We start from the raw sequence: 71,499 nt of genomic DNA, 5'->3' as shown, positions 1-71,499 counted from the left end.
CGGACTCACTTTCTTGTTGTGAATCCCATTCTTGACCAAGATGAGCTTCTGCGGCTTGCTTCTTGTATCTTGATCTATCTCTCTTGGATGTGCTTTCTTTGGTGTGTTTGTTCTTCTTCTTCTCTTCTAGTCAATCCGCAATGAAATGCCCAACTTTGTTACACCCAAAGCACGGCCTATTAGATCTTCTTCTTGGCTCATATTTCTTGTTTTTGCCAAAGTTTCTAATGTTGCTTTTCTTCAATACTCTTGTGAAGTTCTTGATAAAGAAGGCCATTTGCTCATCATCAAGCTCATCATCATCATCACTACTAGTGTCTTCATTCTTTGAGGGTTGATTTGCCTTTTCTTTACCTTTTGACTTAGCTTGAAGTGCCAACCCATTATTCTTGGTCGCTTGTTCTTGAAGCTCGGCTAGATCTTGGTTTATCTTGACTCTCTTCAATTGATCATGGTGAGCCTCAATTCTTCCAAGGACATTCTCGACGGTGAAGTGCTTGAATTCTCTTTCGACTCTAATCAAACTAGGTAGTGTAACATCCCTAGCCATATACACGGTCAAGAGCTTGTCCACGATCTCACGGTCACTCCACTTGTCACCACCAAGTGATTTTATTTGATTTGTGATCTTCTTCATGCGGTTGTACATTTTTTGACACTTTCACCTTTTTTCATAGAGAATAGGCTCAATTCATCTTCCAATGTCTTGATTCTTGATTCACGGACTTTCCTTTATCCTTGATGATTTACTTGGAGAGTGTCCCAAGCATCTTTGGCGGTTGGTGCATCCTCTATCTTGTCAAACTCTTCGGGACTCACGGATGTGTGTAGGATGTTCAAAGCTTGAAAGTTTCTTTGTAGCACATATGCTTGAACCGGTGTTGGAATTTCATCTTCATCCGGAATTTCACACCCAACTTCCACAACTTTCCAAAGATCCTTGTGAATTGCATTCATGTAACCGAACATCTTTGTCTTCCATTGATTATATCCGGTGCCATCAAAGAAGGGTGGCTTGCCCATGTGAATTGATGCATTATGCTCACTAGGTAGAGAAAAGGTATAGTCATGAGAAACTCTTCGATAATCACCTTTTCCTTTAGATTTTGATGAGCTTCCTTTGTTACAGGAGAGTGAGGCTTTTCTCTCGGAGTCGGTGTCGGAGTCATCACTTGAATCAATGATAATTCAGGAGCTAGACTTCTTCTTCTTTTGCTCCTTCTTCTTCTTCTTCTTCCAAGCCTTCCACTTCTCATAAGACATATCATCGGATGCCTCTACATCACTCTCTTCTCCACCATTCTTGTTCTTTTCTTTCTTATCCTTGTTGGATGGCCCTGTATTCTTGTCATTTCCTTTTTCATCACCCGAATCGCCTTTTTCGCCCTCATCAACCGGATTCTTGGGTTCCTTCTCATCACTTGATATCTTGACCTTTCCGGATGGTTAAGCCCTTTGAATGGAGAACCTGGCTCTGATACCAATTGAAAGGACCTTAAGATGCCTAGATGGGGGTGAATAGGTAATCTACAGCTTAAAAACACTTAAAACTTGTCAGACGCAGACTTAGCCCGGATACTCCGGGTATAAGCCCAGATACTCCAGGTTTTGTGGCCCGGAGTATCCGGAGCTATAACCAGAGACTCCGGGTATGAACAAACTGAAAAGAAACCGCAAGAATATATGTATGAAAAGTAGATCGAGCTAAAGTACGAGTACCAGGGGTTCCTTAAGGTTGATATCCAACAAACAAAACTCACTAAAAACTCGTAGTGAGTAGATCGAGCCCAAACCCTAGAAACAAGATCTCACAAGAAAATGGTGACGAAATCAAGTAAAACAACACAAGAGAGACAAGTATTTGTTTCCCGAAGTTCACACCCGTAGGTGCTACGTCTCCATTGAGGAAGGATTCAAGAGACGGTGCTCAAGAACCCCTATGCTCCTCTCCCAAGGGCGAGATCACCTCTCAAGCCCAAGGTCACTTACTATGGATTCCTCGGCGAGGAATGGAGCTTACAAACTTCTTGTGCAGCTCACAATCTTGATTGAGCAGTCACAAGCACGCCTAGCCGTCTAGGAACACAAGGCTCCAAGAGTAACAAACTTGAATCCATGGGCTTCACCAAAACCAAGTGCTCAAGAGGTGGAAATGGAGCTCACTAGCACGAATCCTTGCTCTTGCTTGCTTCTCACTCAAATCCCTCAAGGGAATCACTCAAGAATGGAGAAAGAGGAGTGAGAGAGCTCTTTCTTGGCTTAGGTTTGAGTTCAGCTCGTCAAAGTGGCAAGAGGGAGGGCTGAAGGGGTATGGAGGGGTATTTGTAGTCTTCAGCCCAGAACTAGCCATTGGGCGAAAGGGTACCCGGAGACTCCGGGTATATGCCCGGAGACTCCGGGCAACCCTAATTTTCAGCCCGTGAACAGTCACCCGGACACTCCGGGCAAAGGGATCCGGAGTATCCGGCTCTATACCCGGAGTATCCGGGTTAGGCAGGGAAAAACTTTGATTTTTGCTCTTTTGAATTGTTTTGTGGCTCACAAGTGTTTGTCTAGATTCTCTTGAGCACTAGTTTCAAGTCAACACCTTTGAATCAAGTCCCTCTTGATAGTACGGCGTTCCTATACTCAATTTTCAAATATAAAATCTAATTTCTTGAGTATGCTTGAATTACGCCTTTTCATTTCCTTTTTGAGGGGTCGTACGTCGCCATTCATTTCACCTGTACAACCTTATCACCTGCACACATGATCAATCACACGATTAAATATACATGTGTTTTGTCATTATTCACCAAAACCCGCTTAGGGGCCTAAATCACTTTCAAGTGTATGCTAGATTTTTCTTACAGTAACTTATATCTTATATATGTGGTAACTCATGTGTATAACAAGTTATAGTAATAACTTTTTTCTATAATAATTTATAAATATTTTTTATGACAACTTATATGTTATATGTGTGGCAACTCACGTGTATGAAACCTTATATTTTTGTGGCAACTTATGTGTGTAACAATTAGCAACTTGCTACCGGTGCAAAACTTCTCCAAAATATATGCAACTTAAATCTAGTTTTATTTGTCTCGTCACGTAGAACACAACGGTGCAATTGGTGTTCAAAACGGATATCTTATGAAGGAGATAAAATATTTATTCAAATAAGTTGCATGCTAAAAAAAATCTGGACGAGTCCCTCACATAGTATAGTTAGAAAGTAACATTCATTAGTGCAAAGGGGAGGCATGCACTAAATCCGAAAGAGGGGAGGGGTCGCCCATTGACCTATCTCGCGATAGGCGCATTATCCCAATCTATCGGTAATCCTATATATTTTTTTGGAAGGTAGATGACTATCTAACTTCCACTTTAAAATTCATGCCATCAATCAATCCAACATCCAGCTAAACTGCAGCCTGCGGCATCCATCCAAGCGAGCAAGCCTTCCCAAAAGGAGGAGGAAAGGAAGACACATGACAACATCTAATTGCAACTGTGGGGAGTGATTTTTGCTGTCAATTGGACATTTAAATGGCCTTATCTTTCAAACAATTAAGTCTTTTAAATCTATTTTGAACCAAAATATTATTTAGAATTAATACAACAAAATGAGATCCAATTTGAATATATATATTTTTGTTATCTATTCTTTATAAAAGATCAACAAATTGAGTGCACCATTTCAACATTGTGCATATATTGCTCCAACATTTTAGACATACTTTTTCAACATTACCTATAAAATGTTGAATTTGTTTATTTGATATGTGTAATTAGCTTTGAAGAAATGTTTACACTGATATTTCGTAATGCTTCTTGCTCTGCTTTTACTCATTTTTTCACAAATACAAGTGTACATCATCAGCTTATAGTATATATGAGACTGAGAGCAAAAAAAAAAAAAAAGAAAGTGGCTAACCACTCCTAGAAAAGACACCTTAGGTACCGGTCAGCAAGGGCCTTAGGTACCGGTTTTTGAACCGGTACCCGAAACCGGGACCTTTGGCATCGTTCTTTGGCACCGGATAAAAGGAACCGGTACCTAAGGAACCCAATAGCCAAATAGTTTTGGCCAAAAGAATATATTAAACCTGGAAGAGACCCGCACATGCGGGTGCGGTACTCGGGATTCGAACCCGCGACCTCTTGCTTTGTGTGTAGCTCCCTTACCATCTCACCTACACATCACTTTTGATTGAGAGGGAGATATTTTCCTTTTGTAGTAACAAATGGATGAGCCAAAGGTACCGGTTGATAACACCAACCGGTGCCTAAGGCTATCCTTAGGCACCGGTTGGTGTTACCAACCGGTACTAATGTAAACGTATCAGGTGGTAGCACCACCCGGTGCCTATGGATAGCCTTAGGCACCGGTTGGTGTTACCAACCGGTACCTAAGGCTTTTCATAGGCTTCTATCCAATCCAAAAATACCGGTATGAAGAAGAACCGGTACCTATACTAGCATTGGTACCGGGTCTTGTTTATGCCGGTACTTTTGGAGTGGACTTTTGGCCTCTTTTCTAGTAGTGAACATAAGCACCTGGCTGACCATGGTCCATGGGTAGAGTTCATCTATCCTTCATTATGCGTGCTTCATGCTGCACCTGTGCGTCAGACGTGGTCCAACGCTCGACTATGAAACCTTTTTTTTTTGAAGAATAAAAAAGTAGATGGCCTACTTTTTGTGGGCTGTTTTGGGCCCTTTAGTGTACCGCTAATGGATTATAGATATGAAAAAATCTATCAGATGACCTGTCGTTCTGGCGTGAAGCACGCGACTCCACGCGGCCTACCAAAAAGAAATTGGGCTTTCACGGCCCACCTATTTTTAAATTGTTTGAGCTTAAAAAATATGATAACTTTCGTTAGGTTAGTCCGATTTTAAATCCGCTTGCACCACTGTATTCTTCTCAATAAGATCTACAAAACTAGATCCATGGTGCATATGTTTAAAATATTTTTTATAAACTAGCAACTTATATTGAATGTGTAGTAGCTACTTTTATGTGTTAAGTGTGTAGCAACATGTGTATGAACCAGACAATAAATTATGTAGATAAATTTCTATAAAAATTAATTTTATCATCGATGTTGTTTAGCTCTATGAAGTATCTATATAAGTTACCATATTATCTCTATATAAGTTGTTAATAGATATACTAGATGATATTGTCTATAGATAATTTATTACCCAATCTTTACAAGTTGATATATTTGTCTAATTAAAGTTATCACTATAAAAAATAGAGATACAACATAAGTTGCTATATAGTATAAGTTTGAAACGTTGCATCTTTGTATGTTGTTAAGTTGGATCAATAAAAATCATCTATCAATTTGTGCACGAGTTTTATAGACAAGTTGCTGCATAGTTGTATATAAGTTACTACTTGTAATCAATTTAACTTGCATCTATGTATGTTGTTAAGTTGGATCAATAAAAATTTTATATCAATTTGTAAATGAGTTTTATAGATAAGTTGTTGCATAGTTGCATATAAGTTACTACTTGCAATCAAAATAACTTGACTGGCGCATAAAACAACTTCAAAACATATCAAATATGGATCTTATTTTGTAGATTTAATTCTAAATACAATGGTGCAAATAAATTTTAAAACGGACACTCGATGGGAGAGTAATGATCATTTAAAGAAATATATTCTTTCTAGTGCTCATGTCACTTGTGAAAGCGACATCCTCTCAGTGCATGCGTTTAGACTAGCAACTGACACTGTAAGACCGATGTAGGCATGTAGCATAGAGTCGCGCACTACTCGTTTAGCGCGACCAGTCGCCTGTTATCCTGCTCCTATAGATATACTAGCTAACTATCTAACAGAAGATAGCTAGGAGTGCCCCTCGACCATGTAGGAAAACTTTTTCCATCCCGATCAAATTTCTCGCACGGTGTTTCTAAGCGCCAGGGCTATATATAGCTCTGGCTACAGATCACGGAACCATCTCCTGAACAGCAATCCATCAGAGGTTTGGCTTTTTCTTTTGTAAATTTGGCCCAACAGTATAGTGCGGCCCCATTAGTGTATTTGACTGTTTGTCTTGCTACTGCTTGTTAGACCCTGATGGTTTTCTTCCAATACTACCTTTTTATTTTGCTAGTTTCATACTATTTTATTTTCTATTTATTCCTCTTATTTACTTATTTAATTTTTCTTCTAAATCACATAGATGTTGCTTTTTCATTTTATAACCATGATAAAGTAGCATTTTTTCTTCATGTCTGTGTGTAACTAATTTGTTCATAACATTAAATTATTTGTTCGCTTTGTAGATTAAATTGTTCGATGATGCTGATTTATTTGTTCGTGATATTCACTTTCTATTATTGATTCTATCCGGTCAAATGTTCACTCTATTTAATATTTTTGTTCATCTTATATTATTATTTGTTCATGACATTTACCTTTTTGTTCATAAAAATAATTATTTGTTCATGTTGTTAAAATATTTGTTTTCAGAATTTGAATTTATTTTTCTATTATTATTTTTTTAAAAAAATATCATGTAAATATAGACAAGTGTGGTCTTATTTTGAAGATCTTACTACAAAATAATGGTAAAATTTAATTTTAATTTTAATGCCCGATTTAATACTTATAACTTTTAAAAATTCGGATTTGTATGTATGTGGGTGATATCATTTTTGTTGTCTTTTCTGCATGCATCCACCCAATCACTCTAGTAATTAGCCCAGCAATCATACAATTAAATGGGCCGGCCTAACTACAAAAAATATTTGGTTCGGGTGATGGTTTGCCTAACCATCGCCTCAAGTGTTGCATAGCCGTTTCTAAGGGCATAATATTTGTTTGAGCTAGAGATTTAAAACAAGGTAATTGATTTATGGAAAACTGGATTAAAAGTTGAAAGTGCAAAATATGGTACTCACTTCGTCCCCTAAAAAATGCAATCTTACATTTGAAAAAAAATCTATAAAGAGTGCTATCTTAAAAATTGGGCCTCAACTACCTGCCTAATTAAGTGGTAAGATTTGATTTTCATGCCAAAACTAACAACATATAACAAATAAATGAAGCCATGAGAGTCTTATCATGCTACCACTAATCTTTTTAGAAAAAAAACTAGAATTGCACTCTTGGTGAACAAAGGGAATAGCTGTTTGGCAATATGGATTGTAGATTTGTGACATTAATTTCATTTCTCTCCCTTTATGCTTCCTCTTCATGCCTGTTTAGTTCCCAAAAAAATTTCTACAGTATCCGTCACATCGAATGTTTATACACATGCATGGAGCATTAAATGTAGTTGAAAAAAATAACTAATTACATAGTCTAACTGATTAGTATGAGACGAATCTTTAAGCCTAGTTAGTCTATAATTAGACATTTATTACCAAATAACAATAAAAGTGTTACAGTGTCAAAACTCAAACATTTTCGCGAACTAAACGCGGCCTCAGTCTCTTTCACAAACAACACATAAGTACGGACAAAAGGTAGCAACGGGTACGATAGGTGAATATCTGTGCTTTAATCCTAGTGAAAGACGAATTGCTAGGTTGCGAAAATCTAGTATGTATTGTAGAATATAAATAAATAACTATTTGTTTGTTTCAGCACTAGATTTGAAGTGTCTTTTTGGCAAAGCTCTCAAAATAGTTTTTATGATAAATTCACGAGAAACTCAGCCAAACAATTTTCCAAAGCATAGTCAATTTTCCTTTTATGCCAGTGTGATCAAGAACGCAATCGTACTTGAACTTGATCTAGTCCAATCAGGCTTGCAACTGTAGTGACATACTACCTTACTACCGTGAACAGTGCAGTTCTAATATTCTAGACCGAGCAGTGATAATTGATAACGTGAAAAGACTCACATGTCCTTATTTATTGGTCGTATGCAACTAAGCAGACATTCTAAAATCACGGTTAATTTTCATATGTAAAACTGACTAGTTGGGTCCAATGTTCAAGCTACCAATTTAACAAAAACAATTCGAAGGGGGCCGGTAAGATTGGTAGACCTTTTTTTTGCCAAAATTTATAAAATTTTACTTAATTCGGATTGAGATTCAAAACTTAAGGCGAATTCACGCTGAAAAATTATGAGTAATACCGATATACGACCACTGTTTGCTCATCATCGGTAAGACCAATTTTTACCAAAAATCAGCGATGTTTACTCTAGTTGGTTTTCCAATTCTTAGAATTACATTTTTATGGCAAATGATAAGATTGTATTTTTCATAAGACATGAAGAGTAAGCTATCTGCGAACCAAAATAACTCCGATTCGTCGTCGTTCCAAACATTTTCCTACTTTTCCATTCCATTTTACCCCCTCCAACAAATATGTAACCAACAAAGAAGCAGCACATTTGCGCGCATAGATGATATTCCCCAAGTAACAGATACTGAAAATGAGATTCTAATTTCGGAGTTCACAGAAGTAGAGGTGAGAGAGGCTATTTTTCAAATGGAACATAATAAAGCCCCCGGGCCTGATGGTTTCCCGGCTGAATTTTATCAGGCATTTTGGATACGATTAAGGGTGACCTCATGGCGATGTTTTCAGAATTCCATAAAGGAGAATTACCTCTCTACAACCTAAACTTTGGAACAATTATCTTACTACCAAAGTGTAAAGAAGCTATCAAAATTCAACAATACAGACCCATCTGTTTGCTTAATGTTAGCTTTAAAATCTTTACAAAAGTGGCTACTAATAAAATCTCAGTGGTGGCACAGAAAGTTATTAGTCCTACACAGACTGCATTTCTTCCTGGTAGGAATATCATGGAGGGGGTCGTTGTTTTACACAAAACCATTCATGAACTACACAGGAAAAAATAGAGTGGAGTCATTCTAAAAATTGATTTTGAGAAAGCTTAAGACAAAGTAAGGTTTCTCACAAAAATTGTGTGAATGGATCGAAGCTTTCATTCAAGAGGGTCATGTGGATATCAAAATCAATGATCAGATAGGACAAAACTTTCAAACTTTAAAAGACCTAAGACAAGGGGACCCGCTATCACCCATTTTGTTTAATATTGTTGTCGATATGTTAGCTATCCTAATAAATAGAGCTAAGGATGAGAGTCAGGTAATGGGGATTGTTCCTCATCTTGTAGATGGCGGCTTGTCTATCTTGCAGTATGCTGACGACACCATTCTTTTCATGGACCATGATATTGAAAAAGCTACTAACATGAAAATGTTATTATGTGCTTTTGAGCAATTATCAGGTCTTAAGATCAACTTTCATAAGAGTGAAATATTTTATTTTGGACAAGCTAAAGAGATGGAACAACAATACTCACAATTATTAGGTTGTCAATCTGGGAAGTATTCTTTTAGATATCTTGCCATTCCAATGCACTTCGAAAAGCTTAGCAATGCAGACTAGAGGATCGTAGAGGAGAAGTTTGAGAAAGAACTAAGTAGTTGGAAAGGGAAGCACATGTCGGTAGGAGGACGGTTGGTTCTAATAAACTCAGTCTTAACTAGCTTAGCTATGTTTATGTTATCTTTTTTTGAAGTCCCGAAAGGGGTACTTGAAAAATTGGACTACTATCGGTCAAGGTTTTTTTGGCAATCGGATGAACATAAGAAGAAATATCGTTTAGCCAAATGGAGTATTCTATGCCAACCGCAAGGAATTGGGGGGTTAGGCATTAAGAACCTTGATATACAAAATATGTGCTTGTTAAGTAAATAGCTTTTTAAAATGATCAATGAAGAGGGTATTTGGCAAAGTTTATTAAGGAACAAGTACTTAAAGAACCAAACTATTGCTCAAGTGGAAAAGAAAGCGAGAGATTCTCATTTTTGGGTGGGTCTCATGAAAGTTAAAGATACTTTCCTGAGCTATGGCTCTTTTCATTTAAATGATGGTAATTATATAAGATTTTGGGAGGACAAGTGGTTGGGTAATCATACACTTAGAGAGCAATATCCAGCCCTGTTCAATATTGTACGGAAAAACATGCGACTGTAGCATCATTATTTGATAGAGTACATCTCAATGTGTCCTTTAGAAGAACTTTGACAGGTCATACACTTACTTTATGGCATGATTTGGTTGCTCGCATTAGTCATGTCCATTTAAATGATAATGCTGATGTCTTCCGATGGAATTTGAATCAATCTGGTATGTTTACCGTTAGCTCAATATATACTGCACTTATTAGCAATGGTAATGTAGAGTTTGACAAACATTTGTGAAAACTAAAAATGCCCCTAAAGATTAAAATATTTATGTGGTACTTAAAGAGAGGTATTATTCTTACTAAAGACAATCTAGCAAGACGGAATTGGAATGGTAACAAACAATGTTGCTTTTGTTATAGTGATGAAACTATTCAACACCTCTTTATTGATTGTCATGTAGCCAAGTTCCTATGGAGAGTCGTACAGTTTGTCTTTGATTTAAATCCGCCTCGTAGCATTACTCATCTGTTTGGTAATTGGCTTAGAGGGGTTGGAACCAAATTAAAAAGACAGCTGTTAGTAGGAGCATCTGCTTTGTGTTGGACCATTTGGCTTAGTAGGAATGATGTGGTTTTTGACAAATCTCCAACTAAAACTTATTTACAGGTACTATATCGAGGAACCTATTGGCTCAGATTTTGGACACAGCTACTGTGGCAGTACCGCCCTAGTTAATCCGGCTCAAGTGCGCTAACCATCATCTTAAAGATAATCCCGGCTAACACGCACTTCAAACGGAGTAATTCGGCAATGCTGTCGGGTAAAGTCCCGAAGAATCCACCTGAGCGTCGATCGAACCCAAAGCTTACATGTAACCCACACGAAGGTGAGTCCAGAGAGTACAACATTTCACAGATACATTACATTACAGAGTCTTAGCTTAAGTATTACAAACCAAGTTCGAAATCTTCGAAAGGTACTTGAAGTTCGAATTGAAAGTAGTCCAGAGTTCACTGCAGCGGAAATAAAATGAGTTCTAACCGACGATACATGATGTCATGATGAAGCCCGTACATGACATCACTCGGCATTGTCATCGTTGGCCGAAGTCGTATCCCACTCCACCGACCAACCAGGAGGCAGAGTACACGGCCAAGTCAAACTAGCAATCATGTCCTCAAAAGTATCACCTGAAACAAAATTGAGCCACAAGCAAGGCTGAGTATACTAATACTCAGCAAGACTTACCCGACTAGGATATAATTAGCCCTCTAACTAGACATGCAAGACTTTTGGCTTGTGGGGTTTGTCTTTGCCGAAAAGCAATAAAGAGTAAGTCCTTATTTTTCGATTTTAGCTTTCAAGTTCTAGTTTGATTAACCATTCTACATTAGCATCTACCCTAAGGCATGCATGGTGAAAAACAATTATTTTCCATCATTCAATCATATTTCTCATCATCATTGTTCCACTTCTTACTCTATGTGGCAAAAGGGTTAAGCAGTCTCAATATCCATGAGAGACGGACGATTCGAATCGAATTTGTTAACCTGGCCAGGCAGACCTAAACATACGCATGGGGAATGCAATCACCCACGCGACTTTTCCCCTTTTTTCCCGGGCATGGAACAGGCCCACCGCCCTAGGGTGCCCTGCACCCTTGCGTGACCATAGACCAGACAGTGGGGAGTATGTTCCACGGCCGGTTCCATCAGGTACTTAAGCTTACCGATTACCATATTCTCGGCATGTGGTTAGTACGTTCAAACGCTTAACCACCACTACCACACACCGCGGCCTTATCCATTTTCATTAAACAGACGGGGCATCATGAGTACAACAACCCCGCCTGTAAACCTTATATTGCAGTGCGTAGTAGTCATTCAACTCCTATGAGCTCGCGAGTGACAGGAAATCACTCGACTTCTACCGAACCATTAGCATAGCCAACTAGCGACCTACACATACTAGTGCTCAAGCATAGGTACCTAGGGTCATGCAACTAAGGTTCCAAACAATTCCTGCAACTTAAATGCACAAATAAAATAGGAATATAAATAGTTGCATAAATTAAATAGGTAGAACATGCTCCGGGGCTTGCCTTCCTGAGCGGAGCTAGCCTTGGGCTCTTCTGAACTCTGGTTCAGGTCTTCAGTGATTTCAGTTAGGTTAACTTGAGCCTCACGCTGCTCACTCTCGGACTCCGGCACCAACTCGTACGTACCGTCGGGGAGAGTAGTCGAATCTATACGAAATGCATAAGCATGAGTTACTTTAGTGATAACGATTTATTCAATTCTTCACTATAGAGTTGTAATCCAACGCAACTTAAGATGATTTGCAAATATTCTGTTACATCATTTTGGGCAATCATTTATAGAGTAATAATCATTATATCTGACTTTACAAAGTAACTAGGGTGGATTTTACCTTTTCTTCCTATGCAGCAAAAGAATGGTTTTTCTCATTTATTACTAGGTTAAGCATGTCCTTATCATAAATAAAGTTACACAGAGATTCTAGGTTTGAAATTTTTATGCAAGGTACATATATGAGTAACTTGCCTACTGTGAAATTTTCAGCCCATTTCATGCAGCCTATTAACCATGAAAAATAAAACAAACAGCTACTGCTGGAAACAAAACTGAATTTTACAGGTCAAACTATGTAAGTAATGGTAACGAAATTTTAACTGAGTGTTGCCTACCTAAAGATGAGCTTTGCATAAATTTTTCACAATTAAACAAGCTTTGTACAGGGCATGAAAAATAGTACAATGCGTATCTGCATGGATCAAAATTAAAATCTACAGACTGTTATAGCAAGTTCCGGAGCCTCATCTTTTACCAGCATGGTTATATACTCAAAGTTAACCCCTAGAAAAATTATTAGAATTTTTTTCATGTACAGAAACTATTTTTAATGATTTAAAGTATCTATCCTCACCAAAAATCATTTGTTCCAGATTGACTTAACTAAAATTTCTCAAACTTTTTATTTAGACTCTGGGAACTAACATACAAGTACTGTAAAAGTTTGAACCCATGAAACATATCATAACAACTTGAATAAATGAAACTATCCCTCCTAGGCATACATCAAGATTTATAGAAACTGATAGCTAGGCATGGCAACTGTCCACGAAAATGTACCCCATTGACCAAAAATGGCTAACAACTCATGCTTGTAACTTGAGATCTATTATAAAGTACATTTTCTTTGTATTTTAATTGAAGTAAAAACTATTGAGCAAATGAAAAAGTGCATGACACGAAAGTTGTAGATATAGTCACAAGGAACTCAGAACAGTTGAGTTTTAATTTTTCTGATATTTCTACGATTTTTAAACGAATTTACAAGTTTGCTGTTTTTCAAAACAAAAAGAAAAAAGAAATGTAAACTTGCATCTAGGCCCCTGGAACAATTTGGGGGCTCACAGACATGCCCTTGGCCGGAGCCAAGAACAGGGGAGGTGGCGGCGGAGGTTTTCCGGCGAGAAGGAGGCTCGTCGGTGGCGGGGATGGTGTCCAGGGGTGAGAGCTCACCGAGCTCTACCTAGGGGTGGGTGATGTGGTCGACGGGGATGGCCGGAGCAGGGATGGCGGCGTAGCCGCACGGCCGGCGGCGGTGGCGAGCTGCGACGGCGGCACTCCGGCGCGAGAGGAGGGGCAAGAGCAGGCCGGGGAGCTTCACGGCGCCATGAGGAAGCTAGCTCGGGGGTTGATTGGAGTCGGGGAGGGGCGGAGCAGGGGGTTCCGCGGGCGGCGCTGGCGGCTCTGCCCCGGCGAGCTTCGGTGGTCGGAGCGGACGGAGGAGGGGGCCGGTGAGCACCAAGGGGGGGTGGGGATCCCGTTCCCGGGCTCCGTTGGGGCGGAGGGAGGCCGGAGGTGGGGGCTCCGCGGTGAGGCGGTGCTTGGCGGCGGCAATGGCGTGGGCGGCGGCGTTCCAGGGCGCGGGGAGCGGAGTGGGGGCTGGGCTTCGGGTGGAAGGGAGAGGGAAGGAGCGGGAACGCGGGATGGCGAAGCAAAATGGGGAGGAGAGGGCTACAGAGGGGAGCTCGGCAGGGGAGGAGTTAAGGGCGAGCGCACTGGCGTGGGCGGCGGCTCGTCGCGTTGCCGTCGTCGCGGAGTGCCAGCACTCGAGCATGGCACAGTGAGGGCAGGCGAGCACTCGAGCGCGGCGCGGGGTCAACGACCGGGACGGGAGCGTGGTGGCGTGGCCGGGCGGCGGGGCAGTAATGGCGCGGCGGCAGGCGCTGCGAGCTCTGGTGGCGAGGGTGCCGTGCGGGCGGGCGGCAGCGAGCGGCGTCCGGGCGCGTGCGTACTCGAGCGGGGTAGGGAGGGGTCAGCGGCGCGGCGAGGCAGCGCGGCGGCAGCGAGCGCAGCGAGCCCGCGGTCAGCGGCGCAGCGAGGCACGCGCGGGCGGCGCGCTCAAGTGCCTGCGCGCGCGCAGAGCAGAGAGGGGAGGGTCAGCGAGGGAGAGAGAGAAAGGGAGTGGAGAGAGAAATAAAAGTCAGCGGTTTGACTTGGTTCAAACTCAAAATTTTCAATTGAAACTTGAAAAATTTTGAACACGAAAGTTGTTCAAAATTAAATTTCCTACAACTTTCCTTTCAGGCAAAACTTCGTTTGAGCAACGATTTGAAAGTTAAAAATTTGAAATCAAGTTTAAATGAACCCACTGTTTTTCGGGGTTTTTCTCAAAATTTCATGTTGTAACTTGAAAAACTTTGAACACGAAAGTTGTTTATCTTGTCAAACCCTACAACTTTCATGTTGGGCAAAAGTTCATTTGGGCAAAAGTGCGAGAGATGACTTTTTGGTGTATTTAAACGGAACTCGGCTTTTAAGTAATCACCAAAATAGGGTTTACTGTGTCATTTGATGTTAATGGCATGTTTAAACAGGGCTAAACACCGGAGGTGTCACAGCTACAAAAGCGTGACGAAGACAAGGAGGCAGTACAGAAGTCATGTCAAACCATAGATGTCTTGGTCACATGCAGTTATTTGCCAATCATGGATGGAGGTTTAGTAATAGGATTGGTCCTCAATAAGCGTCTTCATCGAATTTTTGGGTTGGCTTTGTCACCTTTTGCTTATTTTTGTCATTGTAATTGTAGATGGAAAAGCTGCAAACTTTGTAATAAATAGTTGTAGCCTCTTTTGAGGTCGAGGCCGAATACTCTTTCCCATTATCTAAAAATTTGCGCGCCCGTTCCGGCACAGCCGTTGGACGCTCCCAATTGCAACGCCCCCTGCAGTCGCTGATGGCTAGCTAGACACGACACTGAGATCCTGGGCTGGGCCTGGTTCCCCTTCGTGCTATCCGCTCTTCACTGTGCCGTCCGGGAGGTTTCAGAATTTGCCCGCTTGTGGCGACACCACCGTCTAAACTAACCGCTCATTTGCTTCACTTGCTCATCTTTATGAGCCTCCGTAAGGAAACCCGTAAACTCTGTAAACACAAAAAAAAACATCACATCGAATATTTAAACACATACATGGAGTACTAAATGAAGTCTATTTACAAAACTTTTTGCATGGATGTGCTGTAAATCACGAGACGAATTTAATGAGCCTACTTAATCTATGATTTGCAACAGTGATCATCCACTAATTATAGATTAATCATGAATTAATTAGCATCATTAGATTCGTCTCGCGATTTACAACCCATTTGTATAAAAAGTTTTATAAATAGACTTTATTTAGTACTTCAAATTAGTAAAATTCCATCGCAATTTTTTTTAAGTTTCATCTAAAGACGGTCTTATTCGTCCCATTTTCTGACAACAATAAGGTGCCCTCACGTCAGACTCACAAGATTATTACCCATTTTCTGACAACAATAAGTGCCCTCACGTCAGACTCACAAGATTATTACGTGCGCGTGTGGGCAAGGCACGAGTGGGCTTGTCAACGGCTTGATGAGCTCCGGCCACTGAGAGCAAGTATTATAAGGGTGAATCAGCCGGCTGAATCCAGGTCACGCCTTGAAAAAAGCTATGATGTGGCTTCACGTCGTGTTTGGTTAGGATTTCATAGAATTTTTTTTCATCTTTGATCACTAATTTAAAGTATTAAATAAAATCTAATTACAAAACCACTTTCACAACTCCGTGTAAATCGCGAGACGAATCTAATGAGACCTTCGACCGTGTGATTAGAGGATAGTTACTGTAATACCACTGTAGCAAATCATCAATTAATTACCGTCATTAGATTTGTCTCGAAAAATTACACCAATCTCTAAAATGATTTTGCAAATAGACTTCATTTGGTACTCCATGCGGGCATTTGTTTTTTTTTGTAATTTTGATTTCACGGCTAACCAAACACAGCCTGCCGCTGAACTCTTCACCCGGCTGAATCTGGCACACTGCCCATTCCCAGCCAGCTACAGGCGATAAGCCCTGGCGCCTGACTCCCACAGCCTTCCGCTTGATAAACATTAAATACTAGCATGCTTATAAAGCCAACCTCTCAGCCAGCTTAATATATGCATAGACTATATGACTTACTATATGTGACATGGCATAAGAATTCAGCCGACAGTCAGCTGACTTATTAGCCATGCTCTGAGGAATGTGTTGGACAAATGGAGTAATTAACCACAAAAAATATGTGATCTGGATGGAAGGAAGAGAGTTTCAAGTGTACTCCATCGGATGGAAAGTACAATTCCGCATTAGAAAACCAAAAATGTGTTTAGATGTTAGATCTCAACTACCTGTTTAATTAAATATAAAAACTAATCGCATATGGTAAATAAATGAGGGCATTGTTGGAGGTCAAAATTGGCAATAACCGAGGCCGACCGGTCTGACCGGTCTGGGCCTTTAATCCGAGTAGGGTTAGGATTTTGTATTAAGAGTCATATTATAATCCGATTTGAAAGGGGTACGTCCTCCCCGGCCTATAAATATAAAGGTTGCAGCCGATTGAGGGTTTTTCTAATCACAATCGAATTAAAACAATCTCTTTTACCCTTTTACTCAAATCCTAATCTTTTACAATCCCTTTGCTGTTCTTTGCTCGTCTCTACGACGTTCAAGGGCGTCTTGAGTGGCCTGCCGACCTCAAGGCAACCCTAGATCTTCAAGCTCCGACGGGGTCCCTCCCGAGCTTGAGGTTTTAGGTTTTCGCGAGTTTCTGCGTCCAACCGGTCTGACCGTCCAACCGGTCTGACCGGTTGGAGGGGGCGGTCTGACCGGTCCTGTCTGAAGCCCGCTGGTGAAGATCGTTTGCGATCCGCGCGTTCTAGCACACCGGTGTGTTGACCAGATTAGCATCAACATACTTTTCAGCGACTCCGCTAGGGAAGAAGTAGCAATCTACATCGGTTACAATGACCGGTGAAATAGGAGATGCCTCCAAGATGGATCCGTTGAATGCTATCAATGTCACTTATGAAGATCTATCTGAGGAGCAGCGCTAGAAGTTCGAAGCCGATTTGAAGCGGCAGAACGAGGAGATCAGGGCGAAGATGCTTGCATGCTATGGGAAGACCCGGCAAGGTGTGATCGAGAAGGAAAAGTTCGTCATGCCGGGGACCCAATCTGCTACACCGCCTGCTCCTTCAGTCGTCAATGTAAGTTCTTCTCCTCAAGATCTATATACCATGTTATTATCTGAGCAACGATGTGCAACTATCCATGCAAAAAACTTTGATTGACATATCTGAGCGTATGGATAGATTGGAGAAGGGTAAAATTGTGAATACCACTTATTCTACTAAAGACCTTACCCCTAGTTCGGCAGCTCCTACATCTACTGTTAATGTGGAATTTGGGATGCCACCGAATTATTTCGCTGGGGAGTCACCACCGCCAGGCACCGTTCGGCCAACCACGGCCGAACCGGTCAGACCAGTCGCAACGACCGGTCAGACTGCTGCCTCGGCGGCAGGTGTGGTCAGACCGATCCCTCAGACCGGTCAGACCGATCCCTCAGACCGGTTAGACCGGTGCCATAATACTGGCCTCAGCGTCCACTCCCGCACTTGCGCCAATTTCGAGTTCGGCTGCTCCTGGCCGAACGGATGAATTAGAGGGTTTTGTGCCGCCGTATACTGCCAAATCATACGGCGAACCTACTTTTCCACCTGCTATGCTGCAAGATGTTTGGGATGACTTGACAAAGAATAATCCCCATCATGCTACACAGACGATGAGCACTACTGAACCAGTAACTAATCATCTGGCAACTAATGCTCAAACATCTAGTAGCGGGAACTATGAGGCCGATCTTGCCAAGATGAGAGCAGATTTGAATACTTTGCTTTATACTAAACTTAGTCAGTTGGGCATAAATCCTGGCAGAAATCAGTTGTATCAAAGGTCGTATCCCGATGCTTACGATCTGGTTCCCTATCCTACAGGGTGGCGCGTTCCCGATTTTATTAAATTTAGTGGGGACGATAATCGGTCAACTTGGGAGCACATAAATCAATATATTGCTCAATTAGTGAAGCTAGTTCTAGTAACTCTTTGCGAGTGCGTTTGTTTTCTTTATCGTTAACTGGAACTGTTTTTTCTTGGTTTTCTGCTTTACCTCCAAATTCGGTCCGCTCTTGGAACGAATTAGAACAAAAATTTCATGATCACTTTTATAGCGGGGATAATGAAGCAAAGTTGACAGATTTAACATCGATTAAACAAATTAGAGATGAATCGGTATCCGATTACTTCAAGAGGTTTAAAGAAGTTAAAAACCGATGCTTTAATTTATCAATTTCTGATAAGGATTTGGTAGATATTGCTCTTAATGGTTTGCGCTCATACTTGAAAGAGAAGCTCGAAGGATTTGATTATCCAAGAGTATAAAATTAAAAATTCTAAGGATGCATATAAGTCTCATCGTTCTAATACTCATGTTGTTGAATATGATTTCGATTCTTCGAACGATGAGGATAATGAGGGTTACACTGCTAAGTTTGTTTGGCCATCATCGGCCAAACCTTGTTCTTGTGCATCGCTTAAGCCGACTCAAAAGGGTCGGAAACAAGAGATGAAATTTACATTTGATGTGTCCAAATGTGATCGCATTTTTGATGAGTTGTTGCGTTTGGGGCATATTAAGATTAATCATGTTATACCGCCGCTTGAAGAGTTAAAGCGGCGAGCATATTGTAAATTTCATAATTCTCATTCTCATGCAACTAACGATTATAATGTGTTCCGTCGTCAGGTTCAATCGGCCATGAATGAAGGACGATTGATTTTCCCTGAGATGAAGATTATGACACCGTTTCTTGTTCACACCAACATGCATACCATCGATTCGAGCAATGCCAAGGTGCTGATTCGGCCAGAACAAGCCGAAGGAGCGGAGGGTAAAAATGTGGTGATTGGTGAAGCAAGGCCGAAGAATGTCAATGACAAGATTCTGGCCAGGGAAATGGTTCTGGAAAAGGCTCCTGATGGCAAGGAGCTCATAAAAATTACCGTCAAAGCTCAAGTGCCCGGGGGGCAAGAAAATTCTTCCGTTGCTGCAAGTTGGCCTGCTGTCCAGGACTGACCGGTCAGACCGGTCCGCCCCAGGGCCGACCAAGGACTTCTCAAACCCAAGTGCTCGGAAGAAGGTACTTGGAAGCAGAATGTGCCAAAGGTCCAAGGGAAGATGGTTGCTCAGAAACCAGCCTTTGACCAACTTCTGAACAAATACATGAAGGCCGTTCAACAAAATCGGCCACTAAAAAAGAGATCTTATTCACTTCCGCGTCGAGGTGGTTCTCCAATGAGGGAAGGACCAAACAAACGCAGAGGTGGTGTTGTCACCGTGTTCCCACCACAGAAGGCATATGCTCCAATGCCATAGATGCCTCCGGCGTCAAATGCTACAAATCCGGTGTGGGAACACGAAGGAGTCTGGATGTAGTGCTTCCCCATGCCATATCCACCGCATTATCAGGGGGAAGGGTCCAGGACACCGGTGCATGACCTATTGGGCTCACTCCAATCCGGTCAGCAGCAGCATGTTGCACCGGTCAGACTGGTCCAGCCTGACCGGTCAGACTGGTCTCAGCAGAGACTGGCCCAGTCTCATCCTCCAAGGCAAGAATATCATGTCAAGAAGAGGGAGGAGGATGTGCAGCCCATGCAAGTGGATTCTGGGAAGACCACCACCGATGATGTTGTGAAGATCGGTGATGTGAATGTGGTGGTTGATGTTGTGTATTTGGCAAATCGGCTCAAAATGATTCCCAGAAGCGTGTGTTGGCCAATGATCATGAGGCCAGCAGCAGTGGCTCGGCGAACAAATACCATCAACCTAGGTGGTGCCCGCCGGGTTTGAGCCATTCTCGAAAGAGAAGATTGCAGCGCTTAAGGCGCAAGGAGCAGAAGGAGCAAGAGGCCGAGAAGCTCAAAGATGAGCACTTTAATAAAATATCGGCCAATGGTTCCTCAGGGCAGAGAATGGCGGGCCAAGCCCACTATGCAGTCAACAGGACCGGTCGAACCGCCTCAGGTGACCGGTCTGACTGGTGCAGAGGACCGGTTTGACCGCCAGGTGCAACCAGTCAGACCGGTCGAGCCTGTTGTCGAGCAGCAAGCTGAAGCGGCTACTTCGGCTTCACGCGATGAAGTTCCAATAGTTTCTGCAGATTTGGGTGATGAGGAACTGGTGAATTATGAGGCTTCTCCAGCGTGTAGCAACATGGAGATAAATGTTGTGCGATTCTCTGAAGAGTACTACGCCATTTCGGAGGAGGAGGAAGCAGCTCTTCTGGATTTCGGGCCACGCGAGGACGTATTCTAGAAGCCAAAGGAATCGGACAATCACTAGAAAGCCCTTTAGATGAGGTGGCACATTAATGGGAGGCCGATTTCTCGCATGCTTGTTGATGGAGGGGCAATTGTGAATTTGATGCCCTATTCATTGTACAAGAAACTTGGAGGGATGGATGAAGAGCTGAACGAGACGAACATGACGGTCAGCGGCGTGGGTGGAGGCGATCCTATTAGTGCTAAAGGGGTGGCTTCCATGGAGTTGACCGTGGGGAGCAAGACATTAGCAACAGTCTTCGAGGTGCAAGGTAACTTCGGCTTGATACTTGGACGTGATTGGATTTATACCAATCAATGTGTGCCTTCTACCTTGCATCAAAGTCTTATCCAGTGGATCGGCGATGAGATTGAGGTAGTTCATGGCGACACTTCATCCTACATTGCAACCGCCGATTCCAACACTCTTGGTGTGTATTATGACATCAAATGCTTATCGGGATTGGATCTGTCTGATTTCGAGTTAATCAGTTGCACTAAGGATGGGTTCGTGCCTGCTACTCTAAAGCCGATGGAGAATCGACTGCATTATTGCAAATAAAATGAGTGCAGCAAGCAACTCAGGCGAGACCGGGCAGACCGGACGTCCAGACTGGTCAAACCGCCATCAGATCGGCGCACAGAGCCGACCGGTCAGACCGGTCAGTCTAACCGGTCAGACCGGTCTGACACAGACTTGTTGATGGAGAGGATTGAGCACTATCGGTCGCGGATGAACGATATGTGCGAGGCCATTGAGGACATTGAAGACATGGACAAGTTAGGCCAAGGATTTACGTTGGCTGATCCTTTAGAAAAAGTGGATATTAGAGATGGTAGTGTTTCTAGGCCGACTTTTATAAATACAAATTTATCGGCTAAGTATAAAGCCGACTTAATAAAGTTATTGAAAGAGTATGTGGATTGCTTTGTATGGAGTTATTCTGAGATGCCTAGTTTGAGTCGTGATTTGGTTGAGCATCGGCTGCCAATTAAAACCGGTTTTAGACCTTATAAACAATCTGCTAGGACATTTAATCCAAATCCAATCCAATCCAATCCTCCATCTTCCAAATCCAAACCCCTAAAGCACCAAATCGAATTATGCTTGGTCCACACCGTTGAATGCACCCACTGAGATGCCAGAGCAAACTGCACCAACAATTCGTACCCAGCAAAATCCCCACACCCCGAAACCAACGGCTCAGATTACATGTGGCGACAACAGACGATCCAGATGAAAAGTAGGCTTCAACGCGCGGGGGATGGCTTCAACGGCCGCGCCAAACGTTTCCAAATCGAAACAATCCAAAACGCCGCCGCCGCCGCCGCGGATCCTCGTCGCCCCTGCCGCGCCGCCAGCTGAAGGGAGCTCCGCGGCGCCCCGGCCACGCCGCCGCGCCCCGACGCATCCGGGGACCAGGGCCGCCGCCGCCCTGTGCTCCCCGCCGAAACCCTAGGCCGCGACCCTGGGATGACCGTAGCTCGTTGAGCCGCCCGCGGCGCACGGCGGCCGGGCCGCACGCCAGGCGCGAAGGCCGTTGCCCTGCCCGGAGGCCTTTGCCCCGCGCCTGAGGGCAGCCGCCCGCGGCGCACGGCGGCCGGTCCGCACGCCGGGCGCGGAGGCCGGTGCCCCGGCACTGAGGGCAGCCGCCCGCAGCGCACGGCGGCCCTGGAAGCCAGGGCAGCGCGGGAGCTTCGTGTTCGGGAGCGGGCCGGCGCCGCCGCATCGTCGACCATCGCCGAGTGGGGTCTCGTCTGCGGCGAGCGCGACAGGTCAGTACGCTTCCTTCCTCCACTCCATCATGTTAATTTCGCACCGCTCATCTCCAGTCGCGTCGGAGAGTAAATTAATTTTGGGCAATTAGTCGTGCAAAATTAAGGATCATTCCGGAAGGTCGTGTCCTGGCCTTCCCGACAATCTGCTGCGTTCCGAGGCCCTCGCCGTCGGCCGCACGCTCGCCATTGCCCACGGACCCGCACGCCCCGTCGCCGGACTCCCGCTACCGTGCCAAATCCCCTACTCGCACGTCAGGTGAGTCCCTCTTGCAGGTAGAAGTTGAGTATTTCTTGTGCAAATTGGCAAGCCATGGAAATTTTGGCACGCAACTTGTTTGGACTGCGACTGCTGCTTGAGATTGGCCGTTGTATCATGGTCAGGCTTGGTTTGCACTGAGCTTGAGTCTGCCGGCGTGCGCCGCGCGTTGGAGCCCGGACGCCGTGCGCCTCGCCCGCGCAGGCCTCAGGGGCGAGGCAAACGGCCTCCGCGCGGCGTGCGCCCGGCCACCGTGCGCCGTCAAACGGGCTCCGCGCCCGGCGTGTGGCCCGGCCACCGTGCGCCGCCGCCGGCGAGCTGGGGGATTCGCCGAGGACGCGCGGCACGAGCGCCGGAAGGGGCTACGCGGCCAGCATGCGGCGCGACCTGCGTGGCTGGGGGATTCGCCGAGAACAATTGCAACGAAGAAGAAGAAATGACGTGGTGTGTTGCTTTGGGTGCCTACCTGCTGCTTGTTTGATGAAATGTCTAGGCAAGCAATGTTACACCGAAATAGAAGTTGCTATTGCTTTTACTTGATGGATTTTGATTATTCTTGTTCCACTGTTAGAGTTTTGCAGAGGATGCAAAAATTATGCCAATTGGTTTTAGTTCTTATGAACAATTAGTTTGTTGTAGTGGAATACTTTCTTATTTGTGCTTGCATTTTCAAGCCTAGAATTAAACTTGGCAACCTATTACTACTTACTTTGCTAATTGTGCTTGCAATCAGATTGTTATTTTCGTGTTGTGTAAAATTTTGTTTATTTTGGCACAGGCAAACCTACTGCAGCGCCTCTTGCATCCGAGCTGGAGGCCTTGAGCCTTATGATTCCATGCAGATCCTTGCCCTACGGTATGTAGAAGGCAGGAAAGCCAGAGATATTCTGGAAGTTTATTTAATCGATGAAAATAGACATCATCTGACAAAGCCATTTATGGATATCTCTTGCCTAATTGCCTTGTATGAGATGAAAAAAGAGATAGATTAAGCCTAATTATTGAGTTCTTTTGCAAGCTGTTTTGCCTAAATAGATATGATGGGATCTAGATAATCTTTTATTTTCATTTGTAAATATGATATAAAAGCAACAATTAAAATTTCATGGTACTTGACACTTTGACAGTACAGCAAATTCATGTATGTTCCTCTTTTGTCTGAACCATTGACATTGTACTGCAGAGAAAATATAGTGGACAGGCACCTTTGCCAGCTCTACTTTTGTTCAAAACCAGTTAACATTTGTTGTTCTGATGATTTACCATCACAGTGCTGTTCCCAGATCTTTGATCCACAGAGAAAAGGACAGAAACATTACATCGAGGATCTATGCGACCAAGAGACTTCTAAGGTAACACAAGCACAATATTCGTATAATCAATTTTTTCCTAATCCAATAAATCCTACTATTCTCATATATCCTCTATTGTTTCCTATTCTCTGTCGATCTAGCTCTACAACATAAAAACGCACTGCCTGCTTTATGTCCATTTTGCAAACAGTGACAGCCCTCCCATTTAGTATTGGTCATCCATCTGCTTTCGATGCATTTTTCGGACCTGGTACTGACAAAATGATCAGTAACAACATTTTCCACTTCAGAGGCGTTTGGCTTGCAGTGCAATAATGCTTGATTCAAGAACTGTGATGCAGTGATTTGGATCGAAATTTAATGCTATATATTTGTCAACAGGAACAACTGCTAATTTTTCTATCTGACTGTGTAGCAGTGAAATGAAATTGGATTACTCAGCTAAAGTCATTGTGTTTCAAGTTTAATAATATGGAAACTCACATAAATAACACTTGATTCACCTGTCCCTTCTATCATGACGTTTGTACCTTTTCCCATCATAATTGCTTGGTTGGGTCGTGCGTGCTTTGCTGTGGCGGCTGCGCCGACGCCACCCGGCCGGTCAACACCGTGTCCGGTGCTCTTATCTGTCCTTGCCGGCTCGTTCGCCTGTCTTGTATAGATCGATGTGTTTTTACTGTCCTTATTATCCTTTGACCTTTTGGTGCAAGCTACGGGAGCAAAATATATAGACTTGTTTCGTGGTTTTGTGATTGGTTTATTGCTACTGCTCGCTGGGATTTAGTAGTTTGCAAATTTCTGGATCTGAATACACTATTCTGACACCTTAATTCGTTGATTTGCTGTGCGAAGAAACCACATATCTGCTGCAGAAGCTGTCGCTGGATTCGCAGCCCAAGGCGGCGGATGCAACAGAGCCTGCCCGTACCAAGAAGGTAGAGATGAAACAGAACCTCGTGGACTTTCATCTCGTGGATTTTCATCTAAACCTCGTGGATGAAACAGAACCTCGGGGTATGTCTGTGATTCTGATCCCCCCATTTGTCTGCGCTGTTCAATTCAGCAGGGTGCTGCAGCTAGCCAGCCACTGAGCGTGTCGATCCTGCCGGAGCGATCCATTACGCCAGTGCTTCAAGACTTTATGGATCCCAACCTGTTCTATTGCCACTTTGCCAGTGTATTAATATGGAGGTGAGTGAGGGACCGTGTAAGAATTCTTATGTTGGTTTGAGACTCTTGTAATTTGCTGATTTAATTGTGCTATCTTATGTCTTACATACAGGCTACGATGGTTCCATGAGCGAGTGGGATGATTATCCTAGATATCTAAATCCAGATGGAGTGAAGATTGCCCCAGTAAGTATCTATAAAGATCTTATCCTTTAATTTGTCATCTGATGCTTCCCATGATTATTTGCATCCTGAGGCATATTCTTAATGTAGAAATGGTCCAATTGCTTGCTATTATTGTCTCCTAATAGGTGGTAGCTGTACTATCGACTCTATTGTTGGACATGTAGTAAGCAGAAATCTATTCACCCTCCATTTCAGGTATGGTTTGTGCTTTGGCTGGTTTTCTCTTTTCCTTGTGCTCTCTGCACTGTTACCTCATGTTGGAAAGGTTTTGCGTGGCTCAAAGCAGTGCTGGAAGAAGAGGGGAGGGGAGGTGCCGGTGGGAAGGGGGAAGAAGGCGTGGTTGCAAAGGGAGAGGAGAGGAATGATCACTTGCAAACAAAAACCAGTGCAACGACATGAATGCAATATACGTAGAACCATTTTATTTAATTCAGAGAGACAATATTTGTTTTTTCTATATGTACTGTTGATAGAATGTTAAAATTAGAGAAAATCGTTGGTTTTAAAATTATGATCACTTGTTTTATTTAATTCAGAAAGAAATTCATTCATAAACAAAATTTTAAATTATAAGAAAATAATTGGTTTTTAAAATTTTAAATTTGATTTTGCTCTATGGATGTGGTTCTGTAATCAACAAAATAACTCTATATTATATATGCTTTGTGTGAAACATATATTTCTCGTTTTAGACTATGGATCATATATTGTTTTGTATGTTTGAAATTTATCCGTAGCGTTAGCACGGGCCAATTTACTAGTCGTGCTATGAATGATTGAATTAAAGAAGAAATTAATCGCTTGTTGGAAGTTGGATTTATTCGGTCTTGTCGGTATGCGGAGTGGATCTCTAATATTGTGCTCGTTGAGAAAAAAGATTCGGGTAAGATTAGAGTATGCATTGATTTCAGAAATCTTAATAAAGCTACTCCTAAAGATGAGTATTCTATGCCTATTGCCGATATGCTGATTAATGAAGCTTTTGGACATCGTGTCATTAGTTTTCCTGATGGTAACACCGGTTACAATCAAATATTTATGGTCGAAGAGGATGTGTCTAAAATGGCCTTTAGATGTCCAGGGTTTATCGGTTTGTTTGAGTGGGTTGTCATGACTTTTGGTTTGAAAAATGCCGGTGCTACTTATCAAAGAGTTATGAATTTGATTTTTCATGATTTACTTGGTGTTATATTGGAGGTTTACATTGATGATATTGTAATTAAATCGGCCGGTTTGAGAAATCATTTGGCTGATTTAAGGTTGGTTCTTGAAAGAATGTGTCGGTATGGTTTGATGATGAATCCACTCAAATGTGTTTTTGGAGTATCGGCTGGGAAGTTCTTGGGCTTTATTATTCATGAGAAAAGCATTGAGATTGATCCAAAGCGAGATGAAGCCATGAAGCGTGTTGAGGCTCCAACTTGTAAGAAAGATTTGCAGAAATTCTTGGGCAAGATGAATTACTAGAGAAGATTTATATTTAACTTGTCCGGGAAGATTGATTCTTTTACTCCTATTCTTCGGTTAAAAGATGAAGCCGAATTTACTTGGGGGGCAGAACAGCAAGAGTCATTTGAGAAGATTAAAAATTATTTGTCTTCATCGCCGGTGCTTAAGGCGCCTAGGAGACGGGTTCCTTTCAGGCTTAATGTGGCTGCAAAAGATAAAATTATTGGTGCTGTTTTGACTCAAGAGACCGAAGGAAAGGAGTATATTATCACTTATTTGAGCCGACGGCTTATTGATGTGGAAACAAGGTATACATTTATTGAAAAGTTGTACTTATCTTTATACTATGTTTGTACCAAGTTGAGGCATTACTTGTTATCTAGTACATGCATAGTAACTTGTCAAGCCGATGTTATTAAGCATATGTTACAAAAGCTGATTTTGAGTGGGAGAATCGGCAAATGGGCTTATACACTTGTAGAATATGATTTGGCCTATGAGTCTTTGAAATCCATAAGAGGCCAGATTGTAGCAGACTTTATTGTTGAACATCGGATTAATGATGAATAAGATTTGGAAGTCGGCTATATTACTTGCACACCATGGAAGTTATATTTTGATGGATCGGTTTGTGATGATGGGAGAGGAGTTGGCATTGGTAATGTTCTTATGTCTCCAAGTGGTGCTGTTTTTGAGTTATCAAACCGATTGGAAGAATTTTAAACGAACAATCAAGTTGAATATAAAGCACTTCTATTTGGTTTGGAATTTTTGCAATCCATGGGCGTGAGGCATGTTGAAGCCTTTGGAGATTCGCTTCTGGTGGTGCAACAAGTATTCAAGGTATGCCAATGTTACAATGGAGTTTTAAATGCATATCTTGACAAATGTCTTGATATTATGTCTTACTTTGATGAATTCGTAATTCGACATATTCCAAGGGAAGAGAATGAAAAGGCTAATACTCTGGCTCAACAAGCATCTGGCTATAATGTTACAAAAAAATATTTTAACATTAGAAAGCCGATGCGAATTAAAGTCGAGTCACTGGTTCTGGACGAACTAGTCCGACCGGTCGCTAAGACCGGTCTGACCGCTCCGACCGGTTTGACCGGTCCAGAGACCGGTCTGACCGCTGAGGGCGGTGTGAATAGCAGTTTGGCTGAAATTCCTTCTCAAAAGGTTGAGGCCGAAGTGTAAGATTGGAGGGTACCTATTATATCATATTTGAAGGATCTTGGTCGTGGTGCAGAGAGAAATATTTGGCATTTAGCATTTAAATATATTTTGGTTGGCAATGATCTTTATCGTCGGACTGCCGATGATATTCTTCTCAAATGTTTGGGGACCGACCAGGCCCGTGTTGCTATGGGAGAAGTATATGAAGCCATCTGTGGTACACATCAATCGGCTCCTAAAATGAAGTGGTTGTTTAGGAGAGCCGGTTTTTATTGGCCAAGTATGATTTCGGACTGCTTTAGATATTATAAAGGATGTGAATTATGTCAGCGGTTTGGTGATATTCAGTTGGTGCCTGCTGCGTTGTTGCATCCTATTATTAAGCCTTGGCCATTCAGAGGATGGGGCTTGGATTTCATTGGTCAAATTAATCCTCCTTCTTCAAAAGGGAATTGCTTCGTGTTGGTAGCAACAGATTATTTTACTAAATGGACCGAAGCAATACCTTTGAAGAATATGACACATAGAGAAGTAATTGAGTTCATTACGGAGCATATTATTCATAGATTCGGCATTCCTCAAACTTTGACAATGGATCAAGGTTCGTCGTTTATTTCAAAGGAGGTACGAGAATTTGCCGAATCTTACAAAATCAAGATAGTCAACTCATCTCCATATTATGCTCAGGCCAATGATCAGGCCGAGTCTAGCAACAAAATTTTGATAAGGCTCATCAAGAAAAAGATAGAAGAGAATCCCAGCAGGTGGCATGAGGTTTTATCCGAAGTATTATGGGCTCATCGCATATCTAGACATGGTACTACTAAAGTTACTCCTTTTGAGTTTGTTTATGGTCAAAAGGTCATTTTACCTGTTGAGGTAAATCTGGATGCTTATAGATTGGCTAAACAAAATGACCTTTCCGCTATTGATTATCATGACTTGATGATGGATAATATTGATGAAATAAGTGACAAACAGTTGCAAGCTTTGAAGGAAATTGAGAGAGACAAACTTCGGGTGGCTAGAGCTTACAACAAGAAGGTAAAGCCTAAATCTTTTCAAGTTGGTGATCTGGTTTGGAAGACAATTCTGCCTCTTGGGACAAAGAGCAATAAGTTTGGCAAGTGGTCGCCATGTTGGGAAGGTCCATACAAGATTGTCAAGGTTATCTTCGGGAATTCTTATATGGTGGAGACGCTGCAAGAAGAACGTCTACCTAGGGCGCTGAATGGAAGATACTTGAAGAAATACTACCCAAGTGTTTGGCAAGATGCTTGAATATGAAGACGGCCGGTATTTGAATATCGCCCTTAGCATTATTTTTAGGCCAGTGCTGAAGTTGTAATTCTGTATCATTAGAGCATGTTTAGGTACTTGCTTTTTGGCTTGCATAGCTCACCAAAAATGCAGGGGGCATATGTTGGAGGTCAAAATTGGCAATAACCGAGGCCGACCGGTCAGACCGGTCTGGGCTTGTAATCCGAGTAGGGTTAGAGTTTTGTATTAAGAGTCCTATTGTAATCCGATTTGGAAGGGGTACGTCCTCCCCGGCCTATAAATATAAAAGATGCGGCTGATTGAGGGTTTTTCTAACCACAATCGAATTAAAACAATCTCTTTTACCCTTTTACTCAAACCCTAATCTTTTCCAACCCCTTTGCTGTTCTTTGCTCATCTCTACGGCGTTCAAGGGCGTCTTGAGTGGCCTGCCGACCTCAAGGCAACCTTAGATCTTCAAGCTCCGACGGGATCCCTCCCGAGCTTGAGGTTATAGGTTTTCGCGAGTTTCTGCGTCCAACCGGTCTGACCGGTTGGAGGGGGCGGTCTGACCGGTCCTGTCTGAAGCCTGCTGGTGAAGATCGTTTGCGATCCGCGCGTTCTAGCGCACCGGTGTGTTGACCAGATTAGTGTCAACAGGCATGAGAGTCTTTTCACGTCACCACTAACCTGTCTGGAAAAGAAAAACTAGAATTGCACTCTTCATGAACGGAGGGAGTAGCTCAATACAATTTAAGTTGATTACTATGGTAGTGAGATTCTTGAGCTCCAAATGGTCCCTTTTCTTTAATCTCTAGTCGCATTTTTTCTTAACCTAAATGTTGTAAATCTCACTCGGGCGGTTCATTTATGAAGCTGTTCTGGTACTACAATGCAAATCTTTGTACAAACCAGGCTCGTTTACAGGCCTTCAAGTGCTGCCGGTGGTACGAGCGACCAACCAAACCGGCCATTTAATAGTGCAATTTTAAGGCTTTGTTTTGATCATCTGCTGATACATGGACAAAAAATCTACCTTTAGATAAGGAGAGAGAGAGAGACAGAATTCTACCTTTATTGGTGTGATAGTCTGTTTACAAAGTGGTTTTAAGTTGTCAGGTGTACTTTGCTTGCAACAAGTGCTGCAAACTCTCATTTTTATTCAAATTTCTTTCAGAAATCAGAACTCACTGTCATTGCGCTGCAAGTCTGCAACGCTAATGATGCGACCTACGAAGTGGCTATCCTATCCGGCTACTCTTTCCGTCCCAAAATATAAACATTTATCGACTTTCATGATTCATGTTTGACCATTCGTCTTATTCGAAAAATTTGTGAAAATATTATTTATTTTGTTATGACATGTTTTATCATCGTATATATTTTAAATATATCATAATTATTTTTATATTTTTATAAATTTTTTAAATAAGACGAATGATCAAATATGATACGCAAAAGTCAACAAATACTTATATTCTAGGATGGAGGGAGTACAACCAGTATTTTCTAAATGAATGCAGTATTTAATCCAATGTGCATGCATGAATGCAGTATTTAATCCAATGTCCGCGCCAAAAGAAAAAAATAAATGCGAGTTCAATGCAGCCGGCAGGAATGGCTAGTGTAGGCTGAAGCAAAGGACCTCAGTTACTCCGTACTGACTAGTTACTGCATCTGTTTAGGCCCTGTTTAGATCTGACCCCGTAAATCCCGTAAACACAAAAAAACGTCACATTGAATATTTCGACACATGTATGGAATACTAAATGAAGTTTATTTACAAAACTTTTTGTATAAATAGGCTGTAAATCGCGATACGAATCTAATGAGCCTACTTAATCCATAATTTGCAACAGTGATGCTACAGTAATCATCCGCTAATTATTGATTAATCATGGATTAATTAGCATTATTAGATTCGTCTCGCGATTTACAACCTATCTGTGCAAAAAATTTTATAAATAGACTTCATTTAGTACTTCAAATTAGTAAAATTTCTTTGAATTTTTTTTTTGCAACGGAACTAAACACGGACTTATTTTCCTTTGCCGTTTGGTGCAGGTTCTGTGGTCGTCAGATAGTAATGCTTTGGACCTTTGGTGAGATGCAGAGGGCGTGGAAAGTGCTGCATTCAATGAACTTAGGACTGTCAGTGTTTCTGCAGCTACTACCATCTAGCATTCGAAAGAAGCCTCTTCACATCATCAGTGGAACTAATGAAGATTACTGCCTTACTGGTAAGTAAGCCATAGTTACGTATAGGAATGAGTAACCACAGTTAATTTCAGAATGTACCACCAAATTGGATTGGTTTCAAAGAAATATCAAGAAAATAAGTGCAAATTTACACTGACCCATGGTTCTCTGAGCCATTATCCACAGATTGAGTTATTGCTTTATTGCCTTGTCGGTGGCTGCGCTCACAGTCACAGATGACCAAAAACTCTGCATGTTATTCGAACCGCAACATGAGTAAAAACATGGCCCAGCATCTGTTCACCGTTTGCCAAGAATAGGGACGACTAAGGCCTCTTTTGGCACCGCTCCAGCTTCGTGCTACAGTGCCAAGTACTGTTCGCACTGTATGTCATTGTAGCGCGAAGCAGGGACGGGGCCGGAGGTGCTACAGCTAAATGGGTGAGGGGAGAAGCAGGTGAAGCAGAATATCGTGACTTCACTAGCTTCGCGCTACAGTCTGCACAGTACTGCTATAGTAGCCGCGCGGGTGAAGCTGGAGCTGCACGGGCCCTAATTGTCTAACGAAATATGCAAGCCTTTGAATAGTGTAACTAGGGCCAGAGGTCCCCGGCTTCCACCCAAAGACTAGGTGAATTCCCTGCGCGTTGCTGCGGGATATTTTGTGTTATTTGTAAATATTATTATTGGATGATGTTGGGGAAGAGTTTAGGTTTAGTTCATTTGTTTAAACAAAGTTGAATTATTGTATAAATGTGATTCAGTTTTATTGAATACATTTGGAGATATTTATGTAAAGGGAATTGAAATTATTTAGGAACTAACATAGAATTTTGGAGAAAAGTAACTAATTTGTATTTGTACTCGTGGACTCCTCTTCAGTTAAAATAGCTTGCAGGTATGGTTGTTCTTTTTTTTTGTGTGTATTGAGCAATGATCATCTGGCTGTTAGTTGGAAGGTTCTTGGTTATGTCTTTGGTCTGAGAATGGCCGGTGAGAGTAACACATATTTTTGGGCTTGTATCATCCTTGAGTTTACTGATTGCTTCGACATATTTGTCATGCATCTTGTTTGGAGAACTGAATAAACAATGAAGGAAAGGTGAATATAAGGGTATAAAAAATACAATTTTGGTTGATATAAAATATAAAGCAATGGACAAATATGATTACATTACAAAGATAGAAAAATGGTAATTTGCGTTAAGAGAAAACCTTTTGAAGTGTTGTTGGTGCGCCATTGGTTTAGAGTATGAGAAGATGAAGAATTCACAGAGACAAGATGGAAGATATAAAGTGTGGCGAGTAAGGAGTTGGGATTGTGAACTATATAGTAGAAGAATGGAAGGGGCAATTTAATATGCTGTAATTGTTGGAGTGATGAGAGAATTATTGTATTATAAATCTGTATTATTAGATCATAAATAATTTTTATGAGGCAATACAAAAACAAATGAAGGAAGGCAATTATGTCATTAAAAAAATAATGATACTATTACGGGACAGTGTTAGGCATGTCAGAGGAGCAAGATGTCCAGAAGTAGTTTGAATCGTCTTTGCTCCATTGAGCCAATAATAAAAGCAGTGAAGGAAGGGAATTATAGCACTTGAATGTTAGGAATAATACTAAAATATGCATCTCACGGTCACTCTTCAACTTTTAGAATGTTCAGATTCAGAAATAGGTACACGAAAATACAGTACTTGTATGAAGTTCAGTTTTGACATAAATAAGAGATTTAGAGTGCCGCAAATGTGAAAGTTTATTGAAGTATTATTGTAAAAGCACTATAAGGAAAAGTAGTCAAGCATCAGAGACACAGATGCCTCTGGATATATATTGAAGTAATGTGACGCTGAGCAAAGAGCTTGTACCAAGTGTTTCGCCATGTTGTTATCTGCAAGTACATTTGAAACCAATATTATAATAGTATATTTAAAAAATGAATGTAGATGTGTTGAAGAAAGTAGTACTCTGGTCTTTGACGTTTAGGAAGAGGCTGGGAGGTAGGTGTTTGATCTTTTTCCTTGCATTCTATGTTATCTTTGAAATCTAATGATCTCTTTGCGTTTGAGCTGGGAATTAAGGGGGACAATGTTATAATTTTAGGAACTTAGAAGTTGATTTGGGAGTGGGTGTATTACCTTTCAGATCCTGTGTTTTGAGCTGGAGAAGGTAGTGCTGCCATGACAGATGTTGCCTAAAAAGGAAATAGCATTTGTTATATAAGACATATGGTATACATAAACTTTGAATACAAAATGAATAATAAATATGAAGATAACCTGTGCAGCTGGTTCCTTTGAATGTGAACTTGAATTCTCTATTTGAAAACTCTTCCTCAAGACATATTTGATGGAAAAAGTTGAGGACGAATTAGTGCTCATTTCTATGTAGAAGAGTCTAGTTTTTCCGATTGCTTTATTTAAAGCAGCTACATGTTCTGTTGCATCAATTTTCATGTTTTGAGAAGCATGATATGCACTACGTTCTACCAAATCTTCAGCTATGAAAGAGAAAGCTATTGTGTCTATGCTTCCAGTATCATCTGTAATGGTAATAGGAAGTTTGTACCTGTAGTGATTATGAAATGTTAATTGCGTAGGGAATATGGTGGATGAATTTAATAAATATTTATTATATAATATTAAGGTAGAAGGAAGTTTTTTTACATTGGCATTGGCTGTGAAGCTGCACAATCACATCTTGGTTCTTCTGAAATGCTTCCATATCCCACTTTACAATTTCGACATGCTTTGTAGTACCATTTTGTGCCTGGCAGTATGGCAGATAATTTTGCAATGCAGCTGTATGTAGCACCTCCCTTTTATTTGTGGAGAAAACAAAATTCTGAGAAGCGTTTGGAGTATATCTTGGCATATAGAGTGTGCAGAATTGAATATATTTTTAATGGAATGAAAGGGGATTGTTACCTGGAAAGATGTTGCTGGTAGTTCAATTATTTTGTCAAGTGTGTATATTTGGCCAGCTGCTTGGATTGGAGATAACTGAAGTACTTGAGGTGCATGCTGTTACAGAGATGGAGCTTCCCATTTGTAGCTGTAAGAAATATTAGATATAAGTTGTTTGCTACAAAAGTATACAGAAAACAGAGGTAATATGTAGTTTTATTGAAGGGAACCTTGTACGGAATTCAGAAATTTGAGGAATGTCTAAGTCAACTAATATTTGTGTTGCAGAACTTGATGATGCCTGTGTTACTCCTGAAAAGTTAATGTTATATTAGAAAATGAGTAGTGACATGGTTGATATTCATTTCAGAGAGCATAGATAGGATTTTTGTTTACCTTTAAAGCTTCCAGCAGTTAATCCAGCAAACATTGCAACAACGATCCCTTGCTTAGATTTTTCAAGGAATTCAGCCTCGTTAAATGTTTCGCCATGTTCGCCCCATAGTTGTATTTCCTGTGTTTGTTCCCTGCGAGCATTAACTTGTTAGGAATTATTTATAAAAAATGTTATCAAACATGAGTGAACTATATGAAGGTACATACTCTTGGTCTCGAATCTTGACTTTTCGGAGTTTTGTACTTGTTGTTGCGCTAGCAAAATCATAAGGTCCTATATGGCTGATAACTCCTATTAAATCTATAAGGACTATGTGTGAGATATGTTTTTAAACAGACCAAAAAATGGGAGTGGCTTGGCAATACCTAGAAGTGGCTTTGATGTAATGTCTTTTGATGATAACTGATCAAATGGGCAAATTTGAATGCATAGTGGGGGATCTTATCTCCTCGCGAATCAAGACGATGGACCTTCGAGTTGGGCTGGAACTGTAGCATGTACTTTTGATGATGATAGATGTATGTCCTTTGTTTGCTGTCAACTGCAGTAAGATTTGTAAATATATAGACTGATCCTTGGCCTTCAGCAAGTAAAGGTCGAAACTGTTGTGCAAGTTTCTTTGGGACAGTAATTTGAACCATTGTGCCCTGTTATAGAATAGAAGTGGAAGGCATGAATATTTTAATCAAGAAATATGGAGTAAGGTCAAATATGAAGAAAATAATACTTTCATTTTCATCAATTATTATGCCATCAATACTGATGAGTGGATCTGCAGATTTGGATCTCATATTTTTTGAATCCCATAGTCTTGTAAGTCGACCTAGGATCTTGCAGTCTTGTTGGCCTAAAGTAATGTCTTGAAGCTTTTTTGTCGATGTCATGATTTTGGCTTGTCTGCAAATGAGATAGTATAGTTTTAATATGGAACATAAGATTAAAATAGCACGGCAAAGCTGAGAAAAAAATAGCAACATAGTAATAGACATGTGAAAGTATCAACTTATAGGAAACACAAGCATGGTATGCAGAATTGAATTTGGGAATATATAAAATACCTCATTAGTTTAATGTGCACCACTGGTTATATGAGAGAAAACTTCTGCATATACTACATTGTGTGTACAATCCTCAAATGAAGGACTATTTTCTATCAAAACTCGCAACCCCTTTGGTGAAGTAATTCGTGAGAAGGCAACATATAATTGGCCATGCGAGAAGACAGGAGATGGCAAATATACTCCAACTGTGCTGAGTGTTTGGCCTTGGCTTTTATTGATGGTCATGGCATAAGAAAGTCGTATAGGAAATTGGCGGCGTCTTAATTTGAAGGGCCATCTGGATTGAGTTGATGTTGTAACAATGCGAGGAATGTATGCTTTTGTCCCTTTTGCTTTTCCTGTGATTATTTCACCTTCAATTACCCTTGTTGTAAGTTGAGTCACAATAAATCTGGTCCCATTGCAAAGCCCTATGGAGGCATCAAGATTCCGCAGGAGCATAATTGGAACACCTATTTTTAAATGCAAGACATGTTCTGGAAGCCCATTGATTGATAATGTGTTCAGGAACTCAGTTGGATATAATGCCTCCAAAGTAGAATGGTTAGCAGAACTTTCATCTATTGAGTCTGAGCTGTAGTATGACATTTCGCTAGTTGTCAGTTGTTCAATCATTTTGCTGTTTATGGCTGAAACCACCTCATTAGTTGGAGTTAGAATTGCACGATCACAAAAATAGGATGAATTATTGTTAGCTGGATCAGACCCAGATGGGTACACAAAAGAATCAAACCATCAAGATCTCTACACTCTTGTGGTAGAAGTAAAGACTGAGGAATCTTTATATAATTAGGCTCATTTTGGATCTGAATATAGGGCTCTATACCACTGCCAACTCTAAGTAACCACTCTGCAAACATGCATAGTTCTTCTCTATCTAAAGGTGAGAGGCTTCTTGAATCTAGTCTCATGTTTTCAGTTAGCTGCAGGACAGTATACTTCCGCCATAAATAAGAATTGACAATGCAGGCTTTTAATATCTGTTGCTTTGTTGAATTTTGGATTACTGGAAGAGTTTGGCGAAAGTCTCCACCAAGAACAACAGTTATACCACCAAATTGTGTATCCTGAGCATTAGGATTGAAATATGAAAGTATATCTCTAAGGGTGCGATCTAGTGCTTCAAAACAATGTCTATGATTTACTGGTGCTTCATCCCAAATAATAAGAGATGTTTGCTGAATAAGTTGTGATAGATGTGTGTTTTTTTATGCTACACATAGAATTCTCTCGTATGTCAAGAGGGATCTTGAAACGGGAGTGTGGTGTTCGGCCACCTAGAAGTAAGAGTGCTGCAATTCCTGATGATGCAACGGCTAGCGCAATCTTTCCTTTGCTTCTTATAAAGTTCAGCAAAGTTGTCCATAAGAATGTCTTACCAGTTCCTCCATACCCGTATACAAAAAATGTTCGGCCTTCATTATTGATGACAGAATTGGAAATGGAATGAAAAACAATCTTCTGGTTGTTATTTAGCTTAGGAATATCATTAGCTACAGATGCTGCTAAGGTAGTAACATCATAGCTAAGCTCATCTAACAAAAGTCTGTTGTGTGTGGAAGCACTACCAATATTATCTGGGATTGGTAGATTGAAATGAGATAAACAATACTCAGCATCTCTTAGCAATTTATCCAACTCAAAAAGGAGGGAAGAATTCACAAAGAGGTCTGCAGCTGAGCTGTTTGGAATGGAAGAGCTTCTATTCATGTGGTATCTAATATCCTCACTCATCTTTGCTGCATTGTCATGAAAAAGGTTTCTAGGATTTGTTACTTCACAAAATAGCAATAATGTGATAAAAAGTTGTCATAACTGGTAAGGGGAGGCCCACTGTGCAGCATCATTGAGAGCAAGGGACCACTCTTGATCATCACCAAGAAGACCTAAAGCTTGACATGCAGAACGAAAGTTAGGATACTCATGTCCTGCGATAGTTCGAATTTCAGAGAAAATGTTGCACCTTTGACAATATGGAGCAGCATGCGCAAATAATAAGTGTCTCCCTGTGCAGGGTTAACATGAGCTATACGGCTAATCTTATTTTGAGACCCACGACGTATATCCCAATATTTTCCATTTGAATGCCATGTAAAGTGCTCAGGAAATTCAATATAAGTATACTGTTGTGCTGTAGGAAATTTGCTGTTGGCCTCCAACCAGTTAGTCAGTTTAGTCCTTAAATTGTTTGGGTTTTCAATGACTTCTTCAAGATCATCTTCTTCTGTAAAGACAACACTATTTTCAAGGGGTAGATGGACAGGTAGGCGCTCTACGGATGGGTCTGAATAGTGAATGTCATACTGAAGCAATCTCCAAGCTGCATCGTTTGGTGTTACATAGCGACATTCTTTTTTTTTCTCGAATGCGCAGAAGAACTGCGCATCAATATATTAAGAAGAATGAAGGGGGGGGGGGGGGGGTAAAGAGCCCCCAAAAACAAAACTGTTACAAGATTGGGAGGGCCTGTAACATGCCCACAATATAAAACCTAAGGTGTCTGTTAAGAACAAAAACTAGGTAGGACCAGACCGCAAGACCACAAGATTAGGATGCAGAAGCCAGGGCAAGGAGATGGGATACTCCTCTAGCCCTTGCCACTGCCCAAAGATGTGCTTCCTCCTTAAAGGTCGAGATGACATGGGCCAAGTTAGGTCTTCCTCCATCAAAGACACATGAATTCCGATGCTTCCAAATTAGCCAAGCCCCCAAGATAATGATGGAGTTGAAGCCTTTCTTTTCTTGACCAGAGAATCTGCTGCTTGCTTTCACCCACCAATCCACGAAGGTTAGATCGTCTAGCTGTGGAGCAGCGGCATCTAGCCCAAAAAGTTGGAGAATGCTGAACCATAATTGCCTGCTGAACATACATGATACTAGTAAGTGATCCATTGTTTCACCAATCTGATCACATAGCGACATTCTAGATAATTGTTTATCTCATTGATTGTGTTACTTGATGAGCCTGGAGCAGAAGGATTAATTTGGAATCCAATTCGAGCATAGTTGAACCATTTTGTCACATACTTGAAAATATATTTGTGCATACCATCATGGTTAACTCGCTCTACATTTATATGAGCTTGATACTTGACTAATAAATCCACATTGTGAGGGACAATAAATCTGTTGTCAATATCGACTCCATTTCTGTATACAACTAATCCATTGTTAGGCCGTGCATACTGGGCAAAACCATTTTCAAGGATAGAGGTCTGCTCACAAAATTTCTTTGGGTAAAATTTGGAGCATTTTCCTTTAGACATACATGGCGAATATGAGCTAAGGGCACCGCAGGGGCCATGAACCATGAATTCTGAAACAACATCATATCCAATTGGATCAATTGTAGGATCTGGCAATTGAGCAGAGATGAATGTGTCTATGATTGCAGCATCCCAGGGTCGTTCTTTTGCTAACCATATAATAATATGAGCATGTGGTAGGCCACGTTTCTAAAATTCTATTGTGTAAACAACTGCAAAAGGGTAGATATGCCTTTTGGTCGGTATAATTAAGAGTAAGAAATCTGAGTGAAAAGATAGGTTAGTTGAGTTATTACATGCATATATAGAGCCAAAAAAATTCTTTTTCTTTATATCATCCATTAAAATATTTAGTTTCATTTTGAAGACCCGATCAACAATTTCTGGTCGGTCAGAAGGATGCAGCCCTAGAGGTAAAGCCTCCGCAATTTCAGGCCAAGCAGCATTAGATGTAAATGTGACAAATAAATCTGGGCAACCATATTTTCTGCAAATGCCTATGCAGTCTTGGTACTTTTGATACAAATAGCGAGGGCTTCCAGTAAATGAAGCTGGCAGAATAATACTTTGGCCAACTGAAGATGCAGACCTAACTCCACTTGAAACATTGTTGGCTAAAGAATGATATGTTGCTGACCTATATTTTCGTTGGAAACTTGGTGTTCGATAGTGGTCTATTCGTTCTCTTTCAACACAGCAATACCCATCAACCTCATAAGCTTGTGTTCCTCTTCCACAACGCAATGGGGTGTTAAAATCATTTGGTCTATCATGTAATCTATATCCAAAGTATTCTGCCATAGTTGCTTTCTGACGGCGCATTGATGTAGAAGTTGAGGTCAGATTATAGAAGAGTGCATCATGGAAGCCATCTTCTCCATATGGAAATAAGATAGGATATTGCATGGCCATGAACTTGCGGTGTCTTTCATCAATCTGTTGTAAGCTTGAAGAACGATCCTCTATGATAAGATCCCTTCCAACATCAGTGTGCCCAATATCCCCAACTACCGGCCCTACAACCTCTGATGCAACCGAAAAATTGCAGATGTCACCATGTGCGTCCACATCGCCAAATAGCCTGATGCTATACTGATCATATGAATTCTCCGATAATCTTTCCCTTGCTGTTCTAAATAGTTTGACGATAGGATTATGTGTGTCCAACATTTGTATTATCGAGTGTACAATGTCTTCGTTAGCATGAAAAGGAGTACGTGAAGATGAAGTTATATTTATTCTATTTGAAACTTCATGGTCTGTATCAAAGATATAAAGCTGCGCATATTCTGGTCGGCAACCTTCAGATGGTATTAAAGAGCCTACTCTATGGCAAACTTGGCCACTGATCTTGAAGACATATGGACGATGACCATCATTTATGGAATCGATGACCTTTGCTCCCATTGAAGTCATTTCAAATATGGAATTGTATTGTCGAATGTGTTCAAAGAAGTGTCTTGAAAGAGGTGTGGTATGTGAAGTCAACAAATTGAGAAGCAGCTGAGGGGATGGCTGGTAAGGTGGCAACAAGATTCTGCCCCCTTTACAACATAAATTATATGTTGGATTTAATGTGTTTCTTTCTCTCCGAACACGCTCTTCATACCAAAAAAAAAGCACCACAATGTCTACAGGAAAATGTAGGTGCTCCCAGGCTTAGTGGATTAAAGATTGTTCCTAGAAAACATAAAAACAAAGGAGACTGAGTGAAAGAAAGGAATAAATGGCTGAATGGTGATACAATGAGAAAATGGATCTTACTGCGATGGTTAAATGTTCGATGGGAAGAGGAATCAGTGGGAGCAAGTGGGGTGTTGGATGCATCAGAGTATTCCAATTGGTGAGCAATGTTTTATTGGTTGGATGATGTAGCTGCAAGTGAAGGAAATATATGAGGAGTGTGAAATTCCAAATTCATCAGGGAGGATGATAGTGTGAAATATTTACCGGGTTGGGAATCGGTAGCAACTGGTTGTGTGCTAATTGATGGTTGAGTAGATTGTATAGGCACAGAGTCTGGAAGAAGTGATTATGCATATATGAAAATAAGCATGGAGAAATAGATGATTTGTAGGTACAAATTGGTGCAAAGCAACCTGTGCTACTGTTGCCATCCATTCGTGCTCTGCGTCTACATCGGTTCTCACGAGCAGCAGCACGATCAAGTTGAGGAGTGAGAACATGGGATGCACGACATCGTGGTCGTCCACAACCAAGTGGAGAATGAACTCCCACCAAGGTCCATTGTACTTATTGTTATAATTGTAATTTTGGAACACAAAACTCATTTAAGAATGGAAGTAGCAAAATAAAATAATTGCCAAAACTACCAGAATGAGGACAATTGGAGATTTAGGAATAATAATAAAGATGGATCACAATTGTTACCTGAATTTGTCAAGAAGGCCAATGTTGCTGCTACATCTAGAAGCGAAATCAATTTATGTGAACCTATAGAGAAAAAATCCAGAACAGTTTATGCAAGAGTTCATAAGAGGAAATATATCAAACAAGTTAGGTGCATTAAACCATGGGCAAGTTTACTCACTTTTTGCTTTGATCAGGAAGCTGTCCCCTCCCTCTACACGGACTACATGAATTTGGTTCACCAGAAGCGGGGAGATCTAAGCCAAAGCAACAATGAAGTGACCACCAATTGAGGAAAGGAAAAGATAGAAAAAAAACCAACCTTTGGTCCTTCGGGATATAGGCTTGGGGATGGAATAATAGAATGACTAATGGGGGTGGAGTTTATGTGAATGTGAATGCTGCAAGTGAATGCCAAGAACGCCTCCACCATGGCAAGAACGGTAGCATTCATTGGCCTAGGCAGTCGAGAAGGCATACAATGAGGTGCCAAGATGCGGCGGTTGAGTAAGCACGCCGAGTAGCGGGACTACGGGAGGCACTGCGCTAGCAGGCGTGGTGGGACGGGAGCGGCGGGCGTTGGCAGGAGGTGGAGCGGCGGGCGCAGCGGGAGGCACGTGGCCGAGGTGCGGCGATTCAGCGCCCTCTGCACCGGCAAGCGTGGTTGGGCGGCGGGACTGCGTGATGCTGAGGCGAACGGGGGAGGAGCGTGGCCACTGGCCAGCGAGCCTGTACGCTGAGCTGCATGTGTGGGCCGGCAAGCGCTGGTGGCCAGCCCACCAGTACGTGAGCCTTCTTTTTTTTTTTTAAAATCAACACCAGCGAGCCTTTGTTTGTGGGCAGGAGGTCATGGGCTGCTGTCCTGGCAGGTGGACGGACAGGTGGACGGACGGAAGAACGGAGATGTGCTGAGAGTTACTATGCCGTTGGATCACAGATCGGTTGGTCAAAAATTATTTAGATGATGTGTCTACACCACATGTCAAAGAAATAGCAATCAATGATGTGTAGTGGGGATCATCTTTATAAAAGTTATAGATTTGTTCCTTCAGAAGAATAAACCAGTGAATAAGAATAACTGAGGTCTCTGCAAAGTGCAAAGTTACCTGGCACTGCAGCTTTCCTGATAAACTTGGCAAGAAACTATCCGAAATCGGCAAGGTTCTGCCTCGCTAGGAGAAATATCCGAATTCAGAAACCATCCATGATCCACCCAGGCCAGGAGGTAGCCAATGCCATTATTTATCATAATTTAGAATGATATTATTATTAAAAACTGGTCCAATATTTGCATACAGAAGCATAATAGCTTCACACAGGAGGGGTTCTCCTCCACTTCTTCCTTCTCCAACCTCCTCTTTCCTCCTTCTTCCTCAAATTTGTAGGAGAGTTTAGAAGAGGCTCCATGTGATTTCCAGCGGTAGGAGGGCTCGAGCCCCTCTAGACTCACCGCTGGATCCGCCCGTGTGTGTGGATAAGTATAGGCCATTATCATTATCACAACTGATTAGCTTTTGCTAAATTGTTTAGTGGGGTGGGCTGTGTGCATGCTAGAGTGCAGGATTTAGTCGTCTGCGCGCAAAAAAGAAAAAAGAAAAAAAAGTGAAGTGTTCAATGCAGCGGCTGGGATCTCAGCTACTCTGTAGATACCGCAACTGTTTATTTCTCCCTTGCCATGTGGTGCTAATTCTGCATTGGAAAGAGAATCGAGTAAGAGCAAGACTAATAATACAGCCAGTTGTTGGCTGTAAGGATTCTTATAGCCCACCTTTCAGTCAACTAGTATAGTAGTTTAGTCCTTCATTATTAATATAAGGCCCACATGTCTCTCTCATAAGGTTTCTTGGTTCTTGCACTACTAGAAAACAAGTCAAAGGTTCACCCCAAAAGTATAGGTATGGATGAACCGGTACCTATGCTAGCATAGATACCGGTTCATCTACATACCGGTACCTTTGAAATGGATGAAATCTATGAATGAGCCTAAGGTACCGGTTGGTAGGCTCTCCATAGGTACCGGGTGGTAATTTTTACATTAGTACCGGTTGGTAACACCAACCGATATCTATGGATGAGCCTTAGGTACCTTAGGAGCCTTAGGCTCATCCATGAGTTACTTCAAATAAAAAATATCTCGCTTCCCATCAGAAGTGATGTGTAAGTGAGATGGTAAAAAAGATACACGTGAGGTAAGAGATCCTGAGTTCAAATCCTGGCCAACCATTTTTGACAAAAATACTATCAAGAGAGGCTTAGGCACCGTTTTTTTACCCGGTACTGATGAGCATGGCCAAAGGTCCCGGTTTCGGGGTACCGGTTCAAAAACGGTACCTTAGGCCCTCTACAACCGGTGCCTATAGCCTCTTTTCTAGTAGTGTTGTGTCCAAGCTGGCTGCAAACTTGCAGCCCACCTTTCATCTCTCAACCGGTGCCTATAGCCTCTTTTCTAGTAGTGTTGTGTCCAAGCTGGCTGCAAACTTGCAGCCCACCTTTCATCTCTCAACCGGTGCCTATAGCCTCTTTTCTAGTAGTGTTGTGTCCAAGCTGGCTGCAAACTTGCAGCCCACTTTTTATCTCTCTCCTCTTCTCTCTTCTCCACCTCAGCATTTAGCCTTCTTACAGCCTCCTATAATACTTGCTCTAAGGTACACATGAAAAGTAGTAGAAGTAATAGTTCATTAGTTTTGAAACATAAGTACATTAGGAACAGGCAACTAAAAAATTTCAAGAATTTTTTTAAAAAAATTGGCATTGACACATTAACAATGATAATACACATGAAAAGAATGAACATTAAGACGAAAAAGAGAACTCCTCGATCATAAACAATTCATTGACATATGACCGCTCGACGAAGAAAAGACGAAGATACTACCCATTGGCCATTAGCACTGATCCTAGTCACATACTCACATGGCAAGTTGACAAGAATGATTTGATGAACTATCATCCACAAATTCAGGTGTTGCTTTATTGCCATGTTGGTGGGGATGCTCTCTAGCTTCAACAAAGGCTCGGATTCAAAACACATGTTCTGCTAGCTTCGACGCCTAGTAAAACGGGACTAAAAACATGAGTGAAAACTGACACTGTTAAGAGCAAGAGCAATAATTTCTCCAGATGCTCCAGCGTGGACAACATGCAACACGCTCTCTCCTATTTTTTTTCTCTCCTGGGACAACAACTTGCAGCCTTGGGAGCCAATAGGAAACCGAGAAAAGCGCAGCACAGTGTTCTTCGTCCGCTTTTGCCCGCGCATCACCAGATGCTCGCTCCACTATCTTTTCTGTTTTCTCTCTTCTTCATGTCAGATACCGCCCGCTCTCAACCCATCATAATACTTGCTCTAATGCTTGAGAGCAAACTAGCGTACTTAGTTTTGCCACAAGAACAGAGGCCATTAAATGCGTAACATGTGCAGATACTTCGAAAGCAGTGCCGGCCCTAGGGGTAGGGCAGCATGAGCCCAAGTATGTATATTATGTATACGTAGCTACAGAGTACAGCCCAGCCCAATTATAAAGTAAGCAAATTAATTCTATAAGTCCAAATATATTATTACTAGTATAGTGCCCGTGCATTGCTGCGAGTAATATAAATATTATCTGATTTTCAATTAAGATTAGGATTGATTTGTTCAGGTTTTGATATAGGATTCCGAATAATTTATCGGGATTCTAATTAGAATTTGGTTTGACGGACCGTGAAATCATTGTTTGCTTTAGAAATAGTAGAGATAGAGATAGAGATTTTAGTCTACATTGTTCTCCGATAAGTATTCAACAACCAACATGTTAAATTAAAAAATATCAATATATTTGTTTTAGCTTTGTAAGAAAAATTAGCATGTATATATATTCGGGATGTACATAAGATTTTATATAAGGTCTAGACTCTAGAGGGGCCGTTCCGATGAGTTCGCCAGAAGGCCTCCAAAATCCTAGGGCCGGCACTGTTCGAAAGCTGCAACCAGGCCCAGGGTTTCCCGATTTCGACAAACATTTCCTCCTTCAGATGCCTAAAGCTAGTGGACGACTTTTGTTGTTTAAAAAGAAACTGTGTATTCTCGGAGAACATGTGTGTATTATGAGAAATGGCATAATACATGGAAACGTCAAACATAGTACTCAGTGCAATAACTCAGCTCAGGTGTTTTGTACCCCATCTAAAAAAAAGAAAAAGTCTAAATTACTCCCCTCAACTATAGCAAAAGTCTGGATAATCCCCTAAACTATAACTTGGTTCAATTTACCCCCTAAACTATACCATTTAGTTTATTTTATCCCCTAATATAATTTATCTTTTTTGTTTCTCCATACACAAGTTGAATTTTAATTTTAAATTTTGCAGAGTAGTAGTGGACATCATAATGCATATTTAGAAAAAGTTTTATAATTTTTCGCCATTAGTTTTCATATAATTTTGTACTCCAATGATTAATTTATCATTAAATATTCTAACCTATCAAAATAATAATAAAAAATTATGATCTATTTTTTAACATGTGTTATAGTGCATACTATTATGCTGTAAAATTTCAACTCAAAACTCCACAAATGCATGGAGAAATAAAAAAGACAAATTATATTAGGGGGTAATTTGAACCAAATGGTATAGTTTAGGGGATAAAATAAACCAAACAATAGTTTAGGGGGTTATCCAGACTTTGGCTATAATTGAGGGGAGTAATTTACACTTTTTCCAAAAAAATACGAGTGGTAGTAGCTCATCCTAGGTCTCCTTTACCTCCATCTAGAAAATGTAAGTACTCTTAACTCATCCTAGGGTTCTGATTGGAACATTAGCTTATGGCTAATTTTAAGAATTAGCTTTGAATTGGTAAGCTAAGAATTAATTTAAGGCAAATTGTTTGGATTCATGGGCTAAGGCTAGTCTCAGTGGGAGTTTCATGGACACAATTATCAAGACTGAGAACTAGGTAGCTGTGCCAGATGAGTTTCATGGTGATGAAACTCCATTCTTCTCTCTCCTTGCCATGTCAGTAAAATTGATGGTATTTAATATCATGAAACTCTCCATGAAACCCCCACTGAGATCGGCCTAATGTCCACCATCTCTCTCCAATTCCCACGCCTAGGTGTGCGTGCAGACTCACCTTTTAGTGAGACCCGCGTAAAATTAGCCCCATTAGGCTAGTCTCAACTGGGGTTTCATGATATTAAATATTATTAATTTTGCTGACATAACAAGAAGAGAGAAGAATAAAGTTCCATGGGATATGAGAAGAGTTTCATCACCATAAAATTCATCCAGCATAGTTACCTAGTTCTTAGTCTTGGTAACTGTGCCCATAAAACTCCCACTGAAATTGGCCTTACCGCCCTTTTGAGGGGCTAAGTATTAGTCCATCTGTTTGGATGCGTGAGGGCTAATTTGAAGCTAAAAGGTGAGGGCTAAGAATTATCCCTTGTATCCAAATAGATTGTGTCATGTCTCCTATACTCCACAAATATGGTTGGGTCTCCCAAAATTTACAAGCTCTAGGTTCACAACAGATGGCGTGCAAGCACCGATAGCAAAGAATTATACAAACCACATCTAAGTCTAGACTAACACTGAAAGCAATGCACAGAACAAACCCTAAGACTTGCAAGGTTTAGACCACATAACTAGACATGCAAGCCAATACGGGTTAACACGCACTTCAAATGGAGTAATCCGACAGCTCTGCCAGGTAAAGTCCCGATGGAACCACCTATGCTTCGATCGAACCCAAAGCTTGCAGACCATAAATTATTACATAACAAAATGCATCATAAAATTATTACAGACCAAAGCTTCGACAACATTTCAAAATTTATTAAATAACAAAATGCATCATAAAATTATTATAGACCAAGTTTAAATTCAAAAAAATGCTTTTGAATCATAAAAAAGATCCTCAGAGTTCTTTGTTGTAGCGGAAATAAAACGATAGTCTAGCGATGATACAATACGTCATGATAAAGCCCGTATAGAGATATCACCTGAAAATAAAGCCACAAGCAAGGATGAGTATACTAATACTTAGCAAAGTTTTACCCGTCAACGGATATACCTTAGTCCACATAACTAGACATGGAAGGCTGGAAAGCTCTAGTTTTTTTTTGCTGAAAAGTAACAAAGAGAGTAGGTCCTTATATTCAAGTTTTATCTTTAAGATTCTAGGTTGATTAAACTAGTCTAGATGAGCATCTATAACTAAACAAGAATGGTAGATAAAGCATTAAACATACATCAATATTATCATCATTATATTCCACTTGTTACTCTATGCGGCAAAAGTGTTAAGCAGTCTCATTGATCATGAGCGACGGCTGATTCGAATCGAGTTCTTAAACATGCCAGGCAAACCTAACACACACGCATGGGGAACAAAGTCGTCCACGCAACGTTTCCCTTTTCTTTCCGGCTTGTGGATCAGGATCACCCACCTCGACTACAGAGTACGACTACTCTGCACCCACATGTTGGCTGCATGAGAACTTCGTTCAAAGAGGGTGAAAGTAAAGTCCACTCTCCGGTCCAATCAGGTAATTTGCTTACCGATTACCATATTTCTCGGTATGTGGCTAGTACGTTCAAACGCTTAACAAAGCTGCCACACACTGCGGCATTAGTACCTTTTCACTAAACTGATGGGGTCTCCTTAATAAGTATCATCACATGACCCCGCCTGTGGACCTTATGGTTGTAGTGTGCAGTAAACCAGTCAGAACATATTATCTCACGAGTAGCAGGAAACTACTCGACATTTACCGGTCCTAATTAGCAGAGCATCTAGTCGAGCTTAACTAGTGGTAAACAGTACATGGGTGAAGCGTCCCCCATAAGTAGACACTAAATATGATACAAATATCAGTCCTAGGAGGCTGATAACATATTTATTCAACATATGGTTCAGCCACCGTACAAACCTCCGAGGAGGCAGACACTCGATACAAACGATAATAAGCAATAAAAAAAATACGGTGATACACCAAAGCATGACCTAGACGGTTTCCAGCTCGGGCTCAGAGTAATGCGCTAGCAGAAGCATCTTGCAAAGGGCCAACATCACAGGCAAGGTTGGGTGCTGACGCAACCTCTACACAACGTCTTCAACAGCGAAGTCCGGATCTTCTTCTGAAGAAAAACCACAAATATATATTGGGTGAGTACAGAAGTACTCAACAAGTCCAACCCCATCCATGGAGGGGGATAACACAGATATGCGCAGGATAATTCAAGGATAAGGCTGAGGTTCATTTGCAGTAAAGCTAGATTTTACACATGCAAGGGTTTATTTTTAAAAAGGGTTTTCTCAAAGCGATTCTTTACTAACCAAGTAATAAGCGAGCTTGATCCTACACAAAGGATCCAAGTTTTAATGCTACCGGATTCCTCATCCGCAGTAGCTCACGGCACAACTGCCGGACACTTTCCCCAAAACACTCACGCCAACCCAACCCAATCCCAGAAGAAGTTCGAGTTGTGTGACCAAACCGTAACTCGCCCAATACCGTGGGCACGGCTATTCGAATAGGTTTAAACTCTGCAGAGGTGTGCAACTTTACCCACAAGTGGGGTACCATAGCACGATCACCTTAGTATTGGTGCAGATCCCAACAAAGCCATTACCCACCTTAACTAGACCTGACTAGCCAACACGGACTCCACCAAGGGGCCATTGACCTATCACTGAGGTTTAGCCGGGGCATAAGTCACCACGACCTTGTCCCTTCTACTTGATCACCCATTGCTCTCAGCTCTTTTGATGGCTATCAGACTAACTAGTGGGGTTTATGCTAAGCTGTTGCCACACACAACGGTCAAGTGGTTTGCACGATAGTTGAGTTAGGCAAGATGACACATCAACTCGGTCCTTAACTGCGACAAGATGGATATCTCCCAACCTTGCTCAACCACGCCGGTATGAGCACACCTTTTGGCAATTCACACAAGAATGCCATCCATCTCATCTAAGTACATCCTTCTTTTAGTTTCCAAAAATTCCACATTTTCCCTTACCACACACTCACACGTTTTTCTTTTATAAAACAAGTTGTTCCATATTCGTTGTGTTGTAATTTAAGCACAAGGTCCTAAGCATTCTAGCAGCGATTAACATCCAAATAGAATAAATCTTATTTAGACATTAATCTAGGTGGTCAAGGAATGATTATAACAAATCAAGGGGTGGCTATCCAACCATGTTTTCAGTAGTAAAAGCATATGTAATTTTGTAAAACAGGCCAATAGGTTGTGTTTATAAAACTGGGTCAAATTATGCAATCAAAGGATGAGATTGAACTTGCCATCTTCAAAGCCTTCCTGGAGTTCTTGCTCGCGGTACGGTTCCTCAGGCTCCGGCTCGCGGTACTGCTCAGCGAGCTCCTCGACAGGTTCTCCCTCATTCACACCGGTATCTACGGCGCACACAAACAAACACACAATAAATAAAAAGAAATAAAGGTTTTATCATTGAGCTCAAATCGGAGAAGGTTAAGATATGGAGATAGGAATAATATTTTTGGGAGATTTTCTAATGGCACGGTTGAAAATATATTAGAAATGGCGTGGTAAAGATTCGGGGCGATTGGAGGATGTTTGGCGCATAAAATGATAGGTCGAAGAGGGGTTTAGGGGTTAAACCGGGGTCTAGGGGCCTCTTCGTAATTATTTTTGAGATGGCAAGGGCTTGATTATAATTTCTGAGATTACATGGGTTATTCTAAAAGGGGCAGGGGTATACCTGGAATTTTGTTTTTATGCTGGATGGACTGGTTCTCTAAATAAATAAAATGAGGAAGGGCTTTTCTTTAAAAGAGACATATGGGGGGACTCCTAAATAAAAAGGAAAAAGGGCAGGAGGCTAAGGGCAAAAACACCCTTCTTCTTCCTCCCCTCCCCCATGGAAAAGACGAGGGGGTCAGGGGCGCCAGTTGTGGCTGATTCCGGAGTCCCAGGGCACGGCGGCGGCCGGGGTGTGGAGGAAAACGGAGAGGAGGATGAGGGGCTTCGATTCCCCTACCTATCTCGAGCTGGGATGGAGCGAGGCGGCCTGACCATGAAGGCTGGCGGCGGCAGGCGGAGGTGGCCCTGGCGGTGGCGCTGCGCAGCTTGGGAGGGGGCTAGGGGCGGCGGTGGAGGTTGTGGGGGTGATGGGCGAGGAGAGGGGCCTATTTATAGGCGAGGAGAGGCGGTGGAGGAGTGGGGGTGGCCGCAGTGGTGGCCGGACGGCAGCTCTGCTGTGGCGTTAATGGCGTTGGGGCCAGCTTGGCCGCTTGTGAGCGTCGCGGAGCAGCGCGAGCGTCGAGGGTGACAGAGTGCAGGGGGTGGGCGGCGCAAGTAGAGGAGGGTGGAGGGGGGCCGGCTGCTGTGCTTGACGTCGAGCTCTACTCGCGAGCAGTGCTGGCTCGGGCAGTGAGGCGGCGGTGTTGTGCTGGACGACGGGCGGCGCGGCGAGCACAGGCGACGGGACGGGTTGGGCAGGGGCGAGCGGCGCGGCGAGCATCCCGGCACATGGAGCGCGTGGGGGCGGGCGCGCGTGCGGCGTGTGGGGCTCAGGGGCGCGCGTGGGCAGAGAGCAGGAAGAGAAAGAAGAAAGGAGAAGGAGGGAGAAAGGAAAAGAAGAAAAAGAAAAAAAGAGAAGAAAAGAAAATGAAGAGAGGGAGGAAAAAAAGAGAGAGAGCAGCGGTCGGCGGGATTCGCGGCGACGGTCGGGAGCATGCGACGGCTTCGGCGGAATGCATCGCACGCAGAATGTGGAGAACAGAGAGATGAGACGGTGATTGGTGTGGGTGTCAGGACGGTGGATCGCCAGGAAGGATTTTGGGAGATTAGGAGCTCAGACGGAAAGGGGTTTAGGAATGTTTTGAGCTCAACGATGAAAAGAAAATTTTGAAAATTATTTTTAGCACGTGATTTATCTTGGTGAATTTTTGGGATGTTACAAACCTACCCCACTTAAAATGGATCTTGTCCTCGAGATTCGGCTGGTTCCTAAAGAGATGGGGAAACTCCTTCTTCAAGGCATCTTCGTGTTCCCACGTAGCTTCTTCTACTCCTTGTCTTCTCCATTGCACTCTGCAAATCTGTACTTCTGAGTTCCTTGTTCTTTTTGTGATAGTGTCCAGAATTTTGACCTGTACTTCCTGGTATCGTAGGTCTGGCTGCAAATCTATTGCCTCCACTGGCACGTGTTCTGTCTCGGGTACCCTCAAACACCTTCTTAATTGTGAGACATGGAACACCGGGTGTATGTCTGACATTCCTTCTGGTAGTTGGAGTCGGTAGACTATTTTTCCGACTTTCTTTAGCACTTGGTACGGTCCAATGTACCAAGGGGCTAACTTTCCGTGTACTTGAAACCTCCGGGTCCCCCGAATAGGTGAAACCTTGAGATAGACGAAGTCTCTTGGATTGAAACTTATTTCTCATCTCTTCTTGTCCGTGTAGCTCTTCTGTCTGGACTGGGTTGCTTTCAACTTTTCACAGATTTCTGCTACTCTTTCTTCTGCTTCCTTTATGAGGGCTGGTCCAACTAATGAACGCTCTCCTACTTCTGACCACATCAGAGGGGTTCTACACTTTCTCCCATAGAGAGCCTCAAATGGCGACATGCCTAAGCTTCCCTGATAACTATTATTGTATGAGAACTCTACATAGGGAAAACTCTATTCCCAATCTTTACCATAGGTAAGGACACATGCCGTTAACATATCTACCATAATTTTCTTTACCCTTTTGGTCTGTCCATCAGTTTGCGGGTGATAGGCTGAACTAAAATCCAATTTGGTCCCCATGGCCTTATGCAGACTTTTCCAAAACTTGGAGGTGAACTGGGTCCCTCGATCTGAAACGATTCTGCTAGGCACACATGCAGCTTTACTATATTATCCACATAAAGCTGGGCTAGCTTTTCTCCTCCATAGTTGGTCCGTACGGGTAGAAAGTGAGCGACCTTGGTGAGCCGGTCCACTATTACCCAAATGGAGTCACAACCCTTCTGGGTCTTGGGCAATCCTACCACAAAATCTATTTCTATCTTGTCCCATTTCCAAACTGGGATAGATAGGGGTTGTAGTAATCCTGCTGGCTTCTGATGCTCAGCCTTGATCCTTTGACATGTGTCGCAATGGGCAACGAACTGGGCAATGTCTGACTTCATTCCATTCCACCAATACTTTTGTTTTAAATCCAAATACATTTTGGTGGACCCTGGGTGGATGGAATATGCCGAGTTATGAGCCTCGTCTATGATCATTTGCCAGAAGTCCCCTTCTTTGGGCACACAAATCCTATCTTTATACCACAAGGTTCCCTTATCGTCCACTTGAAAATCCGGTGCTTTGTTCTCTCCGGTATGTTTGTGGATTTTCATTAAATCCTTGTCCGAATCTTGGGCCTTTCTGATTCTGTCCTCTAGGGTAGGTTGGACACTCAGCTTGTGGCTGGAGCCTCGAGGGACAATGTGTACATTCAATCGTGCCATTTTCTCTTGCAGATGAGCATCCTTGGGTTCATAAGATTTCCGGCTTAAGGCATCGGCTACCACGTTAGCTTTGCCTGGGTGGTAGTGAATTTCCACATTATAATCCTTGACCAGCTCTAACAATCTTCTCTGCCTGAGGTTTAGATCTGGCTAGGTGAAGATATACTTCAGGCTCTTATGATCCGTGTATATCTCACACTTGTTTCCAATCAGGTAGTGCCTCCAAATCTTCAGGGCATGCACTACGGCTGCAAACTCCAAATTATGTGTTGGGTAATTTTGCTCATGAGGCCTGAGTTGGCAGGAAGCATATGCAACAACTTTCCCGTCTTGCATCAGTACACACCATAATCCTTGTCGGGATGCGTCACAATAAATGACAAAATCCCGATGAATGTCCAGTAGGGTGAGTACCGGGGTGGTTGTCAATCTTCTCTTCAATTCCTGAAAAATCCTTTCGCAGGACTCTGTCCAAACAAACTTCTTTTCCTTCTTAAGCAGCTCTGTCATGGGCCAGGTGATCCTGGAGAATCCTTCAATAAATCTTCGATAATATCCAGCTAATCCCAGAAAACTTCTAATCTCACTTACATTGGTTGGTTGCCTCCAATTGAAAACTGCTTCGACCTTCTCAGGGTCCACTACTACTCCTTCTGCGGTCAAAATATGACCAAGGAAAGCCACTTTCTCTAGCCAAAATTCATATTTGCTGTTCAGCATAGAGTTTGTGCGCTCTCAACTTTTCCAAAACTACCCGCAGCTGTTGCTCGTGTTCTTGGACACTCTTGGAGTAAATAAGTATGTCGTCGATAAAGACCACAACAAACTTATCTAACTCATCCATAAACACCTTGTTCATGAGGTTCATAAAATAAGCAGGTGCATTAGTGAGTCCAAAAGACATCACAGTAAACTGAAACTGCCCATAACAGGTGACAAAAGCTGTCTTTGGGACGTCACTTTCCTTAATCTTGAGCTGGTGATATCCTGATCTCAGATCAATCTTGGAGAAGTACTTGGCTCCTTTTAGCTGATCGAAGAGATCATCAATTCTGGAGAGAGGGTACTTATTTTTGATGGTAACCTCATTCAGTGCACGATAATCTACACACATCCTCATACTTCCATCCTTTTTCTTGACAAACAGGACTTGGGCTCCCCACGGGGATGAGCTAGGCCTGATAAAACCACTTTGTTGTAATTCCTCTAGTTGCTTCTTCAGCTCCGCTAGTTCTGGGACTGCCATCCTATAGGGTCTCTTGGCTATGGGAGAGGTCCCTGGGACAAGGTCAATGGAGAACTCTATGTCCCGGTCTGGTGGCATTCCAGGGAGTTCGTCGGGGAAAACATCAGGGTATTCATTTACAACTGGAACTCCTTCTAAGGATCTCACTTCCATACTGAAAACCATTGGGTCTGGTCTACTTCCCCGAGTATGGCAGGTCACTTGCATCCCATCTGAGTTGGTTAGGTGTACTACCTTGTCAGCACAACCTATGAGACTATTGTGTAGGCTTAACCAGTCCATTCCAAGGATCACATCTATTCCTTTAGACTTAAGTACTACTAGATCAGCTAGAAATTCTACCCCACTTAAATTGAACCTTACCCGGGAACAACCCATTTGACACTTGATGTCACCTCCAGGCATTCGGGTTAATAGGGATGTTTTTAGTAGTACTGTAGGTATTTTATATTTATCCACAAAGCTTAACGATATGAATGAGTGTGATGCTCTAGAATCAAATAATACTGTTGCCAGAGTTGAGCTGACTAGCAACTCACCTAGTACCACTCCTTGTGCACCCTGAGCCTCCTGCGCGTTGATGTGGTTGACGCGGGCTCGTCCCTAAGACTGCTGGTTGTTGCTGTTGCCCTTGTTGTTGCTGCCGATGGGAACACGGTTGGCTCCGGATACAGGTGGCCTAGGCCCATTCACCGAGTTGGAGAAGGCCAATGCTGCAAGCTTGTTTTTGGCATATGGGCAGTTGGCAATGTAATGCCCTGTCTCATGGCAGTTGAAACAGGCCCTAGCATTGTTGTTTTTGGTGGTGACTTGGCTGGCATTGCTCTGCGGGGCCTTCATGGTGTTCTGGCTCCTGAAATGTGTGTTAAGGGGCCTGGGGGCCTGTCACTTGGGACTAAGTCCTATACTGCATTGGGGCCTGAGATCTTGGTGTAGTATAGCTGGAGCTTCTTGGTTTCTGGAAGCGGTCCTGCTGGCGGGCCTTGCTTTCCAGGAACTTGCGCTTGTTTTCCTTTCTTTCTTCAACTTTGGCCCTTTCTGTGAGAATGGCCATGTTCATCAGAGTATCGAAGTCTGGGTATATCTGAGGGGTAAGCAAGGTTTGAAGTTCTGGGTTCAATCCCTTCTTGAACATGTCTTGCTTCTTCTCATCTTTGTCCACTTCCTCTGGTGCATAGCGGGCAATCTCTATGAACTAGTAGGTGTATTCCTCCACTGACTTGTTTCCATGCTGTAGTTCGCGGAACTCATCCGCCTTGCGCTTCATGGTGGCCGCGGGGATATGATAGCGGTGGAACTCCTTCACAAATTCATTCCAAGTGATGGTGGAGGCATCTTTGGCAGCGGCACAATAATTCTGCCACCAAGCCAAGGCAGTACCGGTGAGTTGGTGAGCTGCCAGAAGAACCTTGTCTCGATCTTGGCATTCGAACAGCTCGAGTTTCCTCTGGATCACACACAGCCAGTCATCTGCCTCCAAAGGTTTGCTGGATCCGGCAAAGGTGGGTGGCTTGGTTCTCAGGAAAGCTGTCAGCTTGTCATTCATGGTCTGCTCTCGTGACCGCTTATTGACGAGGGCATTGGTCTTGGCTTCCAGTATGAGGGTCTGATTGTTTATCGCCTGTGCCAGATCCCCGAGGGGTGGTGGTGGTGGCAGTGACACTTCCCCTTGGCTTCCTTTTCCTTGCTGGTCTACCTCCTGCTCCTTCTGATTTGGGTCTTGTCCGTGCTCATCTTGCGGTCCTCCTGCGCCAGGGGCTGCAGGGGTCCGACTGTGGGAGGCTCTTGAACCGCATCGGGAAGACATCTATAGATTGGGTAGAGTCTTTGTGAGACTGGGATTAGGATTAGGTGATGTTTAAGTTATTTAGTTCGTATTTTTGAAAAGGGCAGAATCCACCTCCTGCCGAAAAGCACACAGACTAACAACAAGCACAAAGACTAGCAACACAACAAGCACAAATAACTTCATTACTGCAAGGGGGGTACAACATTGGCGCAAGGCCAAAATGCGTACTACACGACCGGGTACAAAGGTTACCACTACGGGTACAACTTAAGCCAGAGGGCTGAGACCTTTTTCTAGTGTGGCTTCGGGGCATGCTACTGGCGCGGCGAGCCTTCTTCTAGGACGGAGTGTGCCTCCAGGGGAATGAGCAGTCCTTGCTCACCATCCTCTAGGTTTCCGTTTTCCCGGGGTTGCTCAATAGCTTCTCCTTCAACGGCGGCAGTAGGCCCTTCAAGGTTCTCGGGTGGGACTTGTGGGGTCCCCAAAAGTGGTCCCCAACCTATGATGGGCATCCCAAGTAGGACATGGTTTTCCCCAATTGCCGGGACTAGCGTTCCACTTCTGGTCCATTCTTGCATACGCCAGTCCCGGGCCTGTCTGAGGCTCTTCTGGGCAACTGCTTCGCTACTGACCGCGGCTGCGGCTCTTGCCTCGGCTTGAGCCACCTGGATCTGATGCATCCTTACCGCGAGCTCTGCTTGCTCGGTCCGATGGGTCTGCTCCCTTAGGATTCCAGCTTGCTCGTCAAAGAGCTGATCCAAGGAGGCTAGGAAAATAGCCACTTGGTATAGGGGGTCCTCTTCATGGTGGCGTCGTTCCAGGCTTCTCATGCGAGCCTCCCAAACTGGGGTTCTGATGGCCGGGGGAAAGAACCTCATTGGTGTGGGGGCATGGTGTCCTTAAAAAATCCAGCACAGATAACGGAGCACCTTCCTGACGACCAAGGGATAGGTGTCTGGGTACCTAAACCCCGTGGTGGTCACTCGCCATGGCTGGATGTTGGGGTAGCGGTCACTTTTGGCGATGACCAGGGTTACCCTGCAGCGGAGAGTACCATGGTGCTCGTACTCCCTGCTGTAGTACCTTGGGCATTCCATAATGCCAAGACTCTCTAGGGCATTGATTAAAAGGCTGGGGAAGCCAGGTGCAGCTTGGCAAATGCTCTGGGTCCATCCTTCCTCTGCCATCTAAAAACAAAGATCGGGTGAACTAGTTTTGCATATAGACGGTCTTTATTTCATCACCAGGTTGGGTACATGATTCATGGATACATAATTAAGATAGCAGTGCTAGCCTAGACATATTATTCTCTACTCATGGGGATACTTCCTCAAACCAGGTGTGATGCTTCTTTGTTGGAAGACAGTGCTCATCATCTTCGGTCTGAGTACCCTTATCCCAATGGGTTTCCTCGGGTTCTTCTTCTAACATCCCAGCTTCTGTCCTGGGCGTCTCATGGTTTTGCCATTGGGCTTGGGGAGCGGCTAGGGAGTTCTCGGCTTGTATGGCTCTTTTCCATTGTACTCCCATATCTTGGATTGCTTTTTCTACCCTGCGGATTTGGTGCTTCAGTTGTGCCGCCTGTTCTTGGTAGAGTTGATCCAAGCCGGTGAGCTAGATGGATAGGTGAGAGACCGTATCTTCTAATTCTTCTTCTTCTTCCCTCCCAAGTCCTCTCATCCGGGCAATCCATGAGCGTCCTCTCCCTCCAGTAGGCGGAAAAAATGCCATAGGAGTCTGCTGGAGATGATGTTTGTAAACCACACACAGATGTCATAGGGCTTTTTGGGTGGCCTTTCGGTAGGTGTCTGGGAAGCAAAATCCAGTGGTGGAGATGAACCAGGGTTCCACGTCAAGATAGCGGGTGCTTTTTTCCCATGAAGATCACCATGTCGCACCGAAGGGTGCCCCTGGAGTCATACTCCCGGTAGATGTACTCTGGTGGGTCCACCACTCCGACGCGTTCCAGGCTTAGTAGCAACAACTTAGGAAGGCCAGGCTCTATGGGGCAGATTCCGCCATTCTATTCGTCGTCAGCCATCTGGAACCAGGCAAAGGCCAAAGGTAAGTGCTGAGTGGGAGGATGGCTAAGCAGGGAAAGATCTGGTGGAAATCTGGCTTAGAAAAGGTCCTCGGTCTTAAGGGTCACGTCCTACGGCCAACCTACGGCTCTGATACCACCTAAAGCGTCCCCACATAAGTAGAGACTAAATGTGATAAAAATATCAGTCCCAGGAGGCTGATAACACATTTATTCAATAGATGGTTCAGTCACCGTACAAACCTCCAAGGAGGCGAACACTCGATACAAACGATAATAAGCAGTAAAACAGCTACGGTGATACACCAAAGCACGACCCAGACGGTTTCCAGCTTGGGCTCAGAGTAATGCACTAGCAGAAGCATCTTGCAAAGGGCCAACACCACAGGCAAGGTTGGGTGCGGATGCAACCTCTACTCAACATCTTCAACAGCAAAGTCCGGATCTTCTTCTGAAGAAAAACCACAAATATATATCGGGTGAGTACAAAAGTACTCAACAAGTCCAACCCCATCCACGGAGAGGGATAACACAGATATGCACATGATAATTCAAGGATAAGGCTGAGGTTCGTTTGCAGTAAAGCTAGATTTTACACATGCGAGGGTTTATTTTTGAAAAGGGTTTTCTCAAAGCGATTCTTTACTAACCGAGTAATAAGCGGGGTTGATCCTACACAAAGGATCCAAGTTTTAATGCTATCGGACACTTTTCCCAAAACACTCACGCCAACCCAACCCAATCCCAGAAGAAGTGCTAGTTGTGTGACCAAACCATAACTCGCCCAATACCGTGGGCACGGCTATTCAAATAGGTTTAAACTCTGCAGAGGTGTGCAACTTTACCCACGTGGGGTACCACAGCACGATCACCTTAGGGTCGGTACAGATCCCAACAAAGCCATTACTCACCTTAGCTAGACCTGACTAGCCAACACAGACTCCACCAAGGGGCCATTGACCTATCACTGAGGTTTAGCCGGGGCAAAAGTCACCACGACCTTATCCCTTCTCCTTGATCACCTGTTGCTCTCAGCTCTCCTGATGGCTATCAGACTAACTAGTGGGGTTTATGCTAAGCCGTTGCCACACACAACAGTCGAGTGGTTTGTACGATAGTTGAGTTAGGTAAGATGACATATCAACTCGGTCCTTAACTACGACAAGATGGATATCTCCCAACCTTGCTCAACCACACCGGTATGAGCACACCTTTTGGCAATTCACACAAGAATGCCATCCATCTCATCTAAGTACATCCTTCTTTTAGTTTCCAAAAATTCCACATTTTCCCTTACCACACACTCACACATTTTCCTTTTATAAAACAAGTTGTACCATATTCGTTGTGTTGTAATTTAAGAACAAGGTCCTAAGCATTCTAGCAGCGATTAACATCCAAATAGAATAAATCATATTTAGACATTAATCTAGGTGGTCAAGGAATGGTTATAACAAATCAAGGGGTGGCTATCCAACCATGTTTTCAGCAGTAAAAGCATATGCAATTTTGTAAAACAGGCCAATAGGTTGTGTTTATAAAACTGGGTTGAAATATGCAATCAAAGGATGAGATTGAACTTGCCGTCTTCAAAGCCTTTCGGGAGTTCTTGCTCGCGGTATGGTTCCTCAGGCTCCGGCTCGCAGTACTGCTCGGCGAGCTCCTCGACCGGTTCTCCCTCGTTCACACCGATATCTACGGCGCACACAAACAAACACACAATAAATAAAAAGAAATAAATGTTTTATCATTGAGCTCGAATCGGAGAAGGTTAAGATATGGAGATAGGAATAATATTTTCGCGAGATTTTCTAATGGCACAGCTGAAAATATATTAGAAATGGCGTGGTAAAATTTCGGGGTGATTGGAGGATTTTTGGCGCATGAAATGAGGGGTTAAACTGGGGTCTAGGGGCCTCTTCATTATTATTTTTAAGATGGCAAGGGCTTGATTATAATTTTTTAGAATACATAGGTTACTCTGAAAAGGGGCCGGGGTATACTTGGAATTTTGTTTTTATGGTGGATGGACTGGTTCTCTAAATAAATAAAAAGAGGAAGGGCTTTTCTTTAAAAGGGACATATGAGGGGACTCTTAAATAAAAAGGAAAAAAGGCAGGGGGCTAAGGGCAAAAATGCTCTTCTTCTTCCTCCACTCCCCCGTGGAACAGAGAAGGGGGTCAGGGGCGCCGGCTGTGGCCGATTTCAGCATCCCAGGGCACGGCGGCGGCCGGGGTGTGGGGGAAAACGGAAAGGAGGATGAGGGAGTTCGATTCCCCTACCTATCTCGAGCTGGGATGGAACGAGGCCGCCTGGCCACGAAGGCCGGCGGTGGCGGGCAGAGGTGGCCCTGGCGGCGGCGCTGCGTGGCTTGGGAGGGGGCTAGGGGCGGCGGTGGAGGTTGTGGGGGTGAAGGGCGACGAGAGGGGCCTATTTATAGGCGAGGAGAAGCGGTGGAGGAGGGGAGGGGGGCGCGGTGGTGGCCGGACGGCAGCTCCGCCGCGGCGTTAATGGCGTTGGGGCCAGCTTGGACGCTTGCGAGCGTCACGGTGCAGTGCGAGCGTCGAGGGCGACGGCGTGTAGGGGGTGGGCGTCGCAAGTGGAGGAGGGTGGAGGGGGGCCGTCTGCTATGCTCGATGTCGAGCTCTGCTCGCGAGCAGTGCTGGCTCGGGCGGCGAGGCGGCGGTGTTGTGCTGGACGACGGGTGGAGAGGCGAGCACAGGCGACGGGACGGGTCGGGTAGGGGCGAGCGGTGTGGCGGGCATCCCGGCACTTGGAGCGCGTGGGGGTGGGGCGCGTGTGCGGCGTGTGGGGCTCAGGGGCGCGCGTGGGCAGAGAGCAGGAAGAAGAAAGAAGAAAGGAGAAGGAGGGAGAAAAGAAAAGAAGAAAAAGGAAAAAAGAGAAGAAAAGAAAAAGAAGAGAGGGAGGAAAAAGAGAGAGAGTGGCGCTCGGCGGGATTCGTGGCGACGATCGGGAGCATGCGACGGCTTCGGTGGAACGTGTCACACGCAGAACGAGGAGAACAGAGAGATGAGACAGTGATTGGTGCGGGTGTCGGGATGACGGATCGCCGGGAAGGATTTTGGGAGATTAGGAGCTCGGACGGGAAGGGGTTTAGGAATGTTTTGAGCTCAACAATGAAAAGAAAATTTTGAAAATTATTTTTAGCACGTGATTTATCCTGGTGAATTTTTGGGATGTTACAATGGGTACCTAGGATCATGCAACTATGGTTTCAGTCAATTCCTAGAAGCTTAAATGCGCAGATAAAAAATTACAACATGAATAGCATTGTTGACGCGTACCAATGTCACCATTGGGGGACAGCGATGACCCCCGCAGACGCCAATTGGGTGGCAGGTATTTCATGAGCCACGAATAAATCCGCAAGCGCGTGGAGCACCGCCGTAGCATTTTACCCGAGAGTAACCCGGGGTGTCATTTATATTTCCACAGGGAAGGCGGCGGTGTGTAGAATTTAATTAAGCTAGGGGAACCACTATGGACTAGTGTCAATGATCCGAACAAGGGAATAATATTTATGATAAAGGGGTAGTGAACACACATGCAAAGCTAGACTTTAGGTTGTTGATGAGGAGTTGCTACAATGTTTTAGTTCTTCACCATGCATAAGCTACAACGAAACATTCTACCTTTAATTGAATAAGTTGGTCAAAATTTGCTCACCCATTTTACCTTAATCTTCATGGGCTTTTGGCTTTCTCCTTATCTTGGGCGGTTGAGAGATATAACGATTCATAAAGCACCACTTCCCCATTCCTTGCTCAAGATTACATCCAGAAGTTTTCAAAAAGTTTTCGAAATAAAAACAAGTTCTTGGAATGACACTCTCATTCGCTCAAAGTGTTTGTATCCTCACCAAGGCCTTTTGTACACCTTTTTTCTCCTACTTCTAATAGGCTTTTGTGGAGCTCAAGGTAGGGATAAAAGCTAAGGCATATTTGTTTCAAATATTTTGCAAAGCCAAAGATCGGACCCAAAAGAGTAAACAAGTCATACAACCTTGATCGAGAAGTGTATGTGCGTGGATATTTGGTGGATGGAATGAAAAGCAAAGAACAAGGTGCTCCATGTTTTAGTCTCTCCCTTCTAATTATTTTAGGCATGGCCAAACTCCTTATATTTGCATGGTGTCCATTTTTTTCATGGGCCTTCATGTGCCCTTATTTTTTTTTCAATACATTGCTCATGCCTTTGTTGGAGAGAATTTTGGGAGAAACATCATGGAGTATGGATCATGAAAGGAACATGAATGAGTGGATGGTATGGAAATGCAACCCTTCCGGTGTGGAAGTTTTAGCATATGGAGGTGGTGTGTACGTGATTCTCTATCATGAGAGTATGAAAAGAAACTCACAAAGGTCACAAAATTTGGCAAAGCTCAAAATGATGCAAGCAGCATGTAAATAGATTGTTTCTTTGTAGGCTCCATGCGTATGGCTCTGGTGGGTATATTTCATCACCGAGGAACTTTTTATTTTGTGGTTTTGAAAGATAAAAGTTCCGGACATAAAATTTTGCTCAGAACAAGTTTGTAGCAACTCTAGTTCATCATATCATATTCCTCAATAGCTTAGACTCAGATCATGCACTTGTAACCCACAAAATTTTAGGTTCAGGATAAACTTTTTGAGACCAACGGAATCAGTTCTCGGAGAAAATAAGTTGTAAACCATGCATGAAGAGGAAATTAAAACAAAGCAACTGTTCATCATTTCAACTGGAGAACTTAGGCATTCTTACCGCTCATGAGAAAACATAGCAAATGATACTAAGGGAGATAAAGACATACAACTTCTCGCTTTTTTTAGCAATGCAATGCAAGATAGTGAAAGGGAAATATGCAAATGCAAAGATACATGTTACCTTCGGGACTCCTTCCCCCCAAGCTAGCTTACTGACCGGGCGCCGGCTAATACCCATAGTACCGGTAGAAAGCTTGAGTTTGTTCATACTGCTTTCGAAGCATTTCCATGGTGGCTTCATGATTTGTATGTTGCAGCGTGCGGTGTCGTGTGGTGTCTTCAATGTGTTGGTTGAGGGCTCCGTGGATCTGCTGTGTCCTTTCATCGACGTCGCCGACCCGAATGTTGAGGTTGTTAAGCCCCTGAGTGTGGTCACGATAACCTCGAGCTGAAAATGAGCGATGGGTAGCAAAGAGTGGGGGTGCTCCGCTTGAACTGGAACCACTAGCATTGGCCCAGTTGGTCCGTGCTTGTTCCCACTCAGCACTGCTCGTACTTTGCCATGATGAACCTCATGCTTCGGGTTGCAAGACATATCGGTCCCAACCGGACTGCTGTCCGGATGAGGATCCGGTCACTCCACCAGCGGGTGCTTGCCCTACATAACCATGAAAAGCTTGTGGTGGAGGCGGCGGCATACCCATCGCAACATTCCGAGATCCACTTCTGGTCATTCTCCCTGACACGCTAGTCCTGCGAGGTGCTTTGATGGGCTGCAACTCAAAAGTGTAACCACGACTTTTATATAAACGAAGTCCCGGGTTAGGAAGCGGGATCTCGTTCATATAGCCGGGGAAGAAAAAGGTAATGGAGCCATCTAGAGCACTCTTCAGAGTGTGTCCTTGAACCAAATAAGCCAAATCGATTTTTGGGCGAGGGGTAGAAATATAAGTAATTTGAGCCCAGTTTAAAACACCCAAACCTGTGCCAATTTGAGTGACCAAAGAAGTGCATTCAACGGGTCCAACCATTTGAAAATTTCCAAGCCATTGGCGAACCATTTCTTGTACGGGGGCAATCTTTATTTTGTTCAACATGGCATACAGAATACGAAGTTCATCAACACGAATGGTCCGGACATCCTCTCTGGGGAAACATGTAAGCGCAAGCCATTTATAAATCAGACGCAAGGTCGGATGTTGGATATCATTGCAATGGGGCTGCGAGTATGTGTTTAACCTAGAAATGGAGTGCCAAAAACTCTCTTTGTGATAACTACTTGTTCCTAACTCAACGTCAGCAGAGCATTTGTGGTGAAAACCCAAAACTGTGCTTAAATCCCTCCAAGACATGACAAATTCATTCCCGAAAAATCAAAACGAAACACCAGTGTTTGTTTTAAAAAGCGTGCAAAGAAACTGAATTGTCAAGTCTCGGGAGCCCATTTCGGAACATCGGCAAATGAAGACCAGCCCACTGCTTTCCAAACACTAGCAAATTCAGCATCTATACCTATGCTCTCGAGCAGTTCTTTGTCGAACTCCCAAGTATGACCGAAGGTTCGGCCCTTCAGAATGTTGTAGGATTGGTATTCGCGCTCTCCTCGGAGGTCGATGTGAGAGTCATCTGGCACCTCCTCTTCTTGTTGTTCGGTCTGCTCCTCCAGCGCCTGGGACTCGGCCTGCTCATCACGGAGGGAGACGCTTGGCGCGGGAGTGGATGAACGGTGCGAGCTCGATCGGCTTGAACTTGACCCCATCACCTTCTTGAATGTATTCGAGAACTTCCTCCTGACGTTCCTTATACCTAGCATCGCAGCACACAAACACAACCAAACACTCGGAAGGATTATGTGAGAGTTAGTAAAAATAAAAGTTAGCCGTCCAAGAGTTAGTAGTCCTTGCAGGGCATGGTTGCCTCTCACAAAAATCATTCTTGTGGGTGATAACACTCCACAAAATCATTATTGCGGGTGATGATGCACCACAAAACCGTTCTTGCGGGGTAGTAGTACCACCACAAACACGTTCTTGCAAAGAGAAGAAGGTAAACACGAAATGCAAATGAGGATGCAAAGGACGGAAATATTTTTCTTCTTTTTCTTATGAACTTGGAGAGAAACAAGAGCAAAGAGAGTAGAGGGAGGAAGAACATGAAGTGAAACTGGTAGGACTCGGGCAAGGGGAGTGCCATGAGCTCCCTGTGCACCGGTTTAAATAGGGGGGCGCCATCCCATAGTCGGCTGACCAAGTTGGTCGGCTGGCCATGTGGCTGGCCCAATTTTTGTCCTCCTTTTTCAGTGATGCTTAATGACTGCCATATGATCCAAAGATGCTTGAATGAGAGCAGGGGTAGGCCGGTGCAGGCCTAGGAGTGGCCCCAAATGCACTTGGACATGAAAATCATCCAAGTTCATGCATGCACTACACTCCAAATTTTTGTGGCAGCCATTTTCTTCCAAAATTGCCCCTTGGGCACTTGTCTAATTCCAAGATTCATGGTGGTTTATGATGCAAAAGATGGGAAAACAAAACATGCAAGGGTTTTCATAAAAAGATGCAATGCTCATGCAAAAATCAAATGAAGATGAAGGAAATTCAAACATGCATGGTCGAAATCAAATATGAGATAACTACCGATTTAGCTGTTGTCAAGGATTCAAAATTTAGAGTCTTTTGAACGAGATATTTTATTCTGTCAACTTTGATTAGTTTGACGAAAAATTTCCAAAGTGTGGTACCACATCGTAAAAGTTTTCAGAAAAATTCGTACCTTGATGTGGTGTCTGGGGTACTCGGGTTTATCATTTGGTCCTCTTTTGATCATGCCGAACTTGTCATGATATTTATCACCCAGTGGTACTGCCCCTGAAAGGTAAAGTAGAAATTATTTACCTGGATTGCATCGTAATGCGGCTACTTTCCCGGTTGGTGCAATGATCATTGTGGTTGGTGATCAGGCAACGGCAATAGAACACTTCATTCAAACAAAGACTTCGAGCCTTTTCCAAGGTCGGATGCAATCATGATCAATTCAACTGCTAGAGTGTTGACTTCTCGAAGTTAAGAGTGCCAAGTCACGCTTGTCTTGAAGTCAACTCGGATTCGTCGTGAAATTCATTGGCAAATTGAAATTGATCGGAAACTACCCCTGTCTTCACACAAAGAGAAGACAGCAAGGTTGTCCTGCCAGACCACTGGCCACTAACCATAATGATTTTACTTACTTAAATAAATCCTTTGACCTATGCCTTCCCCGGCAATGGAGCCAAAAATGCTTGTTGACGCCTACCAATGTCACCATTGGGGGACAGCGATGATGCCCACATACGCCAATTAGGTGGCAGGTATTTCATGAGCCACGAATAAATCCGCAAGCGCACGGAGTACCGCCGTAGCATTTTACCCGAGAGTAACCCGGGGTGTCATTTATATTTCCGCAGGGAAGGTGGCGGTGTGTAGAATTTAATTAAGCTATGGGAACCACTATGGACTAGTGTCAATGATCCGAACAGGGGAATAATATTCATGATAAAGGGGTAGTGAACACACAAGCATGACCAGATAATTCTGCCTAGGACATCGGAAAGGTGAGAGCGAGATCAAGGGTAACTAGAGCCATAATCTATCGTACTCTCATGAGCAAGATGGATTGAGTCGTTCATACACATAGAAGAGCCTACGGACATGAACTAGGGAGACCGCAACCAGATGCACAGGAGGAGCCTGAACACCCGATGGCTTTATGTACCTCCTACCCCTCTATCCGGACGTGGAGGATTACTAGGGCTCGAACAGGACTGTCACCACCTGCCGGCTACCTCTACAAACCGTGGGATATAGTTACATTCAAACGTGGTTATCAACCCAGGCACCATGCCTGCGCTAACAAGCACCACTCTAGCCTTGCGCAAGGACACCCTTCTTTATCCGGGGCCTTAGTTCTAGAGCGCCCAATTAAGAAAGATGAAACAAAGCCATGAAACTAGAACTAGTCTACACATATGAATCACACAAGGCAATCATAACTCACGAGAAGGATCACATACACAACCATGAGCATATGAACCAAAGTACTGAATAAATAAGTTGACTCTAGTACAAACTCAGAATATTACATAAAGAGAAGGTAAAAGACATACCGGGCTCTTCATGAAAACTTTAAGACCTCGAACTATGACTCGTACCCGAACTCCTCTAGTCCTAAGACCTCTACAAGTGGAGATGAACTACATCTTGAGAGATTGGCTAGTGTGACTTTTAGGGATGAGGGAGATCTTCCATCTTCTCCATGTCTTGAAATGGAGCCCCTCCCCTCATATTTATAGAGGGGATCCACCCTCTCCACGGCTGGGAATTTATCAGGAAACCTCTTGAACCAACCTTGCCATCCAATGGGGAGCTACCACATCGAAGCCTGAAGGCGGTGGGGCCCATGGGCTGGTCGGCCGACCAGGGTGGTCGGCCGGCCATCCCACTAGGCCCACCGACCTTCCCCTTCTTCGGTTGGGCTGTTCTCGGGGCCCACTTGTCAATGGTTGATGTTTGGGCCTTTGTTATGTTGGATTTCTTCTCTGGTGGGCCCTCCAATCCATGTTATGTACGTGTGGCAGCATTTGATTGGACAACGTCTAGCTCCTTAGCTGAAAAGGGTATGATTTCCCTTCATTTCCAGCTAAATCCTGCACTCATAGAAATCTAGAGGGACATGTGGAATTTTGGTGATCTATTAGTAGCATGAGAGTAAGAAATGCAAGTTCATCCATTTATTGTGACTATATTGATGCTCAAAAATGGTCGTTAGTGAGCATATATTTGAAAATAGTAGGCATTCAAATGCACTGGGGCTTGCCTTCCTAGGCAAAAATTAGCCTTGGGCTCTTCCGAACAATGGTCCGGATCTTCGGTAACTTAGTTAGATTAGCTTGAGCTTCATATAGTTCGTTCTCGGACTCCGGCACCAACTCATTCATTCCGTCAATGAGAGTCGCCAACTCTATATGAATGCAAAGATGCTCTTTGTTACAGCAGGATACAAATTATATTTCTTTCCTTCACTATAGAGTTGTAACCCAGCACTCACATTTTTAGTGATGAACTTCTTTAACTTAATTTACTGGAAATCGTTTATAGAGTAGTTCATATATTTACTTTACTTCATAAAATAAACTGAGCAGCTGTTTTTATTTCTCGTTAATATGCATCAGGATATTTAACAATCTAATTCCATAGGCTAGGAACAGCTTCTGGTGCTACAAATTTTACACAATGTAGTAATCTTAAGTATGAACTTAAAGTAAAATATTTAGCTAAAAACAGTAAAGCATCTAGGCATGAAAAATACATTAAATAGAATACTCTACTATCAAGAGGTAATTATACAGAATAAACTACAGCATTTCTAAAGCTCAAATTTTTACATAGTACTCTAAACATGATTCTTAACCTACCATAAATTTACCAGAATTTGTCTAGGCATGAATCAGAAGTAATAATTTTGACAAACTTGGATCATATAAGATTAAATTCTACAGGGAGTTCTAGAGTGTTTTTGAGTCTCAAAATTTTACCAGAGCCTATTCTAAACATGAGCATGCTTCAGTAAAAATATCAGCACTATAATCCTACGAAATATTTAGTATTGCTTTTCTTAACTTAACCTATGTATAGTTATTCCAGCTAGTTTTTGTTAAGTAAAACATCCCAAACTTTTTGTGTAGCATCTAAACACCTAGAGAATTATTCCGCGCAACTTTCATAAACAAATATACAGTACAACAACCAGTGAAAAATAAACAAGCAAGATATAGGAACAACATGAGCTAAATGTATCTCTGTTTCTACTCAGTATTTGACTCTCAAACTTTGCGTGTAGATTCATATACTCAAGAATAAGTAATGGTACAAATTTCAGATTTTTCTAAGTACTAGAACTATTTATCATGAGATAGCACTATTATCCATGAATTAAATCAAAACCAAAGCTTAAGAGTTGTGATGGCTTCCAAACTTTAACCATACTGTTCATTTAGTATCTAAAGTATACTGGAAAAGTTTCATCTGAAAATACCCAGCAGAACATCAAGAACAAAATATAGCATTTATTCTGGCGAGGAGGCTCGCCGGCGGCGAGGGCTAAGTCGGGGGGAAAGGGAGAGGAGCTCGAGCCACACCTCTTGGTATAATTGGTTCGTGTGGAGGTGGTCTGATGCAGCGGCGCCATAGGAGCCGGCAGCTGATGGCGGCTCGGTGCTGTGGCGGCGGCTCTCCAGCGACGCTGGGAATGGGTGGTCGAGCTGGGTAGGTTCAAGGAGGGATGGAGAAGGTCATGGGATGCTCAGCTCGGCCAATGTGGGGGCGAAGGGCGAAGCTCCGCAGTGAGCCAAGCTTGGCGGTGCCAATGGAGGTGGGCGGTGGCGGTGTGGCACGAGCAGGGGGTGTGCGGCGCGAGCAGGGGGTGTGCGGCCCCTTTTATAGGCGCGGAAAGGGAGGAGGGTGAGCTTGGCAAGGCCAAGATGAGGAAGGCACAGCCGGAGAAGGGCAGACAAGGGTGACGACGAGCGGCAACTCTGAGCGATGCCGTTGGTGGCGTGTCGCACGGAGGCGTCGGCGGGGGCTTGCGGAGGGCGCGCATGCTGCCAGGGAAGAGCGGGTTTTTGGAAAACTAGGGGCGTGATGGGCTCGGCGCTGGCTAGGTGGCGGCGCCGGCGTATGGCCTCATCGAAGACAGGGAGCAGGGAGAGGAGAGAGGGAGAGAGATGGAGTCAATTGCAATTTCGTAAATAGAGGGAAATGCAGGGTTCTGCAGTAATCTATGTTTTTCTCCTTGTTCCCGAGGTCAAATGAAAAACTTTTGAATACAAAACTTATTCCAAATTTTAAGATCTAGAACTTTTGTTTTAGGCACTTTTTCATTTTAGAAAAGGTTTGTAAAATATTTTAATGTTTAAAAACTACCAATTAAAGTACTTGTCATTTCATGTGACTTTTGTCACTTTTACTCCTAGTGTTTAATTAGACATTTGTTAGTATTTTGATGATGAAAATGCCTATGAGATTTCATGGACATATTTGACTTGGTTTGAAAGTTACAGTTGTTTAAAATTGCAAAGGCATAAAGGCACATACATTTTCTTGCAAAATCAAAATGTGCTGCTTTATTTAAAATTTTATTGATCCTTTGCGCATAACATTTGTTGCTAATCTTTTTTTAGCCATTTAAACACCTAGGGTGTCACAAGTAGTCACTAGCGATGAGAAAATAGCTAATCTATTTCACATAGTCCAAGAACATGTGAGAGGAATGTGTGGGTCCAATAGTATAAAATAGTCTTTTTTATCTCTCACCTCCACATCAGTGTTGGTGCCTACCAACGTCACCACTGAATGTCAGTGATGACGCCCGCAGACGTCAAGGGGGTGGCAGGTATTTCATGAACCACGAATAAATCCGTAAGCGCACGGAATACCACTATAGCATTTTAACCGGGAGTATACCGGGGTGTCATTTATATTTTCACAAGGAAGGCGGCGAATGGAAGTACATAGGCTAGTTAATGAACTGATTTAGATTGGATATTCAATTGAATAAACAGGGGTAAGATAGATAACATGGTAGGAGGTAGTGTGACACACACACAAACTACCCTCAGAGATAAATAAACAAAAGATGCTATAGGAAGGGGGAAAGGCAGGAGTTAGAACTCGAGTCAGATGTGCTAGGCTAGCTATATCTATTCTATCTTATGGTTAGATTGTCAAATATTAAACTAGTACAACAAGAAGACCGCTTCTCTAGCTCATTGGAGAAGCCCGTTCACCTAGGCGGCTTTATGTACCTCCTACCTCCCAATCCGAACGTGAAGGATTACTAGGGCTCGGACAGGGCTGTCACCACCTGCCGGCTACCTCTCAATCCGTGGGAAAGGGTGACATCCAGCAACACTTATATCTAGTCTAGACACCACGTCTACATTAGTAAGCGATACTCTAGCATCCCACGCAGAGCCCACACCCTCCAGATGGACAGACATCACACTAGAGCAAACATACGAATACTGGATCAGTTGACAGAGTTCTAAGGCCAATATGTTAACCATTGCAAGCACTGGGCGTCATGCAATGGAAGCATCATATGATAACGCAACCAGATCATGAAGTATATATCCGATAATTCAGAAAATACTTCAAGCATATATCAGTAATCATTGTCTAATTCTATTACAAATGACTGAATATTACAAGAGAGAAACTAGAGATGAACCCATACCAGAACTCCCGAGCAACTCCAGGGACTCGATAACTCCTAGACTTCTCCTAAACTCCACTAAACCTATAGACTAAGCAAGAGAGCTCTTGGAAGATGTGGTGTGTGTGTGTGTAATCTCTACCCCCTTCCCTTGTATTTATAGGAGGGAGCCATGTCCGGGACGCAAGTCTTCCTTGCAGAACCGACCTTGGGAGCCAGTGAGGAAGCACCACGTGGCAAAGTTGAGGCGGTTGGCGCCCATCGGCCTGGTCGGCCGACTAGGTTCCTTACAGACTTGACCTTGGGAGCCAGTGAGGAAGCACCACGTGGCAAAGTTGAGGCGGTGGGGCCCATGGGCCTGGTTGGCCGGCTTGCCCAGGGCGCCAACCGCCCCCAACTGCAGGGGGTTGGGCTTGTCTGGGCTTCCTCTTGTCCAAAAGTTGTGGCATGATCTGTCTTAATTGGATTTGCTTTGGTTCTTGGGCTACACTTGGTCCATTTGAGCCTGATTCTG

General features: G+C 43.1%; 3 protein-coding genes across 11 annotated transcripts; 1 reads left to right on the top strand and 2 right to left on the bottom strand.

The window, feature by feature from the left end:
• Positions 1-20,815: 20,815 nt before the first annotated feature.
• Positions 20,816-25,987, top strand: LOC120645588 (translation initiation factor IF-2-like). Its single transcript, XM_039922370.1, has 11 exons — positions 20,816-20,951; positions 22,173-22,455; positions 22,563-22,714; positions 22,840-23,158; positions 23,493-23,570; positions 23,986-24,066; positions 24,883-24,965; positions 25,094-25,221; positions 25,313-25,386; positions 25,512-25,581; positions 25,673-25,987. Exons 1-8 carry the CDS (start codon positions 20,816-20,818, stop codon positions 25,108-25,110), a joined length of 1,149 nt encoding a protein of 382 aa, XP_039778304.1. The 3' UTR covers positions 25,111-25,221; positions 25,313-25,386; positions 25,512-25,581; positions 25,673-25,987.
• Positions 25,988-33,107: 7,120 nt separating this feature from the next.
• Positions 33,108-35,429, bottom strand: LOC120644284. 4 transcript variants are annotated; one of them, XR_005663569.1, is made up of 10 exons: positions 35,149-35,429; positions 34,990-35,083; positions 34,783-34,913; positions 34,617-34,698; positions 34,408-34,534; positions 34,147-34,298; positions 33,760-34,048; positions 33,619-33,674; positions 33,448-33,549; positions 33,108-33,371 (listed from the first exon to the last, which is right to left on the bottom strand). XR_005663569.1 is itself a non-coding variant. In XM_039920881.1 (4 exons), the coding sequence occupies exons 1-4, from the start codon at positions 34,152-34,154 to the stop codon at positions 33,396-33,398; spliced, it is 507 nt and encodes a 168-aa protein (XP_039776815.1). In that variant the 5' UTR covers positions 34,155-34,298; the 3' UTR covers positions 33,108-33,395. The 4 variants fall into 4 exon arrangements, 1 of the variants encoding a protein (XP_039776815.1); XR_005663571.1 differs by having other exon boundaries at positions 34,990-35,064; XR_005663570.1 differs by lacking the exon at positions 33,448-33,549.
• Positions 35,430-35,589: 160 nt separating this feature from the next.
• LOC120644283 lies at positions 35,590-42,251 on the bottom strand. 6 transcript variants are annotated; one of them, XM_039920879.1, is made up of 6 exons: positions 41,803-42,251; positions 41,662-41,737; positions 41,502-41,564; positions 41,061-41,129; positions 40,875-40,985; positions 35,590-35,680 (listed from the first exon to the last, which is right to left on the bottom strand). In XM_039920879.1, exons 1-5 carry the CDS (start codon positions 41,956-41,958, stop codon positions 40,966-40,968), a joined length of 384 nt encoding a protein of 127 aa, XP_039776813.1. In that variant the 5' UTR covers positions 41,959-42,251; the 3' UTR covers positions 35,590-35,680; positions 40,875-40,965. The 6 variants fall into 6 exon arrangements, 4 of the variants coding, with proteins under 4 accessions (XP_039776813.1, XP_039776814.1, XP_039776811.1 ...); XM_039920877.1 differs by lacking the exon at positions 35,590-35,680 and adding an exon at positions 37,743-40,790; XR_005663567.1 differs by lacking the exons at positions 40,875-40,985; positions 41,061-41,129 and adding an exon at positions 37,661-37,736.
• Between the last annotated feature and the right edge of the window lie 29,248 nt (positions 42,252-71,499).

The sequence above is a fragment of the Panicum virgatum genome, chromosome 8K, assembly GCF_016808335.1.
Source record: "Panicum virgatum strain AP13 chromosome 8K, P.virgatum_v5, whole genome shotgun sequence".
Classification (NCBI taxonomy): Eukaryota; Viridiplantae; Streptophyta; class Magnoliopsida; order Poales; family Poaceae; genus Panicum; species Panicum virgatum.
The sequence above is the reverse complement of the archived record's forward strand: the minus strand, read 5'-3'. Positions and strand labels throughout refer to the sequence as shown.

Coding starts and splice junctions, on each gene's coding strand:
- LOC120645588 (XM_039922370.1), top strand. CDS start 20,816: ATGGATGAAGAGCTGAACGAGACGAACATGACGGTCAGCGGCGTGGGT. Junction 20,952..22,172: donor AACAGTCTTCGAGGTGCAAG/GTAACTTCGGCT, acceptor TAGCTCGTTGAG/CCGCCCGCGGCGCACGGCGG. Junction 22,715..22,839: donor ATCCCCTACTCGCACGTCAG/GTGAGTCCCTCT, acceptor TATCATGGTCAG/GCTTGGTTTGCACTGAGCTT.
- LOC120644284 (XM_039920881.1), bottom strand. Junction 33,675..33,759: donor CAAAGGAACCAGCTGCACAG/GTTATCTTCATA, acceptor TTTCCTTTTTAG/GCAACATCTGTCATGGCAGC. Junction 33,550..33,618: donor CAAAACACAGGATCTGAAAG/GTAATACACCCA, acceptor CTTAATTCCCAG/CTCAAACGCAAAGAGATCAT.
- LOC120644283 (XM_039920877.1), bottom strand. CDS start 40,526: ATGACTTCAATGGGAGCAAAGGTCATCGATTCCATAAATGATGGTCAT.